General features: G+C 38.4%; 1 protein-coding gene, 1 long non-coding RNA gene and 1 pseudogene across 4 annotated transcripts; 1 reads left to right on the top strand and 2 right to left on the bottom strand.

Moving 5' to 3' along the window:
- Positions 1-34,458: 34,458 nt before the first annotated feature.
- LOC129145132 (uncharacterized) lies at positions 34,459-37,589 on the top strand. The gene is made up of 3 exons (XR_008550234.1): positions 34,459-34,528; positions 35,552-35,661; positions 37,250-37,589. It is a non-coding gene; the product is annotated as an uncharacterized LOC129145132 (long non-coding RNA).
- A 1,654-nt stretch (positions 37,590-39,243) lies between these two features.
- LOC119236886 (SWI/SNF-related matrix-associated actin-dependent regulator of chromatin subfamily E member 1-like) lies at positions 39,244-40,387 on the bottom strand (annotated as a pseudogene).
- A 10,913-nt stretch (positions 40,388-51,300) lies between these two features.
- Positions 51,301-67,378, bottom strand: RWDD3 (RWD domain containing 3). 3 transcript variants are annotated; one of them, XM_037499725.2, is made up of 4 exons: positions 67,275-67,378; positions 53,801-54,288; positions 51,873-51,988; positions 51,301-51,774 (listed from the first exon to the last, which is right to left on the bottom strand). In XM_037499725.2, exons 1-4 carry the CDS (start codon positions 67,357-67,359, stop codon positions 51,660-51,662), a joined length of 804 nt encoding a protein of 267 aa, XP_037355622.1. In that variant the 5' UTR covers positions 67,360-67,378; the 3' UTR covers positions 51,301-51,659. The 3 variants fall into 3 exon arrangements, with proteins under 3 accessions (XP_037355622.1, XP_037355621.1, XP_037355623.1); XM_037499724.2 differs by lacking the exon at positions 67,275-67,378 and adding an exon at positions 60,875-61,930; XM_037499726.1 differs by lacking the exon at positions 51,301-51,774 and having other exon boundaries at positions 51,912-51,988; positions 53,848-54,288; positions 67,275-67,368.
- Between the last annotated feature and the right edge of the window lie 4,711 nt (positions 67,379-72,089).

Raw genomic sequence — 72,089 nt, 5'->3', positions numbered from 1 at the left:
TTAAATAAGTCTTCCTATAGAGTCTCTCATTCATAGTGAGGGCTATTGACCTGGAAAAGGCAGATCAGGGAAGAATCTGGAGACAGAGTATGGGACCCATGTCAGAAAAGCTTGGCATCTTGGAGGCACAAAAAGAAGAAAAGGAAGTCTAGGCAAGGTTCAGCAAAGTGTATGATCTGCAGGCCAAATTCAAATAAAGTTTTATTGGAACACAGTTGTGCTCATTTGTTCATGTTATTATCTATGGCTACTTTTGAACTATAATAACAGAGTTGAGGAGTTGTAGAGATTGCATGGCCTGCCAAATCTGTGATATATTTAAAAACCAAATCAAAATGGATAAAAGACCTGAAACCATATAATATGTAGAAGAAAATATAGGCAAAACACTCCATGACATACATCTCGAAATATCTTTAAAGACTCATCCCCCAAAGCAAAGAAAATAAAAGAAAAGATAAACATCTGGGACGACATCAAACTAAAAAGCTTCTGTACAGCAAAAGAGACAATAACCAAGATGAAGAGACGCCCTACAGGTTGTGAGAAAATATTTGCACTCCACACAACTGATAAGGGACTGATATCAAAGATCTACAAAAAGCTTACACAACTCAACCAAAACAAAGAATCCAGTCCAAAAAATGGGCAGAGGAGCTAAAAAGACACTTCTCCAAAGAGGAAATGCAGATGGCAAATAGGCATATGAAAAAATGTTCAACGATACTTATAATTGGGGAAATGCAAATCAAAACCACAATAAGATACAACCTCACACTAGTAGAAGTGGCCCACATTAAAAAAACTAACAACAAATCCTGATGAGGATGTGGAGAAAAAGGAATACTTTTACATTGCTGGTAGGATTGAAAACTGGTCCGGTCACTATGGAAAGCTGTGTGGAGGACTCTCAAATTACTGAAAATAGATCTATCATATGACCCAGCAATTCCACTGGTAGCAATCTACCCAAAAGACACAAAATCACTAATTCAAAAGGAAACCTGCACTCCTATGTTCATTGCAGCACTATTTATAATAACTAAGATATGGAAACAACCTAAATGTCCAAAAACAGATGACTGGAGCAAGAATATTGGTATATATACACAATGGAATACTACTGAGAAATCAAAAAGGATAAACTCATGCCATTCCCAGCAACATAGATGGAACTGGAAGGGATTATACTCGGAGAAATAAATCAGAAGGAAAGAAAAATATCAGATGGTTTCACTTAAAGGAGGTATATAGGGAAAGCAAACAAAGGGTAGGGAAAGAAAAAAATGACTAAACTAGCAGGCAAACTATAAATCAGAGACATACAGCAGGGGAGGGGGAGGAAGAAGGATCAAAACAGGGGAGGTAAAATCACAAGAGACTGGTGACTATGGTGACGGTTCACAAGTGACTTGGTGGTGGGAATCTTATGGGGACTACACCTGAGAAGAAAAGTCAAACAGTATACAAAAATGAACAATGATCTAATATAAATATATTTAATCAAAAAAATAAAACAAGCCTGTGATATTTACCATCTGGCCCTTTACAGAAAAAGTGATCATCTCTGGTCTAAAGCTCAGTGAATGAACAAGGATGGAAGCAGAAGGAACTAAAGTTTAAGAGGCATGACTATGGAGAGCTGTGTGATTTCTTGACCTACTAAACATAGAGCTTCCATATGATCCAGCAATTCCACTCCTAGGTATTTACTCAAAGGACACAGAAACACCAATTCTAAAGAGCACCTGCATCCCTATGTTTATAGCAGCACTGTTTACAATAGCTAAGCTTTGGAAACAACACCAATGCCCAAAAATAGATGACTGGATCAAGAAGATGTGGCACATATACACCATGGAATATTACTCAGCATTCAAAAAAGATAAACACATGCAATTTGCAGCAACATGGATGGCGCTGGAAGGGATCATGCTCAGCGAAATAAGCCAGAAAGAAAAAGAAAAATACCAGATGGTCTCACTCATAGCAGGAATCTAGAAAACTTAAATAAGGGACCAGGAAAATGAATAACTATAAGAAAGTGAAAATCAAAATCAACAAACAACTATGAACCAGAGATACTCTATGAGGGGTAGGGGGTGGGGAGGGGAGGGATTAGGGTCAAAATAAGGGGGTTGCAATTGTATGGGGAATATAAAACTAAAATTTATTTTAAAAAAAAAAGTTTAAGAGGTATGGCGGGGGGGTGGTGGTTAGGGGAGGTAGGAGGGAGACAAACTCTGCAGGACATGGTAAACTATGGATAGGAGTTTGGATTTACTCTAAGTGTAATGGGAAGCCACTGAAAGTGTCCAAGGAGTGGAGACATGAGATCTCATTTATGTTATCCACTCTGGGAGCTGTGTGGAGATGCACTGTAGGAACAAAGTGGCAGCAAAGAAACCAATCAAACTGCTGCAGAGCCCAGGGAGAGATGAAGGTGACTCGGATGAGGATGGTAGCAGTGCAGATGGGGACAAGTAGTCAAAATATGTTATTTCAGGTGTAACAGGCAAAAGAAACCCAACTCAGTTGTGTAACCATAGGCAAGTTACTCAAACTCTTTAAGCCTTAGTTTCTTGTCAGTAAAACCCTTATAGCACTACTGTGTGGATTAAATTAGAAAATTCCCCTGAGGTACTTGTCAAAAAGTAAGTGTACAATAAATGTTGTCTATTATTGTTGCTGCCGTTGGTGGTGTTGGCTGGTGAGGCCTATGGAAAACCAGGTCACAGCACGCATCTTACTGTGTTAGTCAGTGATACACTTCTCTCCCTAACTAGATGTGTGAGTTCCCTGGAGACAGGGAAGTCCTCTTTTTCATTTTTATATCCCCAAAACTGTCCCTGGCACATGGCAGATGTTTAATAAATGTTTATTGATTAAACTATTAAGGTTTTTTTTTTGGTGAAAAGGAAAAGTTATTATTCATTCTGCCATTTTCGCCAGAAGTGTTATGTTTTTTGGATTGATACAGTATATTTTGATGACACAGACTGTCATGAAGATACAGAGGTAGTTGTCCCGAAGGAGTGCTAGTACCCGGCATCCTGTCCGGTGTGAAAGGAAGCTTGGATGCTGCTCCCCAGGAAACCACCAGCTGATGAAATATGCCTGTGATCTCAGTTATATGTTATACCTTGACACCATGCACAAGAAATTCAATTATATCCGATGCATCTACCTATAAAAAATTTCTGCCATAAAGTAGACCCGGCAAGAATCAAAAACCATTACTCCAAAATGTTGAGTGTTGTTTCAGACACATTCCAAAGCAGTTGAACATTCAGATCCTCTATGCAGCCATGCATATTTTGCATTGCAATCTATTTCTTTCATTGGTTCATTATTCTGCCTATAAAAGTGAAACACCTCTTCTAAAACTGAAATATCAAAATTGTTTGTCAACTCTCTTATTCTCTGATGCTACTACCACTTACCCAAAATAAAAGACAAGAAATTTTTTCCTTTACAAAGGAGTTAAATTTTCTGAACAATTATTTCAAATGGAATTACATATGACCCACAGTTTTTCAAATGAAATATGTTATTTATCCGTAAGGTAAGTATCAAGTTCTATGTGACATTTGAATTTCTTAAAGGGGTCAAATGCCATAATAATAGTACAAAAACTCACCAGGTTTAGTGCCCATTGAATTCACAGTAGTTACATGGGTCCTTACTAAACACACACTGCCAAAACTAAAAAAAAAAAAAACACCTAGAATTTCTTTAAAATTAGCAAAATATGACAAAGTGATAAAATGTTTCAATCTCACTCACCAAATCATGGCAGTACTATGCAAACTTATCAATTTTGCCAACTTTAAAACTTGGGACCCTAAAAATAAGAAAATTATTTAAAATAACAGAACATTAAAGAAGAGAGTCTCTTATAGTAAAGAGTAGGTAGAATCCTTGAAACATCAGAGAGAACAGCCACCAGGAGGGAGCTGTTTTTTTTTTTTTTAACACGAAGCCTGGCATCTCACAAATAACGTATGTTCCATATTATGTGGCAGTTGCTATGGTAACAACCTTTATTTTCTGAAACAGTACACAGATGTGTACAACATACTAACTTGCTGGTTATAAATTACGGTTTTCCCATAGTTCAATAACTTAAGAATTCTACGTCTTTGAAATCTCAGAAGTTCTGTTGTTATTAAATTTCTTTTATGAGATAATTTTCCTTGTACTTTCAAAATGAGAGTGTTCCCAAACAGGCCAAAAGAAAGGAGTGAGAAAATGGGTTAGATCTGAGAGGAGCAACAGATTGAGTACTGTTTTCTACAGAGTCTGGATGAAACTCACTGAAATGAGAAGAAAATTATTTTAATCAATTAGGCGTCATGTACAATAGTGATGAGAAATAAGTCACTAAAAAAATGATGTTGCAAACAAAGTTATGAACTGATTTTTTTTATTACAAGGTGCCATATTTGCAGTTTTAAAATAAATGAAGGTTATTTCTTAGAAATGTTACAGGAATTAATATACAAAACTACAACAGTGTGGGGGAATGAATTAGCCTGGTTATTTGACTACAAATGAAATTTTTTGAATCTTGGAAAACTTTGAGTCTGGGAGAATACTTATATTACTATGCTTAGTAAGAAGTCAACACCTTTTTTCAGGTTACAAAAAAAAAAAACAGATTTTTACTGATTGGAATATTTTCCTTTTTATATTTTAATCTTAACAACTGTCAAGTGGTTCTACATTGTGTGGAGCTGACTGTCCATGCCTACAAGTATGTGTAGAATACAGATTGCAGAAAAATAGAATTCTATAGATGGTTTATTCTGATTCTGAAATTTTACAGAAAGTTTTCCATGTACTAGATACAAATATTTTCCTTAAATAACTCACATTTTAGATTTTAAAAACTTGGCAAAAGATGTTCATCTTGGCAGCATTTATCAGACTAAAGTTTATTACCTGTGAAATACATTTGAAAATAAGAATTCATATTTAGCATTTACAATTAAAAAAAAAAACTTCTTTCCAAAATAAGAAAAATATTTCTAAGAAAGGTGTATCAGTATATAAAAAGTAAAAAAGCACCCCTAATTTAGAAAGTCCAGAAATTACACTGCTAATGGGTTTTCCTAACAAACATAAAACACTTGGAAGTGCTATTTCAAGTCACAATACAGTCACATTCAAATTCAAAATTGTCTTATAGCAGCAATGGCAGAATGAGAAACAATTGAATACTGAGCAGATAAGAACAAATCATTTTGAAAAGCTTGTACCATTAAGTGGTTGTTAAAATTTTTGCTAATGCTTTCCACACACACTCCTTTCTGTATCTTTCTGAGATATATTAAAAACAGGACCATGACTAATCCATTCAAATCCTTACCTTATCAGAGAGTTAAGTTATCACCTAATGGGAGCTTAGAGGCTAGAACTCGGAACCCAATCAAAACGAAGCACTTCGTTGCTAGATGCATTTTAAAAGTATTACTTAAATTACATTTAAGTCATCAGATAATTATGAACTTTCTTCTCTCTTATATTTATATGGCATATTTATTGAATTGCACAGTATGCTTTTACAATAAAGTGCTTTTTACGTTGCCGCTTTTGTTCATCCAAAATAAAACTGACAGTTATCCTTTTATAAGCTATTCCGAGAACATTTTCTCTTCTTTGAAGCTGATTGATGCACTACTTTAAATGTTCCTGCAAATATCTTTTCAATTCAAGTTTTTGCATAATGTAATAAGAAGATAAAAGAATTCTATACTTCAACAAGAGACATTACAAAGCAAGTAGAGACATTATCAAGGGCATTAACATGCTCCTAATAGCAATAAAACCTTTTAACTGTCTGATGTAGAACATGCGCCCACCAAACCACCACATATTATGGTAATTGGCTCCAATTTCTGAATCTTGCATTGTAAAGTTACAAAGAGTTAGGTAGAACTGAAAAAACAAATCTCGAATACTCATCTTGTTAGCGTTCCCATTATACAATGTTTGCTTTCTACCTCCAAGGATGACTGGTCTGTTCTGTTGCTCTGTTCTTTACTGTGCTATCATATTTTTGCATCCAGTCTCATTTTTATTTCTACTGACTCTGATATAAATACATATTTTGCCAAATAACCCTTCCTAAGTCCCAAACATCACAGTAACGCAAATGGCATTTTCCTCAGAATTTCAGTGTAACAAATGGGTTCCCTGCGCTTGCCTGTGTCACATCTCATTCACTTTATGTGTTCTCTCATCACAGGAAGATACAATAGGGGAAAATATTCCACGAGGACGCTTTTATTTTTCTTTACGACACACTACTAAATCATGTGAGTAGCCTTTCCATCTTGGCTGAAAGGAAATGTAATTTCAAACTAAAGTTGAGTCCAGATTCTGTTAAATAGGAAAAAAACCCAAAAAAACAAAACCTCAGAGAAAAGACTTCTGGCTTTCTTCCTCATAGATGGGAAGCAGGGCAGTGGGGAATTGACACAAGTCAGTCCTCAATGATTAACCTCCAGTTTATGATTGTGTTTCCAGGTGACGTGCCCTCACACAGGAAGCTTCTAGGAGGCTGTCGAGAACAGCCTGTCTGCTTTGAGAAGTGCAGATGTATCAGGATCCAGAATCGAGCTCTGAAAAAGCTGTCATTTCATGTCTCTAAAACAGCCTCTGATTTAATGTACAAGATGTCAAGAAGTAAAGGACAATAAAATAAAAGCCAAGAAGGAGAACTATTTCAATTAAGAAGCATTTCTATACCAATCCTTGGAAATCACGTAAAATAAAACCTGTCAGAATCAATCTGTCTTTAAAAGGTTGACTTTTGTGGTGCTTACATGCAACCTGCAAGACAGAAAAAAACACAAATTATTAACAGAGCAACTGAACCTTAAAAATTCCTTTCTCACTAGGTAGATATTTTGCTATTGAAATTTCCTAATAGATGTAGGAAAAGGGTTTGTATGGAGGGTGTGGGGGCTGAAGGGAGAAGGAAAGAAAGAAATCCTCACAGAGAAAAAGTCACCAAAAAAAGCTCCAACCCTATAAGAAGATGGAGTTTTGTGCACTTTCCAAGAATCTGATATTTTGATTGCCAAAAATTAAAGACCCTATAAGGCTCTAGTTTACTTTTTATTGTCCTGAAACCCAATGTTTGAATGTCCTTTTCAGAGAATGATAAATATTTCTTCAAAGACTGCCCTATCACCCCAGCAATTGAATATCTTAAACGTGAATTGAGAAAAAAAGTCTTTATGAAATTTGAGCCAACCTTTTAGCTAGGAATATAATAATATTAAATAAAGATATAAGCATTGCCAAAAATAAATAAAAATTTTCCAAATATGACCACTTGTTAAGAAGGACCTAACTTTCATTTTCATTTGTTTTAAAAAATATGCTATCTGTGAAATATACATTATAACTCCAACTTACTTCTGTCTTTAGAATTTTTATGATGTTAGGCTTTTTATTTCACATTTTCTATTAAGAGGGCTGTTGGGCAGGGAAAGAAGAGGTGAATTCACTTACTGTCCCTAACTGATTTATATATTTCAGGGGTATGCTCCTTTCAATGGTCTGTTTCTTGTTCCTTTATTTAAAAAAAAAATCAAGTTTCTCTGAAGGGAATACTTTAAAGAATAAAATTCACTCCCTCATCATCAAATCAAGAACTTTCCTTAAAGTAACCCTTCCACAAGCAGCAAGAGAAACAGCCTGACAACTGCCTCCAATCAAAAGAAGAAAACTAACAAAATCAGTTCACTCATGATTTTCTTAATATGCTTAAAAGAGATAAAATCCCACTGATGCCTCTAAAAATAAAAATGGAGGAAAGGGTGACTTTATTGATTCCCTGCAAACCAACGAATGTGTAGCTTATTGATAACACTAAACACCATCTAAGCCTTTAGTGATTTTCAACCAAAAGTCTGCCTCTGAATGAAGGTTTAAATCATTGTATTAATATATTAGGGGGAAATTGTCATGGGAGACACTGGAAATTAATTAAAAACCCTGCACTCAGTTTGTTTGTGAGAGAAGATAAATATCACACATGGGAAAAGATGCCTGACAACCGCCATAGTTTTCAGATCCAAAATTAGACCCTGACAGCTATGTCTTTGTATGAGTCTCCTTGGGGTATGATATGTAAAGATATAGAATATGAAGATTTCTGATAGAAGTATTTATTACTGACACTTCCGGAACATTCCATTGTGGCATCAGCAAAGCCTGATCCACCTCAGACAGAAATGTCAGGTTTTCTTCCAAGATTTTTTTTTCTATTCCTCTTCCCCCATTCCCATCCCTCCTCCCCATCCACTACCACCCCCCTTCTTCTCCAAAATATGATTTTTTTTCAGAAGTTCAACAGCAGCCCCTGGTGGAACTCAGCTGTTGTTTCAGCCTGAACACAGTCATTCAAGAAACTCCATTTGTTCTGTGAGGAAAATGAAAAGTATGTCCAAGTGTGTATTACCACCTCTACAGGCTGTTCCTTCAGGTCAGAGATGAGAGTATGACCCCAAATATAGAAGTGTAGTGCTCTGTGGTCATAGTGTCAAAGAATTTCAGTAGCCAGAGTTTCGAAATATATATATATATATGCAAATATATAAATATATATATATGCAACAAACAATAAACATCTGTCTCAAATGCCACATTCATTTTATGCATGGAGACTAGTAATTAACCGCTAGTGGAGAAATGCTCAGTACAGAGCATGCTGAAATGAAGTGGCTACACACATGAACACACACATACAAGTCAGCGATCATCATTTTGTTGGCTCATGTTGTGACAGATTCAGCTTTGTCACTTAGCAAATGAGCTATACAAAGTGACAATTCCATGCAAAAAAAAAAAAAAAAAAAAGAGTCTGTGGATCAGAGCTCAGAAAACACCACAGAAAAACACTGTCTGGTCCCAATGAAATGGCAAGGTAGGCTTACTAAGGAAGTCCACTAAAATGTTCTTCAGAGAGACTGTGGCTATTCCTGCTTAGTTGATGGCCACAACTTATCACATGGGGCAAAGGAGTGCAAATTCCTCTGCATTGAGGAATGTCCTCACCATGGTGCCTGGTGATATCCAATCCAAAATCTCTCCTGGGGGCTGTCTCACTAAAAGACAGTCACTTTTTTCTTGGCACAAAAGCATGGTCCTGCTGCTCAGCTCTGAACCTTTTAGGGCTGCATAGCAACAGAGGGGTTGTTTGTCCCTACAAGCAAAGGTGCTTTGTAGCTAGAGGTGACCCTCTAGGCAAGGAGAGTGAGAACTATCTCCTGAAGAAGTCTGCTGTCTTGATAAGAGTCTCACAATTGCCTGCACTGGGGGACACTGTGGACATTCACCCTCCATGAGGCTCATATAATGGCAAAGGAACAGCTGGAAATTTACTCAAAATACCCAAAGGTTTACTTGAATAAATTGACTTAACAGCCTACATTTGGTATTTTTGACTTTTCTTAAATAATGCCATTTGCTAAAAGGAAAAGCAAATATACTTTTAAAGCTTAAAATAGCTCTGATTTTATATGAAAGGGTGGTTTTATAATTTTGAAAGCATTGTACTTTACATTAACCCTTCACTTGCCCCTGAGGTCACTTTGATCTGATGCTTGATCTCAGGTGAAACTGAATGACTGAGCTGAGAATCCATCTAGAGACAATGCTATGTATGACAGGTGGCTTACTGTGTGTTTAATGGGAGCCAAGCACTGTATTTGACACAGGGGAATAACCGGTATATAAAAAAAATAAGACTTGGTCTCTAAAGAGTTACAGTGTAGTGGAGGAGATAGATCTGGATAGTTTTAATAATATAATGTGGTAGCAGCATGCAGAGACCTAAAAGACACAGTGGGCACTCCGCTGGCTTCCTACAGGGATAACACATGCACTAAGTCTTAAAGATTAGAAATTAGCTACAGAAGTGAGGGAGAGTAGGTAATAGAGGTGGAGATTCACTATGACCCAAGGAATGAAAACATAAAACTACATATACCCAAAGGACTTCAGGCAGTTGATACTGTCAGAGTATAAAGCACAAGATGATAAATGACAAGGTAGAGACTGGAGAGGTAGGTAAGGCCAGTCATGGAGAGCTTTATCTGCTTCCTAATGAAATTGGGGTTGTCCTTTAGGCCATGGGGAACATCAGAAAACTTGCGTATACAAGTTGCTCAACTGGGGGAGGAAGAGAAGAGACTGAAAATCGGAAGACCACGCAAAGTTTATTGTGATTGTCCAAGAAAAAGAATTAAGACCTGAGTCTTGGTGGTAGAAATGGAGTTGGAAAGGAAATGGTAAGTCTTGGAAATGTTCAGCGATAAAAACTGAGAGCGGTTGGTAGCTTCCTGAATATGGACAATGAGGGAGGAATCTTGGATAACTCGGGGCCCAGGTGATGGTGACGCCATCCTCTTAGTTAGAGACTACAGGTGTTAGAATAGGCTGCAGGGGATAAGATGGCACCCTGAAAAAGTAAGGACTTCTCAAAATATGCCCTAAAGTATCCTCCATTGGCCTTCAGACATCTCCTTGTAACACTGATTATTAACACTCCCCACAAATGCCATGGCTGGAGAGGACCCCACAGTTCATCAAGTCCAGTGGCTTTCAAACTGTGCTGTAGGGTACAGGGGTGACAGAGCAGATGGGGCTCCAGGATGCCTGCCCTGATTCAACCCAAGAGGGTGTACTTCTACCTATTGTGTATTTTAGAATTCTTTAGAAGATTAATTAAAAAAAATAAAAAACAAAACCTAACCAGAGTTTAGAAACCACTCCCAAACTCTATCTTTTACAGAAAAGACACTGAGACTCAGAGAGATGAGATAACTTGTTCACAGACACGAGTTGGTAGCAGAGGCAGAGCTGGATCTATGCCACTTATTTCAAGCAACTCAATTTCACCAGCCCTCCATGCTATGGTTTCCTACATGAGTGATTATTTACTTTTGCTGTCCTTTTGAGAGGTAGCATTTTAAACCTCCTCAGCCTCAACATGCAGTTAATTTCATCAGTTTCATTCTTTCAATATTTATTGAGCATCTTCCTCATGCTAACACCTCTTTTACCAAGATTACCTGAGCATTGCTGTTTGGATCTCCAGTTGCAGTGTTTGGTTCTTATGTCGAATTTCAGTGGTGCCCCCAGTTAATACTCACCTATGGCCAAATACAACATGATCCAAGAAATAAATATACAAGGGATTATTTTAGTCCCTAGTAAATAGTATTATTATCAAAGGCATGCATTATCTAATTCATTAGAGGATTGTTGGTAGATTATTTTTGTAATCTAATTTTTGAAAACATATTTAAAAAAAAAATCTATGAAGCCCCTAAAGTTCAATAAGTCACTATCCCTACTTTTTAAAAGAATTACTTTTCAAATATTATATCAATTTCAATAAACATTCCAGTGCTCACTGCCCCCAAACCCAATAAGCTAAACATTATGAAACTTAGAACTGATATCTGAAATAATTATAGGATAAATTGCTTTCCAAAAGTGAGAATTCAAGCCAAGAAACATGTAAGTCCCTCCACCCTGTCAGCACCGCATGCTCCACCAGTACAGCAGCTACTTGTAGGAAAAAGGTAATTCCTAAAATAGGGAGAAACAAGTCCTTATTCCGCCTAGAGAAATAAATAGGGACAGGTATTAGCTATGGGGTTATGGCAGCCTGTTGATCTTTCTCAGAGATGACCCCATCTTGAGAATCTTGTCCCAGAAGATTCTCTAGAAGAAAGGAAGCAGTGAGTGCTACTTTGTCTGGTGTGTGAGGCAGGATGAGGAACAGGATCTAAGAGCCCTCCTGCTCCTGCCTGCCAGAGCTGACAGCCACCCAGGCCTTTCCAGGCACGTGATATGACATCTGCAGAAAAGAAAACCATTGCTGTCTCTTCTGTTAGACAAGTCATTCTTCATCTTATTTATTTATTTATTTGTTTAGTTTGTTTGTTTTTCCTTCTTACATCATTGTTAATTTTTGGACAGCATTTGGTTTCTCCCCTCAGCTGTACTCCTTGTAATTCTCCCAACACCACAGCACACCTGATCAATCACCATAGTCCCTTGTGCTCTTCCCAACCCTGTTTTGACCCCTCTTCCTCCCCATCCCTGCTGGATGCCTCATATGTATGGTCAGCTTGCAGGTTTTGTCTTTTCCCTGACCCTTAGTTTGGTTTATCTATATTCTGCATATAAGTGAAACCATCTGTAGTTATCTTTTTTTTTTCTGATTCCTTTCCCTTAGCATAATCCCTTCCAGCTCCATACATGTCGCCACAAATGGTATGAGTTTATTTTTTTTTTGATCACTGAGTAGTATTCTAATTTGTATCTATAACTCTTTAAGTGAAAGGACAGGGAATCCGTCTTTATTCAACTGCCTGTTTACACTTCACCACCCCAGTCATGTCTTCCCATTTGCTCTGAATTTTTTTTCTTTGTATTGAAGCAGCATTCGTTTATAAGACTGTATAGGGTTCAGGTACATAGTTCCTCACCTCAGCAACTGTATTTATCATACCACACTCACCATCAAATGTCCAGTTAATTTTTAAAATCATCAATTCTGTACACACCTACTTATGTTAAGAACTTATTTGTGGAGATGGGTTTCAAGTATCAGAAGAGGAGAAAGGAAAAAAATCAAGATGGTAGCTCAAACAGATTTTAAGGTTTACCTGCTACAGTCCCATTTCTTTATAGATAAGAAATCCAAGTTAAGTGACTCATCTGTGGATATCCCACCATAATATTCCCACATAGTGGTATTATTGTGTATAGGAGGCAAATAAGAAAACAAAAAGTTTTAAAGAACAAACAAAGGTCCAATTGGCTTTACAGGTCCCCCTTTGATACCATTCTCCTCTGTATTGTAAAGTCTATTGGTGGTAGACTCACTAAATCTTGTATCAATCATCTGGTTATCACCTGGTCCCACTAGTCTTCACACTGCCCTTCTCACTTGCACAGGTAAATTCAAAGTTAACACTCTTTGAGATAATTATGCTTTTGGTATTTTGATCTGGTATCCTGAAAATCTCCCTTCATCACAATTTTGTTCATTCATTAAAAAAAATTCATTAGAAGCTGACATGGCACAAGTCCTAGACAGTATGAAAAAGAGAGTTCTTTAGCTCTCTTGCTTATCTGATCCAGCTTTGTCACTGTGTGGCTCACTGTGTGAACTATCTTTCATTCCCAAATCCAATAAGACTGCCTATCAGTCTTTTCATACAGATGGGTTTCAAATGGTCTTTAAATCTCTTTAAGTTCACCCCTCTGTGGTAAATAATAATGTTGGTTTATCATATCTCTGTTCCTCCTTTGGGTGTTCTAGCTTCCTTATTTCTGTGATTTTCTTTGCCCTCTGGACTGGCGTTGTCTGAACATAGTGACAGAGTTCCAACTAATGAAATTCCTCATAGCCCATGGAGGGTCCCTGGGAGCATTTAATAGAATGAAGTACCTTGGTGAGCCTTTCAAATTCCTGAACCCAGTGATTGAAGATGTCCTAGAATAGAGAACTGACTGTGGCTTGGAAACCTGAGTAGATGGGCATAGGTTTTCTGGCGGGTCTTTGGAAGTATCTGGTGAATGCTATTTAAAAATCCAAAACCTTACATTTAACTATGAAAATCAGTATAGGGCCTCCCCTGGTGGTGCAGGTGTTGAGCACTGGGCTGCGAAGCTGCCCGCAGCCTCTGCAGTGCTGGTTTGATCCCCAGCCACCAGCGAGGGTCCCACATGGCGTGACAGACCTCTCCTGCAGTGCCCACTGCTCCCCTCAGCAGTGTACTTCATCAGTCTGCCTGTTCTGCTTCCTGCTCTGGCTCTGGTGAATTCTCTCACCCTCCCGCGCTTCTGACTGTACCCAGTGCTTGTATAAATAAATAAAAATAAATCTTAAAAAAAAAAAAAAGAAAAAGAAAATCAGTATAGACCCACACATCTAGGACTGAAAGAAATTAATCTGGAACTAATTATACTTGGTCACCATTGAGAAAGCAAATTGTTGAATGGAAAATGGAAAATGTGACCCATCTCTGGAAGGCAGTATTCTTAGAAGTTAAGACTTGGTTCATCTAAGTATTCAATAAATACTAGCTATTGTTATTACCCTTTCTCTTCTGCAGCCGTTCAACTTACCCCTTATTACTGTGGTTAAAAATATTACACAATTCCTCTAAGTCTGTGAAAATTTGCTTTAATTGCCGTATTAGATGTAATTTCTTTTTTGGAAAAATAACGCCTTTATATTTAAAAAAATTATTCTTATTAATGCTGTCCCTGCTTCTCAGTTCTTTTATTAAATTTAAGTAGGATGGGGTCAAAAGCCAAAGAAAAACATCCTGTTAGCTAATAGCATCCTACCGACACCAGGAAAGTCCCATTGGTACGAGAAATCAACTGCCAAGTAAAATTGCCTAGAGATTCCTTAAAACACATCCTGAAACAATCCATCTTTTTCTAAACTATCAGGAAGCTGAGTGAGAAGTATTTTTCCAAGCAATATGTTTAATTACACATTTACTGAAAATATTATGCAGGTTGCTGTTACAGGTTAGGTGAACCATGTCCCTGTCTTCTGGCATCTTGCTGCTGTGTAGAAAAAGTCATTCCTCAGAAGGCTTTGGGGGTTTTTTGTTTGTTTGTTTAAAGATTATTTTTATTTGTTTGTTTAAAGATTTATTTATTTATGCATACAAGAAATGAGGTACGGGCCAGAAGTGTGGGGGGTGAGAGGATTCCCCAGAGACAGAGTAGGAAACAGAACAGACTGCCTAGTCTGACTGAAATACACTGCTGAGGGGAGCAGTGGGCGAGACAGGAGAGGTCTGCTGTGCCATGTGGGTGACTCCCTGGCTGGGGGTCGAACTCGTGCTGCAGAGGCTGGGGAATAGCTTCATAGTGCTATGCTTAACCCCTTGCTCCACCTCAGAATGTTTTGCATTCCATACTTGGCTCCATACTTCTCCCAGACTGTTCTGAGTAAAGATGAGGAAAACAGAATTTCTTCCCATACTAAGAAATCTTTGATTAAATCACTGTCTTATCTAATAGCTTAAAGACTATATTTTTCCATTGTGCATTTTGATTGAAAATAATGAATTCAAAACTTATGGGGGAAAGTAGGTCTGTAATTGACCACCTAGGAAATTACACAAAATCCCTTTAAAATTCCCACCAGGAATAGAAGTGGATTCAAACCTGCAATCGGAAACCTTCCCAAGCTCTCTCCACTGGAATTCTAATTAGTAAGACCCCTTTAAGCAATTTTAAAGCTGCTTAATTTAAATACAGGAAGTGTTTCCTTGGGCTCTGTAATACTTCAGCAGAGCTGATCCTATTTCCTCAGATTAAATAAAATTCTTTCCTCAGGAAATTGAACCACACACAATAAGATCATTCATTAGGATGTTCATATAAATTCAAAATATACCATGGGAAGAGTAAAGGCCTTCTCCATAAAAGGCAGCACCCTAGAAATGCTAAGTGGAGTCACGACTGGTTTTACTCTTGAGTTTTGGCCTTTGTGGGATACAAGTTCTCCAGGAAGAACTCTGAGGAGGTAATTCATTTTGACAGTGAAACCAAGGACACAATAACTAGAAAAAATTAAATCCTTTTTCCATTATTAAAAACATCTGTCAATATGATTTGCTTCCCTGAAGTTTTGCCTCCATTCATGAAAATAAAGCTTACTTCTGTGATCTAATTCTTACTCTACTTTGTACTATATAAGACTCAGCAACAGGAAAATCTCAGCAGCTTAGTCCCAAAATCTGCTACTCCAAAATATCTGATTGGCAAGGGGGTTGGGGAAGGCTATGCTCCTAAAACTTTTTTATTGTCCAAGAAAACAAAGGGGAACTCTTTTCAATCTCTTGCCATCCTTCTGTAAATTTACATCATCTCACTAAATTTGAGAGCTAAATCGTGTGCTGACAGTGTTGTTGAGACTTGGGTGTCAGATTCAGAAATGTTATTGTGGAAGCTTACTTTGATGGGGAGATTTTAGAAGCCTATTTCCCTGCTAAACAAATGTATTATAGAGTGATGGATAACAGAGATTCAAAGGATTACAATGAGAGATCAAGGAGTTCACCTGTAATATCTATTGCATTGACAGCCGACTTTATTGAAGTTTCACAATATTAACTGCCTCTCTGTGGACTGGCTTAGCTGGCTAGGTGATTATCAATTTATCACCAGTCAAAACACAGATTGCTTCATGTACAGCGTCTGTGGCATAATCATGTAGCCTGAATCCGATCAAACTGGAATGATCCAACTAGGAAGATTCTTGTAAGAGTGAGGAAGAAACATTAGTTCGGAACTTCTCTAATGAAATTGTGTCTAATTCTTGATTTGATAGAACATCTTTCCTGGAACCTAGTTCAAGAATGCACACCTCTAAATGAGTAAAGACAAATCCTGAGAGAGAGAACAGAGGGAATATTAGGGACAATTTACTCCCTCTTCTTGAGCCCTGCCTCCATTAAGCTCTTCTCACTCCCAATCCAGAGACAGCACGTAGCAAACTGAATAGTCCTTGAAATCTCTTCTGCAGGAGGAACTGCACCTTGAAACTCTTCCTTGCATTTGGGAATTGACTGAATTACATGTAAGAAATTATCCAGGATGGGCCTCCCCGGTGGCGCAGTGGTTGGGCGCTGAGTTGCGAGGCTGCCAGCAGCCTCTGCAGTGCCGGTTCGATCCCCGGCCACTGGGCAAGGGTACCACATGGCGTGACAGGCCTCTCCTGCCGCCCGCTGCTCCCCTCAGCAGTGTATTTCATCGGTCTGCCTGCTCTGCTCTCCCCTCTGGCTCTGGTGAATCCTCTCACCCTCCCACGCTTCTGGCTGTACCCAGTGCTTGTATAAATAAATAAATAAATCTTTAAAAAAAAAAAAAAAAAAAAGAAATTATCCAGGATAGCCACAGACCAACACTGGGATGTTTACATTACCGCTTTGACCCTTTTATCAACATGGCAAAAGTTTTTAATTGGTTTACGATTCCACCCTATTTCTTGAACCTACCCTTTAACAAGATCTTATCTTTATTCACATAATGAGCTCCATCCACAGCCACTCAATTGATATTTGTTAGATGTATTATAGTTGTGATAGATAGTAGCAGATCTATATTGGAAGGAGAAAATGTGGGCCTTAGGTTTTTATCTGATCAGGGCAAGAATTAATAACTACACTTATTGACAACTTGTTCTATGTCACATGCTAGTATTAGTATTTTTCATATATTAATTCATTTCTTCTTCTTAACCACGCAGTGAAATTTTGTTATTTTTATTTTCTGTGTGCTATCAACAAGAAAATTGATAAACAGAAATTTTAAGAGACTTGTCCAAGATATTCCAGGCTGCAATGAGCCCAGGCAGATGACTCTAGAATCTTGTAAATTCTGAGGTCCACTTTCAGTCACACACAAATTGCATCAAGTTGTTCTGTACCTATTCTAACTGTCTACCATTGTATAAAGTAAACCTTCTCTAGAGAAAAAGAGCTTCTATACTTTTTAATACGAAATATCTGGCACTCAATATAAAATATTACCAGATATACCAAGAAATTAGACAAAAAAGCACAATAAAAATGGGTCACAGATGATCCAGATACTAATCAAACATGGATTAATATGTTTAAATAATAGATGATAAAGTAGCTTCAACAGAGAAATAGGATCCATAAAAAAAAATACCCAGTGGAAGTTTTAGGACTGAAAAATACAATACTTAAAAGTAAGAATTCAGCAGATAAGTTTGATAGAAAATTAAACACAGGCAAGAAAAGGATTAATATTGTAAGGTGGCTTAGTATAAAATATTCAGATCAACGAACAGCACCAAAAAAAAGTGAAAATATACAAAACTCTAAGTATAGCTAGAACTCCAGAAATTAGAGTGGAAATGAGGGTAAAAGTAATGCTTGAAGAGATAATGCCTGAGAATTTTTCAAAAGGAGATGAAAAATATCAAACTTTAAGCGGGATAAGTATACTGCTAATCATGTCATAGCAAAGCTGCCAAATAACAAAGACAGAGAACAAATTGTAAGAATAGTTAGGAAAAAGAGCATATTGCCTTCAATGGAGCTATAGCAATGATGAGTAATTTATCAACAGAAACTATGGAAGCTGGAAGAAAATAGAATGACATCTTGGAGTGCTAGCAGAAATGGTTGACAACATGGTAATCAATATACAGTGAAAATATCCCTCAAACATAAAGGTATGCAAAAAATCATCATTTAATGTCAGTAGATCCATACCAAAAGAAATACAGAAGGCATTTCTTAAGACAAAAGGAAAGTGATCCCATGTGAAAAGACAAAAATGCTGGAAGGAATAAATAGCAATGAAAAGGTAAATATGAGTATAAGTATTGACTACAAAGCATTAATAATGTGTTGCAGAATTAAAAATACATGTATAATTAAAAAAACACAGCAGCAATAAATCAAATAGCCAAAAGAGGATAGACTTAATGTGTCCTTAAATCCTAGCATTGTCTGCAAAGTAGAGAATCTACTAATTTATATCAGACTTTAATAATTAAATGATTCCAGCATATATAGTCCCAAAGGTATTAGTAATCATATTAAGTATAAATGGACTAAATACTTAAAATGAACAACAGTTTGCCCAAATAGATGAAGAAATTAATTCAGTCATATGTTACCCAAACAAGCAAATCTTAACTGTAAGGATCAGAAAGGTTGATAGTAAAAGAGGAGCCTCCCTGGTGGCATAAGGGGTTAAGACACAACCCATGAAGCTATCCGCAGCCACTGCAGCATGAATTCAATCCCCAGCCAGGAAGCTACCCACATGGTGCTGCAGACCTCTCCTGTCTCACCCGCTGCTCCCCTCAGCAGTGTATTTCAGTCAATCTGCCTGTTCTGTTCCCCACTCTGACTCTGGTGAATCCTCTCACCCCCCACACCTCTGGGCTGTACCCCAGTTGTAGTATGCATAAATAAATAAATATTTTTAAAAAGAAATGTTGATAGTAAAAGAATAGAGAGATCATGTAAACAATATTATTAAACATAAAAAGACACTTTATAATGATGTCCAAAAGTTAATATAGTACAAATGGAGATGAAAACTTGTCAAAACTAAACAATAATTTAGGGATGCTTTTAATTATAAGACTATCTTTAAAAGCAAGGATGATTAAGTTAAAAAAAATACAGGATAGTGGTGTAAAAGTGGACTAAGTATGAATGTAAATGAGGAGATTAAGAGGAGGTTCTGTATCTTGCACTATGTGGTAGACTCACAGATTTTCACTTTTTCATTATTTTTTATACTGTACATATATATGATCCACTTTATGTGCATGCCTTATTTGACAATAAAGGCATGTTTTATTTTTAATTGATTTACTTATTTATGTTTATTATCATATTTCATTATTTATTTTTATGTATTATACCTTACATTATATTTTTATTTTATTATATTTAATTATTACATGTGATTTATTTTATATAATTATTATTATATATAATATATTTAATTATTATTTATTGTTATTGAAGTACCATTATTTTATATCTTTGCTAGTGTTTTGACAATATAGGATTCCCCCCTCACCCAGTATAGTCACTGTAGCCCTTCCTCCACCAAAGCACTCCAGTATTTCACCATAGTCCATTGTGTTCTCCTCCCAATTCCCCTGTTTTAAAGACATTTTATAATAGTAAAAGCAAGTTAACTTGCCAGAAAAATATAACAATTTTAAAATCATAGTGTCTCAAAAAGTACAAGCAGAAAGATTATTCACAATGATAGCAGGAGGCATTCACAAATTTTACTTACTCATGAATAATCTAAGTGATATATCAACGTGCTTGACTTAGGTGACATATATAAAATTCTCCATCTAATAAGAGAACATAAGACACTTACCAAAACTGACCATACGCTGAGCCCTATAACAAAGCTCCCAAAGCCCCCCTACCACATTTTCCAAATATTTAAGTGACTGATGTATTCTCTGACCCCAGTTGTTAAAACTAAGCTAGAAATCAGACCAAATGATAACTTGTACATCTCCTAAATATCTAGAAATTGGTCAAAGTAATCCAAATAGAAATTAGAAAATATTTTTAGCCAAATGATAATGAAAACATGACATCAGAACTTGTGAATACATGTTAAGCTGTGGTTAGCAGGGGAGGTCAGAACATAAACACATAGTTAATGTGTTTACCTTAAGAAGGAGGGATGTGACAGAAACAGGATAGAAACTGGACTCTGGGAAGGTGGTAACATCTTGTATTTGGCTGGAGGATGTGATTACATGAGTGTTGTCCCTTTGTGAAAAATTCACCAAGCAGTACATTTAGGATTTGGGCATTTTTTTCTGAATGTATGATTTTACTTTTTTAAGTGTTTATTTTACTTAAAAATAAAAGACCGGAAATTACTCCTGACTCCTCTTTTTTTCATATCTCACATCCAGATCATCAACAGTTCTTACCGGTTTTCATCCAAAATGTATCCATAATCTGCCATTTCTCACTCCTTCCCAGTGGTTAATCTTGTCTAGACCAATCAATAGCATCTCTTTATTCATGTGAGAACGTCATATCTGGTCTTCCTGTCTCTGCCAATGTTCCTTGTATTTTATTGTCCATGGAGACACGGGGTGAGCCGCTGAAGCCAAATCAGATCATGGCATCACTGTCCACAGATTGTCCTTCTCATTTCACTTACAATAAAAATCAAATAATTGTTATAACTTTTGTTTCTACATGATCTGGATTCCACACCCTCACCTACATCATCTCTTATTCACTCTGCTCCAGACTTACTGCCCCCTTTCTTTTCACAGAACTCTGCTGGCACATTCCTACCCTACAACCTTTGCACTCACTCTTCCCTTTGCCTGGAAATTTCTTCACTTTCCAGGTTTACACAGGTTCACCTAAGTTCACACAGTTGGTTTCCCTCTCTTCTTTCAGGTTCTACATAAATGTCACCTTTCACTCTGACTATTACCATTGCAGTTCCCTCCACAAACAGTAACTTCCAGTCCCTCTCGAGTTCAATTCACCAAATATTTTCACAGGGCCAAGATAAGCCAGGACTTGTTCTAGGTGCTCAGGACAAATCAGTAAACAAAACAAAGATTTCCTCCTTCACAGGGTTTACCTTCTAGCAGAAGGAGAAAAATAAGCATAGATACCTTAATTCGCAGTCTGTCAGAAGTAAGTGACTGCTATGGAAATAAAACTACAGCAGGTTAGAGAGTGATAGACTGTTTAGAAGAGAAGAAAAGGGAGTTCTTATAAGCAGGGTGTTTGGAGCAATAAATCTTGGACCAAGATTTATTGAGAAGAATGACAAGGTAGAAGGGAATTAGCTATGCAGATTTAGGGAGCAGGAGACTAGCATTCCAAGCAAAAATAGGTCCCAAGTCAAGGGAGGAAGCATGCGGGAGTGGTGGGAAAGCACGTGTGACCAGAATGGTGTGCAGAGTGAGCAAACGCCCACCTCTGCCAGGGGCACAGGTGTTTCCTGGTATTTGTGACTTTTCGTGCTAAAACCAGGAGCACTGCAGGCAATCAGAACAACTCAGTCACCATAGAGAAAAAGAGTTGTAGGAGGTGTAGTGAGAGGAGTAATAGGGGCAGATGATACAGGACTGTGAGGGTCATTTCAAAGACCTTGACTTTTAGAGTGAGGAAATAGAGTCTTTAGAATATTTTGAAGACAGATCTGGTATGATCTGCTTTACAATTTAGAACACTCATTCTGCTTCCACATTGAAAATGGGGTATAAAAGGACAAGGGTGGAAGTAGGGACATCATCATGGATGCTATTTCAATAATCTAGGTGAGAGCTGGTGGTGCCTTACACCAATGACTTATCCACAGAGATGGCAAGTATTCAGATTCGAGATGTATTCTGAAAGTAGAACAAATATTTCCTAACAGATTAGACGAGGAGTGTAAGAGAGAAAAGGATGACTTCCAATGTTTTAATCCAAACAACTAGAAGAACAGAGTTGCCATCCACAGACATGAGGTAGAATGATACAGAGAACATTTGAAGAGAAAAAAAATCAGTCATGTTAGCTGTGTTATATCCCCTTTTCTGCTTTATTTTCCTTCATAGTTGTTATCCATATTGACTTACTATCTATTTTACTTATTGTCTATATTCACCTTCAAGAATATAATCTCAAAGGAGGCAAAGGCTTCTGTTTATTTTGTTCACTGCTCTATCACCAGCAGACAGAATACACTCATCCACCCCCAACATTTATGGAGTGTCTCCTAGATGAGGCACTGTGTTAGGCTCTGGGAATACCTAAAGATATGGCATGCTCTGAGGATTGCCAAATAAAAATACAGATGGCCAGTTGCATATAAATGGCATATAATGAATAATTCCTAGAATATGTATGTTCCATATTCAAATATTTAACTATGGAATATAATTAAATTTAAAGTTGTTGTTTATCTGAAAATCAAATTTAATGGGGTGTCCTACATATTTACCTACTAAATTTCACTATCTTACATGCTCTTTGCCTGCAAGAGTGTGGAGCAAAATGAAATAAACAAATAAACCATCTGTCTATAATAATAACCCCAGGAATCCAGGACACCATGGGAGCACACATAAGGGGTATCACACATTGACTCTGAAGGGGAATTGGAGAATCTTCCTAAAAGAAGCAAAACTGTAATAAGAGTAAAGTTACCTGCTTGAAAAGGAGAAGAGCATTGTAAGTTGAGCTCAGGGGCCAGAGAGATCTGTTGCAACTTGCCCTGGTGTCCTAGATGCACCCTGGAGAACACAGCTATGTGAAATGGAAATTGAAAGATTTATATCACCAAGAAGCACACTTGGCTGCACAATTACTCTACCAGAGATCTAGGCTAAGAGCAACAGTCATAGGCCCCTGCGGCCAGCAGCAAAAGCAATGGCAGCAGCCATTTCCATCCACCAGGCAGCTGTGGTGGCAGCAGCACCAGAGTTCTAAGACTCACTACTGCCAACGAGCACTTTGTGGGGTTTGCCCATCATACCCAAGGGCAACACAAAGGACAACTCTTATCCAACTCATGTTCCTACTTCCCTTATGGGTAGAAACAGGCAGACAGAACAAAGGTTAATTTCAATACAAAAACAGGTAGCCACACCTGAGGAGTCTGAGCAAGGAAGAAATCTCATAGAAAATACTGGCGTTTCTAATAGCTATGTACACTGAGGCTGGTGCCCTTTGTCACCTTGTTTGAACCCACAGTCTGGGAAAGTTTCAAAGGCATTTAAGTTGTAAAAGAACACATGTTCTCAGGAGGGCTGATCTAACTCCCATGGAGGTAAAATTGGTTCTTTAGAGTCAAAATATCTTAGATACTGTTTTTCTTGGGCTTCAAAAGTACATAAACAGTCTTCCTATAGTTGTAAAGTTACACGAAACAATGGGAAAATTGACTACTTGAAGGAGGTAAGGCAAGAATGAAAAAGAAAATTAAAAATCACTGAACAACAACAAAGTTCTGCTTGGGAGATGGAGGCCAGGAAGGTTTAAGAGATGAGTTCTTGGGACTCCCTGGTGGCACAACAGGTTGAGCACAGCACTGTGAACCTGTCCACAGCCTCTGCAGTGTGGGTTCGATTCCCCGCCGGCCAGGGAGATTCCCACATGGCGCGTCAGACCACTCTTACCTCACCCGCTGCTCCCCTCAGCAGTGTATATCAGTCTGTCTGCCTGTTCTGCTCCCCACTGTCTCTGGTGAATCCTCTCACCCTCCCACAAGTCTGGCCTTACCCCAGCTATTGAATAAATAAAAAATAATATTTAAAAAAAAAAGAGAGAGAGATGAGTTCTTCAAGAGGCAAGAAAGGAAGGTACTGTTGGGGTCAGAAGCAGCATGTACAGAGACTTTAGGAAAAATGGTTAACAGCATAAATGCAATCGAGTGGTCAAGTAAGATAAGGTCTGGGAAGGCTTTATTGGATTTAGCAATTAGGAGGTCACTGATCATTTAACCTCTTTGTGCTTCAGTTTCAATACTTGTTAAATTAAATTGGAAAATAATCTCCAAGGCAACTTCTAAGGACTCTCTCATCCAGCCTGGATCACTGTCCACACAGAGTCACACACAAAAACACATCCACATACTTATATACACTCCAACACATATGCTAATCCTTTCCCTTGATCTAATTTTCCTGTATCTCTGCTTGGAGAATTCCAATTCTCTTTGTTTAATTATAACAATGTTTTTTAAAAAATCACTTATGAGACCCTGCATTACCTTGAGAAGCTGAGCGGGTGGACAATACACGGGCTAATATCCGTTCCTGCAAACATTCCTAAATACTTTGTAAATAACTTTTATAATGCAATAAACTCTTTAGAATGAGGATATCAAATGTATTTTTTAATTATTTTAAAAACCAGATACATCTACAAGGGGCAAAAAAAAAAATGTTTCCTCTTAAACTATCATTTGCTCATTAAATATTTACTAAATGCTTATTGTGTGTCAAACAACATTATGTGCTTGGGAAATTATCAGTGACTAAGACAAGTAAACCCAGCTTCAAAGAGCCTAGGGGGAGGAAAGTAGAGGAGTAATTGAGGAGTTGATAATGTCCAGTCCCTGCTGTCATCTGACCAATTGGTAGATATCTGAACCTTGGACTCACTCCTGAAAGTAGAGTCCTTAGGGACAAGTAACATGGCTACTTACCAAAGGGAGCGACAGTCACTCTAGATAGGGGGCTTCTGGGGCCATAGACCACTTCTCAGAGTATTGTTTTTAAGTGTCTAAAATAGGAATACAAATGAAAACCAATTACACTGAAATATAGCTATAATTTTCTTAATTTGTGATACAGTAATAAATATACTTCTTCACTAGCACATTAAATAACCAGATCAAGCAGCTGTCCTAGTAACAACTGTAATTTTGAAGAAATGATGAGCATAAATGACATGTTAAGGTACTTGCATCTCTATAATGTGCTATGAAAATATCTGTGATTTCTGTTGGTGACTAAGTCACAGATACTATTAGTACCACTGTGGTCTGTTGCCTCCACTGATAATTAAACAGAATGTTAAGTTTCAGTTAGAGGTTAATGAAAGTCAAATTTATTTTTTTACTATCTAAATTCACAGACTCCCCCTAAATTCTGTCCAGAGACTCCTTGGAGTCTGTGGCTCCCTGTCCTAGGACGGAAAGCTAAAGCAGGATTTCCTCTTTCAATAACATAGCTCCATGGTCACTTCTGGAGCCACAGCTCCACCGCTGAGATTTCCTGAAGATGTCGCTGGCCCATTATTTGGGGCACACTGCCATCCCATGGCCCCTCCTGAAGAGTTTAGCATTAATAACATCGACAACAAAGCAGTCTTTTAGGGCATTAGACCAAACCTGCAAATTAATGCACTGGCTCATCACAATTCATTAATCAAACTCAGACAGGATTTAACAACAGATTATTAAAGACTCAAAATTATAACCAGAGAAAAAAAAAAAGGAGCTCCCAGAGGGTCAAATGTAATGTGAATGATTTTGCATAAAACTATAAACCTGCTATTAAATTAAAAACAGGAAAAATTATGTCCACTGCTTATCTCCAGTCATTTTTGTTAAAGGAATGTGAACGCTAATTTATTTCTTTGCTGTTCCCAGCTACACAGTGAAAGACTAAAAGGTTACAATGCAGTGTTTCTTTTGATGTTTGGTTGAACAACTTACACTAACATGTGCTGACTGAGGTAAAGAAATTAATGAAATTACTCCCATAATTCATTACTAATGGAACACTGCCGAAGCTTTCAACTGACAGTTCCCACAAATCCTCCTCAGACACCGAGACACCGTGATGACTGACTGTGGGCTCGCGCCTTCTGATAATGCTCAACAAAGCAGAACTTGCTGCCTTGTCCTACAATTTCCTGATCGCTCACTTCCATGCCTCTGCTCTTGATGAACAGGTCTGTTTTCTTGTGCATAAAAGCAAAACAGGGCAAACAATGAAACTTTCTGTCTCTTCGGGGAATGTAGATAGACCCACTGGGGGTTCTGAAAGACATAAACATTCAGGATGCTGTGATTTGGCAGATCACAGTGCTGTGACCAACTGTGCAATGAATTTTTTTAAAGGTTAATATTTTAGAGTAGCAATCAGAGATAAAGAGCAAAACAATAATAAGAAATACGGAAAAAAACTAATTTAAAGAACTGTGTGATTTGTGACATCTTTGCTTTTTTCCCCATTAGGACTGAATCATTAGTTCTTTCTGTTTTTGCAGAAATAGAAGCAAAAATTACTAGCACACATGCTGATTAAGGTAGGTAAGTGACATTTCTGGAAATATAAAATGTTTTATTCAATGTAGGGCCCTGTTTGATATGTACAGGGTGTTTTGATTTTTGTACTGCCTATCTTAAAACCTAAACTTCCCTAAAGGGAAGGGACTATGTCTTTGTTATATATCTGAAGATAATAACTTCTTTCTCAAGAGATGTTCCTATACATTAATGACACCAGGGTGATGAAAAATGATGTTATGGTTGAGACAAAATAAACAAATGATTATATAATATATGCATAATGCATTATATGTTTATATATGTGTGTATATATATATACACACTGGAGAAAATATATATACTGGATATGTGTGTATATGTGTATACTGTAATCACTGAAGGAAGACTCGGGCCTCTGCATATCTTTGTAGTGGTAATAATACCAACATAGTAGGGCTACAGTGGTAATTAAATGAGTACCGGAAGTGGGGTGCTCAGTCTCTGACACAAAAAGTGCTGAATATATGCTGTATATACATATGTATATACATATATGTATACATATACGTATATGTGTATATACATATACTGTAGAAAAGTCCAAAAGAGTCAACATATTAAAAATGCTTTATAAAAACATGGAAAGTCTAATATAACACAACTTAGGTTGAGGTTGTTCTTGTATTGTAGCTACATCATAAACAGCAAGTACACAGTCCAATTTTACCATTCCCCTCTCTGCACCCCTGGCACTCTTTTCTGCCGACTCAGGATCACAACCCATCTTAACACAGCATTGTAAACAGCATCCATCAATTGCTCAGCAATCACTTAAAATTACACATATTCACTCCACCCAGACACAATGCCCGACACATGGTAAGTGCTCCATAAATATTTATTGAAGAGAAAAACTGAAACTTCTCTTCTTCTTCCAAACGAAAACATACAATACTAGGACTGTCCTTCCAAAATTGATTTAATCACTACTAATTCCCACAAAATGTTATCATGGAAATGAACTGTAAACAAGTTCCTTATATAAAAATATCTTGGATTTTTGCAGTAAGCCTCCAATCTCATACAGCTGCTTATTACTCTCTCTTGTGGGAAAATGGATATACCAGGAGAGATAGTTATATTTATTTGAAAACACAATTATAAAACCCATATCATAGAAGCGAGAGATGTTGCAGGCCACCAAGACTAGAAAAATTAAACAAACCTTAACTTTTGAATGTAGTATTGTGAACAAAAGAGTACTATTGAGATTCCTTACTTCTCTAAGGTGCAATAAATGAGCAAATTATAATAATAGTTAGTGTATAAAGTGCTTGCTCATAACCCAGTATCCACTATATGGTGATGAGAAGCAATTACCCCCATAGGTAGCTGTTAGCACCACCACTTCACTGAGCAGGAAATTCAAAGGGGTTTGACAGCTCACCTAAGGTCATGCTAGGGAGATGCTGAGCCAAGCAAGAAGTCCCACCTGCCTGTCTCCAAAGCCCCTGTGACACAACCACTCTGTTCTCCTATTCGTCTCTCAATCCCTTTCCCATGGGTGCCCTCCACTAGGGCTACCCCAAACCTAAACTATAATCACTGAAGGAAGACTAGGGCCCCTGCATATCTTTATAGTGGTAATAATACCAACATAGTAGGGCTATAGTGGTAATTAAATGAGTAACGGAACAGGGGTGCTCAGTCTCTGACACATAGAAAGTGCTGAATATATGCTGCATCCTTTTGTTAGCCCCGATGGCTGTAATGGCATGGGGATTTGGGCACCCACAATTCAGCATATTTATTAACCAAATTCTAATTGCCAGGTTTCATTGAGCATTTAATATAAATCAACCTGAACAATGAAATAGCCTGAAAGCAGTCCTTACTTACGTTAGGTTATAAAGTCTTGGACATAATGGACAAGTTGGCGATTCCTTACTAGGGCCCAATGGTATGCTCCCCCCCACAGCAGGACCACCGGATTCATTTTGATGATTGAGAGACCAGCGTTGTTGACCTGGATCTACCACTCGTTTTTATTTTTAAAGTAGTTAGTGTTTTACTCAAAGCAATCTTTTTTCTTCCTGGACTTTGCTTTTCAATTCAAATAATAGTGAGATGTAGAGATGGGTAAGTGTAATGAAAATAGGATGGAAAGGATAGTCATCACTAGCAGTTTCAAATTAATATGTTCTTTCAAAGTTGAAGAAAGAGAACTAATACCTAACTTTGCAACTGATATAAATTAGTCCTTTTAATATGACACTATCTGTAGGAGACAATGACCTTGGTAGATGAGGCAGCACACACTCTTCTGATCCTTTCCTCTTGGCTAGAAATAGCAAGGAGAGTTAGTTTTGGGAAGAAGATAATAAGAAAGATAGATTACACAGATATCTAAGGTAAACTGAATAAGTACAATTTCCGTTTTTTGAGGAATGTGTCCCTTCTTATCGTAAATCATCCATGTGACAGACTCCCACAAGTCAAAAATTCATGGGACCACAGGTGAACTGGCTATTGAGCCTTATCCAAAGCTATATTTCATAAAATCATTCTCTCTGGATCAATAATATGCAAACACTAAAATTACCGTATTAACCATCAAAATAAAAGGAACCCTGAGAATAAAGTTGTCATTCTTAATTAAAATGAGCTTTTAATTCCTTTACTCTAACTAACTAAAGTAGATATTAATACTGTAAACACTTAACTGACTAAGGAAAGATTCCACCCATCTCCCCAATTAAAGAACACTTACTTTATATATGATGCAGCTTATAGCTATTTAGCAGTATGGTTGGGGTAAGTCTCTTTGGCCTACTTTTTAAATGATTAAATACTCTCCATCCAACTGAATAGATGTCTTCAGAGTTGCATTTTGCATGCTAAAACATTCTTTAAACACATAAGCCATCGTTCAAGATTTAAGAGGGAAAAAAATCTTGGTGACAGTACATTCATTATGTCTTTATTAAAGCTGGACTTTTCCATAGGGTTATGAGCAGCTGAAAATGAGGCTCGATTTAATAACAAAGCAAGCTTTCCTAGTAATACAAAAATTATAAAATTTTATGTTTAATGCATTCCTTAATTATAGAAAACTCTGCAAAGAATAACATCCTTGAAATTTACTATGCAAATGCTCTTAATTTACGACAAATTGCTCCTTAAAACACAAGTATTAAATCTCTATTAGATTTGTTGAGGTGATATACTAATATGCACCACTAAGGTCTTAAATTTCTAAGTAGCAATGCTGTTTGTTAGATGCAAATAAGGATTACCTTAATTAAAATACACTATCCCCAGCTTCTCAGCAGATTTAGCTCAGTCTTTATATAGGACAGGTTCATTATCCACCTCAAGTTAATAAAAGTATGACCTACTGTGGTTATTTCTTTTAAAATTTAATTTTAATTACTATTTTGCTAATAGAAATAAAGCAAAAGAATTGTGAAGATGGTCCAAAAGCAATTCTGAAGCCTTAATTAAACTATCTTTTGAAAGCTTCAAAAAGAACTTAACACTTACATAGTTTGATACTTGATGGCCTTAACAATACAGAATTAGATACTAACTATAACAAAACAAAAAGTATTGAATGAAACATACTTTAGAACTATAGCACTTCTTAGTCTGCAACTTGAACTAATGATCCAACTTAAAAGGTGTAAACATAAGACTTTTAATTCAAAATTTTAACACTAGGCAAAGCTTCTTAACAAAGAAATGATTAGTCATTACACAGTGCCTTCACAATACATAAACCTTAAATGCACTCAGTTTTTGCATAAAACCATCATGGTTTAATCCAGATAATGGCAGATGTGTTCAGTTTGTCTTTGGATCCTTCGGGACCTGAATATAAAATTAAAAGGCTGGTAAGATGTAGAAAATTCAGTACCAGAGTTTTATTAGGCAGCTTCCTCTCCAATCTAAATTTCAAAGGTTTACACATATATTATTGATCTTATCTGTGAAAATATTGGTTCAGTAAGTAGCCTTTAAACATAACACAATCCATAGATTTTATTGAGATTCACTACTCATTGAAAAAGATAAGAATATGAGAAGCAGGGTATAACAAAGAGCAAGCTCCGGGCAAGAAACGCAGGCTTTGAGATATTCCAAATATATTTAGTAGCTCTTATATTAAAACCTTGCAGTGTAACGGTTCATGATGCAATGTGTATTTCTGTACCAGACTACTTGACTACTTCCAGTAAGTAAAATCCCTGAATTCATTAGAAATAATGAATTTTTTTTCTTACACATCTATTTAATAGAAAAGACATTTTCCCAGACACCACCCCCTACTCTGTCAAATTAATAATAATAATAATAATAATCCAGAATGCCATTCCATTTAGCATAAATTCACAGATTTAGGCTTTTAAACATTAGAATTCCAACTTCAAGAATTAAGGAAATTTGATGAATAGAAAACGTGACTAAAATGATAGAACACTGAAATTTTATAATTCTATATTAATTTAGCAGTGATATAAATTCACACCCTCAAATCTGGCCTAATTGAACTAGCTAAAGACGTTCTGTAAAAATAGAAGAATCCACCTTTTGGTAATTTTTTTTCATTCACCACACCGGAAATTGCCAATTTATAAGTGAGTTATTTTCCAAGAGTTTATTTATATGTCAGCTTTCTGAAATTTAAGGTATTACCCTAGAAGCAATAAATGGGGATTAAGTTTATCCATAAAAAATCTATAAAAAGTTGGGCCTCCCCTGGTGGCGCAGCGGTTGAGCATTGGGTTGTGAAGCTGCCCGCAGCCTCTGCAGCGCAGGTTTGATCCCCGGCTGCTCCCCGGCCACCGGAGGAGGGTCCCACATGGCGCCCGCTGCTCCCCTCAGCAGTGTATATCTCGTCAGTCTGCCTGCTCTGCTCTCCGCTCTGACTCTGGTGAATTCTCTCACCCTCCCGTGCTTCTGACTGTACCCGGTGCTTGTATAAATAAATAAATAAATCTTTTAAAAAAAATCTATAAAAGCTTAATTTCATCTTGGAAAGGCTGAAAGACTTGCAATGAAATATAGCAAAACGCAAAACTATTTCATTACCAGTAATTAAAGAAAATGGAAAGTTAAACTGAATAAAAGATATTTTATTATTTTTTAAATGCTCTAGAAATAATAGATTTAATTGGAAAAGAAAGTGAATGTAAATGAGACATTTGTGAGATTTCTGAAGGGGACTTCTGAGCTTTTACAAGGTCTTCCAAAGTTGTCAGCAATTCTGTATTAGGGTTTAAACACTCAACAGTATGTATTACTTGTCCAGGCAAGGTAAGTTTAAAAACAAGTCCTTCCCTTTTTTGCAGGAGTTGTCTAATACTAACTTTATTTTTATCAATTAAAATGAGTAATTTTTAGCTGATAATTGGAAAAAGAGCAATGGTAGAGAAAGCCATGGGATGATATTGGAGAGAAGGAATAGAGGGTTAAGTAAGAAGCATCTCAATGTAAGAAAATGATGACAAGGTCTGTTTGGTTGGCTGTGTGTATGTGTGCGTGAGAAACAGAGAAGATGGGTAGAACAGCTGACCCCTATCCTTCCATTTAAGTTAGTGTTTTAATCTTAGATGTTTCTTTTTTTTTTATTTATTTATGATTTATTTGCTTGCTTGTTTGTTTTGTTTATATATGCACTGGGTACAGTCAGAAGCGCGGGAGGGTGAGAGAATTCACCAGAGCCAGATCGGGGAGCAGAGCAGGCAGAAGGACCCAAGTACACTGCTGAGGGAAGCAGCGGGCGGCAGGAGAGGTCTGCGCGCCATGTGGGACCCTCCTCCGGTGGCCGGGGAGCAGCTGGGGATCGAACCGGCGCCACAGAGGCTGCGGGCAGCTTTGCAACCCAGCGCTCAACGGCTGCGCCACCGGGGAGGCCCGAATCTTAGATGTTTCTTTTGAAAGCAAAATGCGGCAAAGTAATGAATGATTCATGTGATCCCTTAAATACAAAATATAGTGGCTTATGTTTCTACACTAATAATCATTGAGAAGAGGCATAATAAATAAGTCTTAGAACAATTCAGAGTTTTTGCATAAAACCATAGTGTAACTCTATTATTATGAAACATTTTGATTGTATTTTAGCCCTGCAGGACCTAGGCATATTATTGAACTGATAATGTACTGCATAAAATTTCAGTACCAGAACAGAATTAGGCAAAGATCAAAAAATTAAAAAAAAAAAAAAAAGAAAACAACCTCAGAGGCTGTATTTCGCATTGGGACTCTCAGAATTTAGTTCTTCCCACAGGAGTCTGGACTTTTTTCAAGGGTTATCTTTGTTGGGAAAAGCTGAGTTAGACTCAGGAATAAGACTGAGGTTCCTTCAGACACCCCTTTTGTCCAGTAGAGTTACAAAGGATCTGGCTAATGTAGCAAAAGAGGATAAACAAATGTGGCATAAATCAGAAGGAAAGGCAGTATTATCATGCTTTGAAAATGATATTAAAAAATCTGAGAGAATCAAATACAATCTATTAAAATGAAACCTTTCAGAGGAATGGCAAAATATGAAAGCAATAGTTTTCACATATACTACAACAATCAGTTGGAAAATGTAATAGGAAAAAATGCTCCACTCATAATAGGAATTTAAAACAGAGAGAGATCATCCAAAAGAAAAATGGGCAAAGAATATTAACAAGCAATTAAGAGAAATATGCAAATAGCCAATTAACATATGAACAGATGTTCAAACTCAATAATAATCAAAAATATATAAATTAAAACAAGATACCATTTTCCCCTTATGAGAACTGAAATGATTAAAAACACGGGTAATACCCTATCTTGACATGAAATGTAGAGGAAAAAGACACTCTCTTACTCAGAATCCAGACAGGAAATATAGAGCACACTCAAATTGGGTAATTTGAAGAGCATTTAATAAGATTATTCATAAGGGTGTGGGCAGGGTGAAGGGACCCCACAAAGGGTAAGACAATCCCCAGGGCTGGGAGCAGAAAGACATTGCTGATCAGAGGCTCACCTACCAAAGGCTCACCTATGTTGGGTCCAAAGACAGCCAGTCCTCAACCCTAAGGGGGAGCAGGAGAAGCAGAATTTTCCTTCTTCCTTTTCATCCCTGCCAGTGGCCTTCATTACCCTGCCCTCCAATAAACCAGGAAGCAAGAGACCTGTACCCTCAGGGCAGCTTCTCAGAGCATAAAACAGAGAGAAGGGGAGAGGGCCTACCCAGAAGGGTAAAAGAAAATATACAGCTTGTAAGTGTTCAGGAATATATACATGGTAAAAACAAATTGGATGATAATTTCACAATATATATACAAATTTTAGTAATAGTATCTACTATATTTGTTGTTGTTTTTTTTTAAAGAAAAGTTACTGAGAGGGCCTCCCCGATGGTACAAGGTGTTAAGACGCAACCTATGAAGCTATCCATAGCCACTGCAGCACAAGTTTGATCCCCAGCCAGGGAGCAACCCACATGGTGCAGCAGACCTCTCCTGACTCACCCACTGCTCCTCTCAGCAGTGTATTTCAGTCAATGTGCCTGTTCTGTTCCCCACTCTGACTCTGGTGGATCCTCTCACCCCCCATACCTCTGGCCTGTACCCCAGTTCTTGTATGCATAAATAAATAAATCTTTAAGAAAAAAAGAAAAGTTACTGAGAAAGATCAAACCACCAGTAGTGGCTGTCCCTCAAGAGGGTTGGGACAGAAGTTCAAGACTGTATAGTCAGCCTGATCTGGGTTTGCATCCTGATTCTAGCTGCAATAAATATTCTTTTAATTACAAACAAAACAAGGAAAATCAAAGTGCAGGACAAAAATTTTGGACATTTCAGGTGGCAAATTTTTGTCAAGGCTCACATCACCACGTCATTGGGAAACCAAAATAGTTCTGCCTTTGAACTCAGACTTCACCATATTTCTCAGGTTCTCTCTCTCTCTCTCTCTCTCTCTCTCACTTGTCCTTCCCAGGGTCGACAATCTCTGCTCTCTCTGGTTGGCTTCATTCTGGCAACTGTAACTACAAATTTAATCTATCACCACAGATTATACTAAAATCATTCTTCAAACCTCTGGGTCAGAAACACCATGTCTGTGATACTTCAACTGAAATTACCGTAGGAAATGTCACTGGTTGGCATGCTGAGTGATAGCACCAACCATGGATGAATACATGGTAAGTAGGACATGATAGTGGCTCCTCTGCTGCTGATGTCCACACTGTGGCCAGCATGCAGGAACATTTTGATTGGCCCCCACCCCAACTACATGTTTGGGTTAGCGGAAACAAAATCTCCCCAAAAGAGAAATTATCTTCTGGACAATAATCTTGGGCAAATTACTGAACATCTATGAGCCTTGATTTCCTCATCTACAAGATGAAGGTGTTGGTACCTATATCAGAGGACTGTTGTGGGATTAACCCTAGGAGTTAATCTTATTCTTGCAGTCTTATTTCTTTTATCTTTTATTTCCATATTATTTTACTTTTTTTAAAGAAGAGGTATTACTTTTAATCATGAATTAAAAAATTGTTTCCATATTGAGAAGAGGTCCATGATATTGAGAAAGAATGAATTATTAAATATTTAAATTCATATTACTTTCATATTTACTATTTATAAAGTATCTACCACTAGCAATTGTTACAGTATGTCTTACATATACCATCATATTTAATCCTGACAAGGACTTCACGAAGTAGGTGTAATGCCTATTTTATTGATGAAACTGAAACTCAGAGAAGTAAACTAAATGACCTAAGGACAAAAGCCAGTAAATGATAGAGCTTCTATCAATATATAAACTCAGATTTGGATGAGAAATCTGCAAACTACCACCCATGGGTCAAATTCACTGTGTGTCCTCTTTTTCTATGACCCAAAAGCAAAGACTGGCTTTTCCACTGTTTAATTATTAAAACAAATGAAAGCGACTCTTTGTGACACATGAAAATTGCATGAAATTCAAATTTCAGTAAATTATGTTTTACTGGAATTCAGTTGTATCCATTCATTTTCATCTTCCTCTTAGCTGTTTTCGCACTATAGTGGCCAAGTGGAGCAGTTGGGACAGAGATCACGTGGCACGACCTCAAAGCCTAAAATATTACTAAGTGATTCTTTACTTGAGAAGTTCGCAGACCCTGGTCTAAATCCTTTTGGATTTATCTTTCAAGTACCTCTCTCTACCCTTCTAGATACAGCCTACACATTATCTACTGGAAGCTGCCATTAGGAAGTTTCTGGTAGCCCAAGTGACAGTATTGCATGAATAACTTCATCTTGGGGGACTGGAGAGAGAAGAGAGGTAAACCATGTCTGTAGTCTTAACCACCCTGAGTGTACCTGATCTCAAAAGCTAAGTTAGGTCAGGTCTAGTTAATACTTGGATGGGAAAGGAGGCAAAATATGCACCAGAGAAACCAAGTTAAAGGTCAAATAAAGACAAGCTTAAAGCTAACCTTTAAAAGGTGACTGTAGATCTGAAGCATGGGGAGCAGGGGAGACAGGAAAAAGAAAGAGGCCTGCACAATGGGCTATGGTGGGGGACTCTGGGTGATTTAGTAATGGGTGCACTATGGTGTTGATATCTGATTGTGGGGGGATCCCCCTAATGGTACGACAATTAAATAAAAAAATAAAGCACCAAATGATAGCATCTGGTGAGGACAGAGTTGGGGAAGGATGGTTCCTATGTAGCACAAGTAGTGACGATTCACAAAAATAAAATATTAGCTGAGTACCTGGACTCAGTATCACACATCACTCACAACATCTAGAGCAAACGTTTCATTAAAAAAATGTTGTATTACCTTTCAAACATATACGCTTCAAAAGCAACAAAAATAAAAGGGGAGGTGCTCTAATGAGATACTTATAATGAAAACTAGAAAACGGCATACGTTTATAAATATCAGCAGATTGCCTGCTCTTCACTATACATAAAAAAATATGGATTGTTGGGTTTAAAGCAACCACAGTGGGGGTTAGTGCATTCCTTGCTTCATTAACACAATCCTAGGAAAATAATTGTCTACTATTTTCTCAAAATCTCTGCAATCACATGTGGTCACACCTTTTCACATAACCATAAGACAAATGTTTCTGATGTAATCAGAACATCAACATTAAGAATCATTTTTAAACAGATATTAGTAACTCCATGACTTCTTTTATTCCATCATTAGTTTATTGTGTGGCCAGAAATATATGTGACTTTTACCTAGGCTCTAAGTTATTTATTTGTGGATTTAAGCTAATGAGAGATATTTTAAGAATTGGGCTTAGAAAGATTATGAATTCCCTCCTGGTCTCTGATTATAGATGTCAAGTAAGTACAAGTTTAAGATATTCTCTTGACAATAGATTTCAAGTAAATACAAGATATTCTCATCATTAGATCTTTTTCTCAAAGCAAAAATACGAGTGTCCCTAAAACAACTAAGGAGCCACTAGGGAGCCAGAGAAGTAGCATTAGGTGGAAAACAGAGCACACACTAACCACTGCTAGTTAGCAAGTTAACCACTGCTAGTTAGCAAGTTAACCACTGCTAGTTAGCTCTTAGCCTCTGTTTTCTCTACTTTTGAGTAGCTGTGTATATTATGTATATACTTTGTAAATTGCAAAATGCAATAATAAATGTGAACTTGCATCATATCCTCAATAACTACTCCTAGAATTTCAAAGATAACCAGTTTAGAAATAATATAGTCAGTCCAATTTTAAGCAGTTTCTGATGATGTCTTAGGGTTAAGAAATCATGACATATATTTCACATGCAATATTACAAGTAGGAATTAAATAGGAAAAGGTTGATGGGTTGAGAGAAATAGAGAACACCTTGTTTTAACTAACTCACATTTTCTTTGTCTCTCTGGGTTTGATAAAACTACAGTGAAGTCTTGATTGGAGATTGCATATTACCTGGCAGGTTAACCTTTCTACATATGGGATTTGGGTTCAAAAGCTGATGACAAAACCACCATGTGTCTAAAAACTGATCTTTTCAAATCTACCGTATAAGCAAGTGGAAACTGCGATGCCTGTTAATTAACCCCTGAATCCCATCAAGGTAATTGAAGCATAAACTTAAGATAAGATTTACATGGCAGACAAAGTAAAGAATTCCAGAGCACGATTCTCCCCACCCTATGCCCTCTGCCTATCTCAGTTTGACAAAAAGCGATTCCCCAGCCTTAACCCAGATTCGCTGGAAGGAGTAAAGTGAAATAAAATTAAAATGTCACACCTCACATATTGTCAAATATGCATTTTATAGATGTCTAGATTTACAGAATTTTCTTGTTCGCCTTGTGTGGTTGTGTGTGTGTGTGTGTGTGTGTGTGTGTGAGAAAGAATAAGCAGATTCCACTGTTGTCTTGTCTCATTTGGTTAAATGTTGTAGTATTAGGCCAATGATAAGCTATTCACTACATTTATTTCAAAATTATTTTAGTTATAGACAATGATCTGTTTGGTTTTGTTTAAAATCAGCTCCAGGATGATCCTTCTTATATTTCCATTAACTATGAAATTAAATAGAGGAGGCAATTTTTAAAAGAGAAATATTGCTTTTTGCCTGAAACCATAAGTGTTGAGTTTCTGCCTGCAGTGGGTTTTTTCAATTAAATTATAAACCATGGGTAATAGAGATTTATAATGGGAGTGCTGATACAATCTTAACTATAGGGAAACCATCCGACACGCTCTATGTAGTATATGGATGGATTATTTGCATTAAATTATCTTTAGGAAATGCAAACAAAACAAAGAAAAATGTAAAACTTGTCGCATTATTAGCATAAAATTAAATTCCTTGAATGCATAATTGTTTCATACCCAAAGCATTAACGGATTTTATTCTTAGAGTTCAAAGACCTCCTAATTAATATGCAAAATGGTCTCATTTTATAAGCAAGTTTGTTTTTTTTCCATCTCAGAAAAGAGACAGTTCTTTGCTGGAGGAAAATACTATGAAGTTTAGAAAACAGTAACTAATATTGATATAAAAGCCCACACATCCTTATAGCAAAAAAACAATAACAACTGCATGCTATTAGAATATTCATATTTCTGAAGTCTATGTATGACTATTTAACCAAATAATACCTGGCTTAGGAAGATTAAGTTTACGAGACATAAAAAGAAGGCATAGGATTTCTCTAGAAAGGTTCAACTGCTTGTATAATAATTTCTTAACTGTTAAAAAGAAATAAAACCCAACAGAAACAGAAATTCTGAACCTAGTAACACATAATTAAATCATGAAATTTCAGATCTAATTTTACAGAGCAAGTTCCTTCTAATTTACATGGCCCCAGTCACCAAGATTTGTAACCAAAAAAAAAGTTTAAATTGCACACTTCAAAAAAAAGTGGGGCCTCCCAGGTGGCGCAAGGGGTTAAGCACCGCACTATGAAGCAATCCGAAGTCTCTGCAATATGAGTTCGATCCCTGGCCGGCCAGGGAGCAACCCACATGGCGCAGCAGACCTCTCCTGTCTTGCTCGCTGCTCCCCTCAGCAGTGTATTTCAGTCAGTCTGCCTGTTCTGTTCCCCGCTCTGTCTCTGGTGAGTCCTCTCACCTCCTGCATCTCTGGCCTATACCCCAGCTCTTGTATGCATAAATAAATCTTTAAAAAAAAAAAGTGCACCAACAATGGTGATTCTCCAGAAATATTTTGTTTCTTATATTTATAAATAAATATCAGAATACTGTAATACTTTAGAAATGAGTTAGTGAGTTATTTTCATTAATAAATTTCTTTCCAGGGTAGACAGCACAGAGAACTAAATTTTATTCGGAATATTTTTTTTAACTCAAAAACCATTGCTTCATTTTAAAAAGTATTTAGAATACATAAAACAAGGCGACATTTATTCTTTGTTCTCATCTTCTGCTGTGGGATCTGTTGGTGGCTCCTCCTGGCAGCATTACCTTCCTCTCCCATGCTGACCTCCCCTTGTCCTCAGGAATAAACACACCTTCTTCACCATTTCGTTCACTTTGAGTCGTTTCTTCAATGTGTGTCTCCTCTGCCTCCATCGGCATATTCTCATCTTTCTGTTCTTCCATTTTGTTAGCTCCTTGCTCTTCCTCAGGAACCAGACAGCGTGCTCTGCTGCCTCTTTCCTCCTGACTTTTGCAAGCCTGTTCCTCTGCCTGTGAAATTTCAGCTACGATTTTTTCACATCATTTCTACTCTCAAACCACACAGCTTTTTCTACTCATTGTTAAATGAATCTGCTTTTCAGGAACTTCCTCTTCTTTTCCTGGTGTCCTCCTACTTGAAGAAGTTCAGTTTCCAGTTTTCACCAATGAACCATGAAGGACTGCACCTGATGTTTGTGGACCTGCATTCTAGCTGTTGTCACTATAGACTATCTGACACCTGGCACCACACTTGCACTGAGGATTTCACTGCTGAGGCGCCGATTTCTCTGGCAACAAGCAGTGACTTATATGCTTCACTGCAAAACCATCATCATCATCACCACCTGATCTTCAGCAGGCTGTAGCTCATGTAAGATCTCTCCTTCCTCCATGAGAGACAATCTCTGTCGGCTCTTCCTCTGAAGCAGCTTCTGCGTGACCTTTTGCACTTAAGCATGCAAGCTATGCAGGGGAATGATGACAGGCCTGCCTAGATACATTATACTCTGTTCTGCTTCGTATTCATTTAAATATTCTTGCTTTTCTTCATCAGTGAGATCTTGCCATGCCACCAATAATCTTGCCAATCTCCCACAACTTTAGGTCAGGGGTGGAAGCATTTGCTTGATCCCCAGACCTTTCTACTCCACCTCCCATAGGCTATCAGTGACCTATATGGTCTGGGGGGTTTGCGGATCATAGCACCAGCACAGGCCAGTACCCAGCTGTTGGTACCCAGGTTCCCTCCCAGTCTGTAGCTGTGAGATAGATTGTACTCCACAAACTCTGGTGTGCTAGGCATTTGTGTTGCAGGAACCAGGGTGGGAGGTGGGGCATAAGATGGTCTTTTTGACATTTTGGAAGATTAAGTTCTCAGTTCCTTAAGTACAAATCTGAGCCACTACAGGCAGAAAAGGCTCCCGCAGTTCTGGCCTCACTTCCTTTTATTCAGAATATTTATGTATTTTTAAACAATTTTTTCTCTCTGATGTTTTTGACACATTGCAAATCAAACTGTAACCACTACAATATTGTCATGTTTTAGAAAATGTGGGATTTTCTTTTGTCCAAGAAATAATGCTCCTACAAAAGAGATATGAGGTCTTAAAATACAGCGTAGTCCCAAATATGTCTCACGTCTGAACAGTGGCACATCAATTGGTAAGATTCAACCTCTAGTTATAACACCAGGTTCACTGCCAAGTTAGGAATAATATTCCCCAAATATGCAGTATTCATATGGCAAATACTAAGACTCTACTATGTGCCAAAGAGTGCGCTAGACCTCCTATACCTGCCACTGTCCCATTCAGCCTCATATTTACATTTCACATTTATATTTATGCATATTTATATTCACCAACTATAACTGCTAGAGCTAGCTTTGAGATTATTCCATCTAGCAGCATATTAAATCCTTAGAATGTTCAGGATTTAAATTCATGCCAAGCAGGATTCTTTTCAAAAACTCTTCTAAAGTTAGTGAAGATATAAGACCAACTTATTAAGTCTTAACATGTAATCAATAGTCAACAAGCAACTGAGAGTGAAGGAATGGTTAGTTCACCACATTAAAACATATTCCCATTGTTATTCAAAATTCATGAAAATCAAAAAAGTTTAAAGTAGAAGAATTACAGATTATATAGAGTTGGATATTTTGCAGTGAAGTTGATGTACTTTATACTCAGTGAGGCACATCTGAAACATATACTATAATAATGCAATGTTGCTTCGATTTAAAAAATCTATAAAATGTAGATAAAAAAAAAATTACCCTTTGAATGTGAATGTGGTCTACTTTTATTTTTACTGATTTTTTTTTTTTTTACTACTGATTTGCCTTGTCAATGGCAGGTTCTGCTACTATCTCATTAAATAAGTATACACAGATAAAACAATGACATTTATCATATGCCTTTTTATAAGGCATGTTCCAAAACTGACTTGATCATTTAAACTTGTTCAACTAGCACTTCAACATAATTGTTGAGACTAAAATTGCGTTAAAGACCCATATTTAACATCATACATAAAAATTACTCAAAATGGATTAAAGATTTGGACATAAGGACCAAAACCAAAAGTACTTGAGAGAAAATACAAGAGACACACTACAGACATCTACCACAAAGATGCATTTTGGAATACAACCCGATGGCAAGGGAAACAAAATCGAAAATAAACAAGTGGGACTATATCAAACTTAAAAGCTTTTGTACTTTAAAAGAAATCATCACAAAAACAAAAAGGCAAGCTACAGAATGAGAAAAAAATATTTGCATATCATACGTCGGACAGGGAGTTTACCTCCAAAATTTACAAAGTACTTACACAATCCAGCAACAAAGAAAAAAACAACCCAATTAAAATATGAGCAAAGATCTCAAAAGGCATTTCTCTGAAGAAGACCTTCAGATGGCCTACAGATATATTAAAAGATATTCAACACCACTTATTACAAGAGAAATGTAAATCAAAACCATACTGAGATACCACCTCACCCCTGTGAGAATGGCCCATATAAAAAAGAATGTAATTAACAAATGTTGGCAAGGTTAGGTGAAAGGGAACTCTCACCCAGTGTTGGTGGGAATGCAAGCTGGTACAGTCCCTGTGGAAAGAGGTATGGAAATTTCTCAAGAAAATAAAAAATGGAAATTCCAGCAATACCAATATTAGGTATTTATCCAATTAACATGAAAAATCAAATATAAAAAGATCTGTCTACATCTATGTACATAGTACTGTTTACAACTGCCAAATCATGGCACCAACCCATATGACTTTTAACGGATGAATAGAGAAACTGTGAAGCATATATTAAATGGAATATTACATAGCTGTGAAGAAAGATGAAATAGTAGCATTTGAGACAAAATGGACAGCTCTTGAGGTAATTATGTTGAGTGAAATCTGTCAAAAAGTGAAATCAGTCCAAAAATCAGTCAAAAAGTGAAATACTCATCTGCAGAAAATAAATACCCCCAAACCAATTACACACAAATAATATTAGAAATAAAAATTTAAACTCAGCATAAAGAAGAGAATTATTACCAGAGAGAATAAGGAAAAGGGTGGAGGGGGTGAGGAAGGGAGGCAGATGGGGTTTGGGCACAGGTGGATAGGTGGGGAGAATAAAAATAGATATAAAATGAATAAATGGTAATTTAATAAATTGCTTTTAGACTTTTGCCAAGGGAAAAATACCAACTTTTTGGCTAGCTGCAGACACAAAGGTTGAAATCATTGTTGTCAATAGCTGGGGGGAAAACACATTCTTTGGTTATTTTTTGTATTTTAAAATCTTAAAAATTCACTGCAACAAAGTATTTCATTTATAAAATACCTTACAGTTTACCAAGTGTTTTCATACAAGTCACCTTCTTTTAATGGACTTATGAGAAATTACTACTCACAGATCACTACCCATGACAGTTTCATTGTATTTCTAGCTAGATAAATCACATCTATAATATAAAATTCAATTCTGGGTGCCACATTTTAAAAGGGACATTGACCAATTAGAATGTGATGAAAGGAAAATGTCCAGGTGATGGGAGAAGCTATAATTTTTGATAAATTATTCAAGCAACTTGGAAAGCGAAGAATAAAGAAAGACATAATATCTGCTTTCAAATATTTGAAGGGCTGTCATGGAAAGAAGAGTATACTAATTCTGTGTTGCTCCACAGGCCAGACAAGTATAAAAAGCTGAAAGTTAAGGAAGGCAGGTACTGATTCAAAGCAAAAAATAACTTTTACTGATGTTACTTCTGTCCAGTAACAATAGCAACCAGCTCATGAGGGTGGGACCGATCAAGGAGGTTTCCAAGCAGAAGTTGGATGTCAGAGTTATAATTTTTTAAAATCACTGTATTGGTGGAGAACTGAACTTAAAGTCTCTAAGTTTCTAAGACTCAAATTCTATTTTTCCAGATAAAATGAAATACACAACTGCAGAATAAAAACAAACTTACAAGTTTACCTCCTGAAGCAAAAAACGTTTACATTTCTTAAAAATCAATATAAGATTCTGCGATACACAGAATGTTAATTCACAACTAAATAGAGGCATGTGGTCATTTAAAACATCCAACATGTATAAAACAAGAAATACAGCAAGCTTCAAACATCTGGTCCTATATGTTCTATTCAGTCATAAATAATTGCAATCATAAGACAGTTTTTATTTGTAGAGAAACCTTGTGAATTTACTAGAAGTAATAAATTTGGGGGATCATTTCACAGATGACAAATAAAAGAAATGATCTATCCTCTCTAATCACCACGACAGAATAGGGCAGATATTTCCCTAGGAGGATGTAGCTCTTAGACAATGTTTCTCTTAGTTCTCCTTGTATTATATGCAAAACCAAAGAGCTAATATAATTCTCTTCCAAATGTAGGTTGACAAACCTCTGTCCTAGTCCTGATTTTGCTACCAGATGTGTGAGTGGCCTTGAGTAAACAAATTACTTCCATATCTCATTTAAAAAAAAAACAAACAGAAAATCAATTGTATTAAACCATCCTTCTAGTCATTTCTAGTTCCAAGGTCTATAACTTCTACATCTACAATGCCCCATGTATGCAGTCAAACCTTATGAACCTTCAGGAGCAAACTATCAATCTGAAAATGATTTTTAAAGCCTACAATTGTGAGAACCAGTGGAAATAATGAAAAAAAAGAAGAGCCGAAGCTTAGAAGGCACATTGTGATTGGTTGACATCCTAATTGAAAGGGATGAACTCTCCTGGAATAGCTAAAAAAAAGCTGAGCTTTACTACCCTAAAGTCATAACCTTTTAAAGAAGTGACAAAGAGACAGCTAAGAAGAAAAAAGGCCAAAAGGAGGGAAGAGGAAAGAAATTAATAAATAGTCAATCTCTGCAATGGTAGAGATTAAAAGAGTCATGAGAAATAGTGAGTGGGAAAAAAAGAGAGATAAGGGAGAGAGGAGGGGGAATTAACAGAGCAGGAAGAATATATACATTTGTCAATTAATGTTGCTTATATGGGCATGGTCCAGGGGGTTATAAAACAGTAGAAACATCAAAGATGTTACTAACAGATCACCATACAGAAGATCAAAGATCACCATAACGGGCAGAACAATGATGAAAATGTCTGAACTGTTACAAGAATTGCCAAAATGTAATCTACAGACATGAAGTGAGCACATGCTATTAGAAAAATGGCACCAGTAGTTCAATGCAGGATGGTCACAAATCCTCAATTTGTAGAGCAACACAGTATGTGTGAAGCACAATAAAGCCAAGTGCAACAAAATCAGGAATGCCAGCCTCACGCAGGGTGCAGTCACAGCTGTTAGTGCCATCCCCATGCACTGGTTTAGAATATGTTCAACCCACTCGGCTTATCAGATGAATGTAAAATATCTTTAAATGTTATCATCTTTAAATTTCCAAAAGAGCCTTGTTAATTAAGGAATTGACCTTTGGATTATGGAGTATCTCATTCATTCAAAGTTAACTGATTCCCCTGTACATGGTGTGGGCTTATGCATATATACATGGATGATTTATAAATAGACATAAATAACTTCATATTTGAGGCCTAGAACAAAGGTCTAGTCATAAAGAAATCAAATATATTCTGCCCTTCTCTCTATTCTCTTTCTACTTGGATTTCTTGGGAATTCACACTTGGGCTGACAATGTAAATCCAGCAGTGGCCTTAATGAAAACTAAGAAGGGAGCATAAATTAAATTCACAGCAGATTTTTCTCCATGTTTTTTGTTCCCCTGTGTTATTTTCATAGGAACCTGTGTCTTCAGGAGACTTCTGAGCAAAAAACTTAATATCATTCTAAGTTTACTGGCTATCTTAGCATCATGTAAATTTCTAATAATTAGTAGTGGGAATTCTAGGAAACAAGAAATTATAGTAATAAAAATGAAAGCATGCTGGGCCTCCCCGGTGGCGCAGCAGTTGAGCGCTGGGTTGCGAAGCTGCCCACAGCCTCTGCAGCGCTGGTTCGATCCCCAGCCACTGGGCAAGGGTCCCAGTTGGCGCGCAGACCTCTCCTGCCACCTGCTGCTCCCCTCAGCAGTGTACTTCGGTCCTTCTACCTGCTCTGCTCTCCCCTCTGGCTCTGGTGAATTCTCTCATCCTCCCGCGCTTCTGACTGTACCCAGTGCTTGTATAAATAAATAAATAAATAAATAAATCTTAAAAAAAAAATGAAAACATGCTAGATTGACTTGTACTTGATTAAAGACATTGGAATATAAACTAAGGAATGCTAAGGTGATATTTGCCTATAAATAGTCAAAGAATATTTATCTATAAGACATGACCTGGGATAGTATATGAAAATACTGATGTATATGTCTTTTTCCCTTGCATTTTTTGTATCCCATCCCTAAGTCAAATGAGTAGGCATCCCACCTTCACTGCAAAAGATTATGGCTGTTAAATCTGGACAAAGACTGAAAAAATAAAATTTTTAGATTGTATTTTATCTTTAATATTTTTTTCTGACTTGGTCTCTCTTCCACAATATTTATTTCTTTAGACACTGTATTCTGAAAGCTTGCTTTGAATTAAGAAAATGTAGATTTCTAGGAACTCAAACACAGTTTGTGATAATTAATTTAGAATAATTCACAGTCACATTTTAAGTTCTATTATTTATACTAGATATCAAACTTCATCTCCACCAGGACTAGATTTGATAGAAAACTTAAAATGTGTCTTACAGTCAGAAAGGTATGTTATTTCACATAACAAATGTTTAGAAGGTAACGCCTACATTCTACTCCTCTTTTCACCCTTAAACTGACCTCCTAATCCTAAACTGTCATTGGAGCTTCACCGTTATGCCCACATCCCGGGAGGTGGAGGGGGGGACCCAAAAGGTGACAGCTCCCCATAAGCTTTCAACAGCCTCCCCAGAAACCGCAAATAGCACTTCCATTTACCCAGAATTGAGGCCTATGGCCACAAGTAGCTTAAAGGAAAGCTGCAAAATGCAATTCTTATTCTTGATAGCAATGTACTTGGGCAAAAATTACTAAGAAACTACTGAGAAAGAAGGTTAGAATAGGAATAAGGTAAACACCTTTTGATCTCCACTCCCACTAGCTTTTCTCTCTCCAGAGGACATAATATTCCCTGAGATAGAGGTTAAAGAGACTTGAGAGAGAGAGAGAGAGAGAATGTGAAAGAGAGAGAGACTGGGTGTGTGTGTGAGAGAGAGAGAGAAATAATATGAAGAGCCTGGCATTAAGTGGAAGCCACCTGAGGGAGCTTGGAGGACACAGCAGGGGTGGTATTCAAGAACATCCGCCCTCCCCCAGGTGAGCCCAGGGGACACTGAAGTGAGCCCAAGGGACAAGGTGGGAGTAGTCATGCTCTTCTACTATTGTGGCTCCATGCAACTGAGCACACTATCTCCCCAGCTCCAAAGAGCTGCGTTAGGTCACCCACCCACTGGTCTCAGCAAGGGCCTCCCAGTAGCACACTGGCCTGTGAGTGGGCTAGGGAAAATGTGCTACTTTAGGTCCTGAGACTTGCATCGTCACCGGCTCAGGACATCCGGAAGTCCACTGCAGCAGAAACCCTAATCATGACACAATCAAATCAAAACCCTAATCTAATCAAAACCCTAATCATGACACAAAACACCAAATTGGGTCTTGATAGGATAAAAAAGGAAAACCCTTCACACTGGTCCACCAGCACAGAAGTGGCTCAAGTTTTCCCACAGAGCCAGCACTATGGACAACACCACCTTCTTTGTACATGTTAACTATCAGATTTAGCTTCCAAAATATTTTATTTCTAGGGAATTACTTGTTTCACACTACCAAAGAAAATGTACAGATAATATAAAATAAAATTTGTTGAAGGAAGAAGTTAGAAGTGGGTATAGGAAATCAGTTAGGATTAGGGTACCCCAAACAGGCTGACAGAAACAATTGCAGACCAGGAAGTCCCTCTCCACCCCAATTCAGTTAAAAACAGAATGCTCAGAACACCAACATAATAGCACAGACCTAAGCCAGTTTCAGAAAAGTAGGCTGGGTAACAGGGGGAAATTCAGTGGGCCTCAGTAGTCTAGAAGACCCCCTAGGATCCAGCCAATCAGCAAGGGACACAACAAGGAGACACCCAAAGGCCAAACCCCCACTCCTTGCCCACCGTAACTATATAAGCACCTGCTTCTTGACACCTCTCTGATCAGAGAGTTTTCCAGTCAATATTCCCACCTATCAATAAATCTCTTGCTTTTCTGTAACTTTGGTCTCCACATTGAATTCTTTTCTGGCCAAAGGCAAGAACTGAAAAAGAGGCTGCCTGGGGTCTTTTTCAAATCTGTGTTTAATGTTGGTAGCAGTCAAAACATGACAGGAAACAATAGCAATGAGTTAAGCGGGTATGAACCGAAAGCCACATTCTCACCTCTGAAAGCAAAGTTACAGATTGGACATTAATCCAAAGGTGTGATGGCTAATTTTGAGTCAATTTAGTGGGACTACATTACCCAGATATTTGATTAAACATTATTCTGGATGTTTAGGGAGAGGGCGTTTTGGGGTGAAATTTACATTTAAATTGGTGGACTTAAAAGATTGCCTGCCATAATGTGGATGAACCTTTTCCCACCAATTGAAGATAATAGAACAAAGACTGACCTCCAAGAGCAGGAGGGGATTCTGCCAGCAGGTAATCTTCAGACTTCAACTGCAACATTAACTCCTTCCTGGGTCTCAAGCCTGACATTCTTGGATTTGAACATCAGCTCTTCCTGTCTTCAGCTTATTAACTCATTTTGCCAATATTAGATTTGCTGGTCTCCATAATCACCTAAGCTGATTCCTTAAAATAAATAAATTTATATGGTGTTGGCTTTGTTTCTGTGGAAACCCTAATTAATACAAGAGAATTAAAACAACATAACTTCAGGTGATCTGAAGAAATCAAAACCTATAACCCAGGTTATTTGGGAAAAGCTATCTAGTCAAAAGCCAAATGGTGGAAACAAACTGATTGAAGCATAAATTAGTTGAAATGACAACGGATCAAAAACTAAGATTCTGTTCCCCAACTATTTTCAGTTCTTGAAATGTGTCCCTATCCTTTGCAGTTTTGCAACTTTTAGACATTTTTGTCTGTTTTTTGTAAAATGGAGGAATTGTTATTTTTAATTTTTTTATTTCAAATTAATGTGTTATGTAGCTTATTAACAGCAAACACTATTTTTATTATGTTCATTCAGGTAATATTAGTTTATAGCATTTTATGTTTTATGGGGTAGGGTCCCACCTCTACAAATATATGTGATCAAGTCACTCAACACCCAAGTCCCACTAATCCACTACCATAGTCCATTGGGCCTCCTCCTACTTTTGCTCCCTCCCCCACCCCATCCCCTTCTGATAGCCTCAGATCAGTAGTCAGAGTCAAGGGTCTAAATGGGTTTGTTTTTTTTTTCTATTCTTTTGCTTTCTTTCTTTTTATTCTACATATGAGTGAACTGACCCAATATTTGTCTTTCTCTTTCAACTTACCTCACTTAGCATGATCCCCTCCAGTGGTGTCCATGCTGTCACAAATGGCCATATTTTATATATTTTTCTAATAACTGAGTATTATAACGCATTTCCTTTATTCTGTCTCCAGGCACTTAGGCTGCTTCCATAAGTTGGCTATTGCAAAAAGTGCTGCAACGAATATAGGAGAACATATATCCCTTTGAACTACTGTTTTTGTATTTTTCAGGTAGGTACTTAGGAGAGGGATTTCCAGATCACATGGTAGATCTATTTTTAATGTTTTGAGAAACCTCCACACTTTTCCACAGAGGCTGGACCAGTCTGCATTCCCTATTGTATCAACTAATAAATCAGCCTATCATGTAACAATTACAAAATTTGAACAGGATCTTCATCTTATTGCTGTATTTTAACAATCAGTTGAGTGTAATTTTTCTTTGTATAAAAATAAATGGAAAAAAACCAGCAAATTAAGGGGTCAAAAATTATGCTAACAAGCAAGTCTCATAAAGTCAGCACTAATTGTGGAGAATGGAGAACATTGGCATGCTAGGAAAGATAAATATAATTTCTGTCATATTCAGTTTACTCAGCTGAATGTTCAATTATGAGACAGAGAACAAAATTAATATATGAAACAAAAGAAACATATGACCAAATACTATTCAACAGGCAAAGGGTAATTAAAAAGGAATTTTATAATATTTTTAACTTTCTGGCACTGGAACACCCCTCACAACACTTATATGTTCAATATTCAGCTTTTCATATTTGATCTCCTTACGTATTTTTAGGACCTTAGGACATGTAATTTTAAACTTTCTTTTATCCAGAGGTTCAATTAAAGTTATTAAATCTCTAAGACTGCTGAGGTTTAGTTTTGCATTCTGTTGTTATATATTCATGACTTAGATGCAAACACCCAAAAAAGCAGCAATAGCCAACACTTTATAATTTTAACAGATAGAAAATTAGATTGAAGAATAGTCACTACTAACATTCAGTTTTACCTGATACAAGCTCTTTTCCAAGGATAGAAAATCTAATTTGAAGCTGAAAGTTTGGAAGAGTACTACAAGGCATTAGTGGAAGACACTTGAACAGAGAAAAGGTAAAATAAAAGACTGCTAGTCTGATAAAATTCAGATCCAACCTCCTACTGCTGCTACCATTACAGCCTTCACGGTGATAACTTTTAATATCATTGCTCATGATCACCCTACATCCATCTCTACCATATGGCCAATATTCTCCCCGCTTCCTTTACACTAGTCTAATTTTCACTAAAACTACAGTAAATCAAATGACAAGGTAATAATTACCAGCCCATAATTTTCAAGTCTATTTTCTCCATTTTGCATGCCAATAGAGAAGCTGCCCTTTTTCATACCTTCTTCTCGTGGAACAATCTAACGACATTACTTCTCCAGAAAAAAATTGTAAATACCCTGGATTGAGAGCAAATAACTGGAAATCCCTTCTCATTAATACAACCCATTAAAATGATCAACAGGTATTTACAACGGTGCCAGAAAATGAGAACAACAGGGTTGAACTGCCTCGATCACAGTGCAGCGCTGCCAAGAATCGCTACTTGGAGTATGGCAGCATGTCCTCACTTCTCTCCAATCTAATTATGATTTTATCATGACATCAGTGCACGTCATAGATTGCAGTGAGAGGGATTTGCTTGGCCTTTCTCCATTTCTCGATGCCTTGTTTTAGACATGATATCAGAAGCTTCATGCACACAAATATCCTTTCTCAGACATGAATGCCTGGTTACATGTTTATTACCCATTTTAATGCAAGCTTTTATTATACGGTTTCTATTCCTCTTTAGGTCATAATAAATATACTTTAGGATTATCACACTTAAAAGATTTCATAAGAAATAAAAAAATAGTCCATGTAATTTCCTCCATCCATCAAGCCAAGTTCATTTTGTGTGAAATATTTCTCCCCTTGTAAAACTAGAAGGCACATTTTTCAAAAACGAATTGTATTTTAAACCAACTCTCTAGTCCTATAGCTAGCAAGCTCCGTGCTATTTTGGGACCCCAAAGAAAGCAATTGTAAATCAAGTTCTATAGAACTTCCTTGGTTTGTATTTAAACTAACAATTTATGTGATTCCAACAAGAAATCAGTGTTATATTTTTCTTAATGTTCAACTTAAAACATTAGACATAATAAGCTGAATAGGAGAAAATCGTGATCACATGCTAAAATGTAAACATGAAAACAGTAAACATGAAAACAAATCTCTTAAAAATCATTTAATTATAAGAAAATTAGTCAGAAAATTGCACCATTCCAAACAAATCCTCTATACAAACACAAGGGTTCACTTGCAACCGCCTTTTTATATGCACCATTCAAATAATGTTCCATCTCTTAAACCGAGCCTTTATTGGCAAAAATTAGAATACACAGGCATTTTTTACTATTTACATTCCATAAACAGAATTGGCTTTTGTTCCTGAAGTTAGAATAATGTCTATCATTTTGCTTTAAAGAAACTTTAAAATTGTTCCCTTTTGAGTATTGCAATTAGCCACTCCCAAAACCCAATGCAAAACAACAACAAAAACACCGCTATTTTATGCAAAGATTCTTGTCTTCCATTTCATTTTACCAGTCCAAATACAAATTCGGTGAAAAGCTTCTTAAGTCCTGCAGTTTCAAATTCCTTTTGTAACTCATCCAACGATGAATACTCTTTGACTTCAAATGCCAAAAACCTGCATTATACAAGAGAAACTCATGAATATGCCTAGATTTGTCAGAGTATAATTATCGATTCAGTTGCTTTTCCATCTGCAATAGTACTAAATTATACCTTTTGTGTTCTGTCTGTACTTTTGTTTCAAACAGTACACTAATCATTTTCTCTTTGCATTTCTTTCCACTTGAGTCCACATCTACTTTGGAGGTTTTCTGAAGAATCAGGTACTCCTAAATGATAAATCAGCGTGTTAAACACATATCTTACTCTGAATCTCAAAGTCTTGGTTTTAAAGGAGTCATAAACCAGCATGCTTAGAGAGTACTCTCTTTCTGAATCAAGCAGTAAGAGAGTTACACAGTGTTTTTACAAACTTGGTAGCATAATGCTCTGGTGAATGCAGGAATAAAGAGCAACATGATCAAACTACTCAAGTTTAAATCTGAATTGGACAGCCTACTAGACCTCATTCCTACCTGGTGTCTTAAGCCCTCTGTGGCTCAGTAGCTACTCCATTAAATGGGTCTCGTAACAGCACCTATCTGATGAGGGGTGGCGATGATTAAATGAATTAATATCTACAAAACACTTAGATGAGTGTCTGGCACATGTGGGACACTTAGCAGTCCCTGCCACTGTCATTGTTGTTAGTACCACTTCAGTGTCTGAATGGAGTTAACAGGCACGCAGCACTTACCACTCCAAATTGATGGCATCTATAAATATGTACCTGTTATTCTCAATCCTGATACACAATCTTAGAAAAATGTGACAGATATTTACATAAAATAACAATTTAGCAATGGCTAAAAAGAAGAACTCTTTAAAAAGTACAATTTTTTACATTAGCAGCGTTCCTGTCATATGAATAAATGTGTTAATTAATTGATGGATCCAATCTGGATCACAACATCTGCAAAACAGCTGCACTTAGCCTAATATACCATAGCTGCTCAAGGAAAAATCTGAGGCTTTGGGGGGAAATATGAGCAAGGAAATTAATTTTGTATTCATTTTATCAGTCAGTATTTTACCCAAAAGGATCAAATTTTACAGAAATACTATAAATCACTTTAAAATATGTGGTTCCTTAGACAGAATCCAATCTAGGATATGTATTAAATTTGAATTATTTGTTGTATCTATATGCTAGAATCCAGCACTAACCTGGTGAACCAAATGCCAAACTAGTGTTATGATAAAAGCCCATCGTGCAAAAGTTGGGTTGTTATTCTTCCCATCGTTATAAGATTATAGGTTGTACAAGCTAAATCCATCTTAAAGAAGTGCAATTATAATTATTCCTGACCCAACCTATCTGAAAGCATAAAACTCAGTAAGTGATTTGCAGCTCTTTTAAGATTTAAAATATAATAACCAGTTTTCTTCATCTGGTTCCACATAAAACAGGTTAGATGAGTTTAGAAGGAGAACCTGAAAAATCTGAAAAAGATGATGATTTTGAAAGCAGCTGCTGAGACAAGTCAGGTGGAAAGCGAAAGTCAGGTAGGAGGTGACAGCTGACAGCCCTAATGATTCTCCTAACACTAAGTCCTGGTTAAGAGGGACCGGCTCCTCTTTCCAGGACTGTAGATACTAAATTAAAGTGTCAGAATGTATTTTTAACTGCTAAAAAGTTAAAATTTTTACAGGCTACCCACAAATATACATCTTGCTGTGCCTAACTAAGGAAAGAAAAATAAATTATGTACCAACTTGTAGGCACAGTCATCAAGTTGATGCTCAAAAGTAATTATAGAAACAAACACTCAGATACTGAGTGATTGTTTTTATAACCTACGCCTTTAAGTGGCATGATTTTAAAAATATAATCCTATTTCTCAAGCTTTGCAAGTTTGTAAATGTAATATGAAGTTAAAAACATTTCTTAAAGAAAATGAAGATCCATTAACATGGTGATAGTGAAAGCAGAAACATCCTAATGATTAATCTGTCCCGCTGTTATTATAAAACACACTTAGAGACACACCATTTTAGTAGAAAATAACCAAATTCATATTCAACATTAAACTTTTTGGCACCTTGATGCTGTTTCTGTCTCCTTGCAGTAAAATCAGTATTATTTTACCCATGAACATCAGTCTTCCTGTCAGCTTTAAATCGGAAGCCCACCTCTCCACAGTTCTGACATATTTAGTCTTCGCTCTCATGTGATCTAAATGCAAAAGAGTTATCCACAATCCATCATCCTCAGTCATGTTGGTTGCCAAAGCACACTTTTCACTGCCATTTCGAGTTTCTGGTTGATCGAGGAGGTGTCTGAGATTCTGCTGGAGCCAGAGAACCAGCTCATGAACCATAGGTTCCGACAAAAGGTTCTGTGCTTGCTCAAGTAACTTCTCTTTCACAGCCACACACTGGGCCCTGGTCAGGTGTTCAGAATGAATAGAGAGGCCAGGTAGACAGGAAGGGTAATTGACCGGTAAATGGAACACTAGTTCTATGGGTATATCCACATCTGAATGTCCTGTGGCTTTGGTGAGAATTCTGAACACGGTCCCATCTGTCTCTGGAAGGCATCCAAAAATAACGATTAGCTGTACATAATTCAATTTGATGGAACACTAACAAGTTAAAATTTTTTTTCCAAATGTCAGTATATTTTTCATGTAAATCTGAGTTACTTTACGAAGAAACACAGTACCGAGAGAGCCAAGATTTATGGGTTATTTCCTTCAACCACACACTTAGATCTGTGGATACATGCACATCAGCACCCAGGGCTTCACTGGCATTTACACTTGCTGTCACTCCCATTTTTTATTAAGGTTACCTGAAAGGCTTCTTGACATAATATTTTTTTCTACCCAGACTTAATTGATAATTCTGAAAAACCCCTAGAAAACTCATAGGAACATTCGAAGAAACAGTAGCTTGTAAATATAAAATCAGTCATTAATTTTAAAAAGTCAGACACTAAATCCAAGGAAGGTCATTTGCAGAAAGTCCAAGTCAGAGCAAACACTGGGGCCTCAGGGGGTGGTAGGTTAGCAGGGAAACTGGTCACCGTGCATGATACAGTAACAGCCTCGACTAGGTTTTTTTCTTAACTTCAAATATATTAGTACTGGGCAGTCATCAATTCAACTGTTTCTGGCTCTAGGAGGAGGAGGGGGCAGCACGCACAGCATCTGAGATGAAACACTCTGCTCGCTTTCAGATTTGCTCGACTTCACCCCTCTGAAGTGTTCCACACCACTTCACCCCACTTTTCAAAAAGTTGATAAAACGTCAGGCTGATTCATTCTGCAGGGGGCAGAGGCCCACGGATCAGAAGAGCAGAGTAGAACAGAACTGGGTGCAGATGAATCTCTTTGAAGCTAACTTGCCTCTCTCTACCCCTACTTTTTTCTCCACACGCCCTTGTTTCATTCTCCTTCACAAGAGAGGGAGTCAAATCGTACTCATTTTCATACCTGAATTGCTGCTCAACAGCCTCAGCCATGGAAACTTGAAGATATCCTCATTTTCAAGAACCTAACAGAACATTAAAATGGCTTGTTAGCCATCTGATTCCATTTATATAAAAGCTGTTGTTACGGGCATTGATTTATACAGGACCAAACACATCTGTTACACAACTGCTTTTTCTTTAATAGACTCTTCAGTGTCAAGCTGCAAAGCACTACTATTTTGAGACACCACCCAAAAACACACTCAGTAACCATTATAAAGACCTCATTAAAGTAATGCCGTTCAAATTTGTTTTACATAAGTAAAATGTGTACTGAACAAAGAAAATTTTTCCAAACCTGTCAATTCCATCACCAGTTTCTCAAAACCCTTCTTATCCTTTTAAAAAGATATTCTATTATTACATGGGCTTCCTGTGTGCAGTTAGATCAGTACATTTCAGCATGAAAAATGGGTGCCACAAACAGACCTACAAACAACATGACTATTAGGCAGAATAAACTCCCCAGAAATCATCTTGCAGTCCACTCTCTCTCTAAGGAGAAAACACATTTAAAGATCTTTACTCATGTATCATTCAACAAACATTCACTGAGCACTAACTATAACCAATGCACAGTACTAGTCCCTGAGGGAAAACAATGGGCAAAATTGACTCAATATAATGTTTTATAACAGGAAAGTGTGGTCATATCCAAAGTGACCTTCTTCAGCTTCTCTTCTATATGTTATATGTATATGGGGTATATGGTATATATGTTGAAATTTTTAGGAAATAGTAAACTTTTTCCAAGTGTTTGTACCATTTTTATATTCTCACTAGCAGTGTATTAGAGTTCTGTTATATATCCTCACCAGATATGGCAGAGTCAGTCTTTTTAATTTTGAACATTCTAATAGGCAGTGGACTCTCACTGTGGTTGTAATTTGCATTTCCCCATTTATAAATGATGTTGAGCATCATCCCATGTTCATTTTCTTATTTGCTTATTTGCAATAAGCGCCATTTGTTCAAATCTTTTGCCTATTTTTTTTTTATGATTTTTTAAAAACATTTATTTATTTATTTATACAAGCACTGGGTACAGTCAGAAGCGCAGGAGGATGAGAGAATTCACCAGAGCCAGAGCGGGGAGCGGAGCAGAGCAGGCAGAAGGACCAAAGTACACTGCTGAGAGGAGCAGCGGGCGGCAGAAGAGGTCTGCGCGCCATGTGGGACCCTCCTCCGGTGGCCGGGGAGCAGCCGGGGATCGAACCGGTGCTGCAGAGGTTGCGGACAGCTTCGCAACCCAGCGCTCAACCGCTGCGCCACCAGGGAGGCCCTCTTTTGCCTATATTTTAACAATTGGATTCTTTGTCTTGCTGTATTGATTTGAAGTGTTCTTTATAAATTCTAGATACAAGCTTTTTATTTGTTTGTTTTGTTTATTTTAAAGATTCATTTATTTATACATACAAGAACTGGGTTGTAGACCAGAGTGCTGAAGGTAGCAGCAGGCAAGAAAGGAAAGGTCTGCTGCACCATGTGGGTAAGCTCCCTGGTCTGGGAATCGAACTCATGCTGCAGTGGCTGGTACTAGCTTGATAACACTGTGACTTAACCTCTGCACCACCAGGGAGGCCATGGATACAAGTTGTTTTATCAGGTATATGATTTGCAGATATTTTTCTCCGGACTGTAGCTTATCTTCTTCCCACAGGAGAGAGAGAAAATACACACATACACATGTACACACATCTATTTATATATACATACACTTGTGTATATCTATGTGTATATAGGTATAAGCTATTTACAAACATACACATGATTATACAAACATTGTATTTTATAGTCACATCACCTCCATGGAGGTAATTCTCCACAAGAACAGCACTTCTGAATATCTCCTGAGATAAAGGCATGGGTAGCTCTGTTAACAGACGTTTACATGGCACTCCTAACAGTCAAAGGACAGATGTGTTTCCAAACCACTGGTTTCAAAAGTTTGCATTAACCCACCTACTTTTATGAAAAATCTACATTAGTACGTGTTTTCCATAACCAAAAGAAATCTGAGGATTTTCACTTTCATGACAAAAGGCTAAAATAGCACTGGCATTGGCTTTGCAGCAGCTGCTCCAAAAGCAGCGCTCACCCGAGCAGAGAGCAGCACCCCTCCCCAGCAACTCCTTTCCACAGGTTGTATGTTCATCAGACTCCAGCTTTGACGATATACTAGTGTTATTTTAGATTTTACTGTGATTTGGCAGGTTATTTTGGAGGTCTGGGAATGCTGAAAAATTTTTTCATATACATTCTGGCAATTGTTTCTTCACTTTACACCTCAACTTTGGAAAGATTTCATAGGAACACTTTCAGATAGCAGAGGAAACCTGGAATTAAGATAACATACCCCTTTAGGACAAAGGTTGGGCAGGACTCTTAACAACCCCTTATAAAATTGGGTGGATGCTAAGCCTGGCATTCCTCAGATGTGAAGAAGACCCACTGTGTGCTCGGTATCCCCGTGGGCTCACCTCCACAACAGCCCCTTGTGATTTAGGGGACAAGGGGTACCAATGTGAACGTGAAGCATAAGCTGCCTGCTGTGCAGTTAGCAGTAAATTCTCCTTATCCACTTGGGCTCACTGACCGGCTGACTCTGCCATCACTGCTGCTCAGACGCTGCTTGACCACCCAGTAATATATGCGTGTTTTCTCACCATCTCGCTCTTTTCTTTTCACTCTCTCCCTGAGAGAGTACCTCCTTCCCTTTCACAACAACCCCTGCCATCTGCAGGACATGGTCCCAATCATTATCACTTCTCTTGTGCTTGCATTTTCTATCCCTCCAACATCTGCTTCTCTGCTACTTTCAAAAGATTTGTCTTCTTGCTTTAAAAAAGTTAACTACTCATTCTCTGAAGCCACATTTTCAATCTTCCTGAAATATGATTCTCACCACCTGTATCACTTTTATAGAGTAGATTCCCTATAACTACATGCACTCTGGCTTCTTCTGCCATTACCTGTGGCTTAAGCTCCTCAAACATTCCCAGGGATCTCTGCACAGCCTCTGAGCAAGAATACTGTTAAGTCAGCAGGCCTGGGTGACTCAACTCCTGCACACTCCCTCCAAAGGCCTAACTTCAGGACTGGCCCTTGGCTGGTTCCTGAGAGATGAGATCTGAACCCTTGGGATATTCTGCCTGGTAATTTTTGTCCTATGCCCCAGACCTTGGGCCACAGAGTACCAGTTTGATCAAACAGCGTATACCAAGTTGAATCTTCTTACTCTGGGGGCTGAGGAGCTGAGGTCATTCATGCAGGCGCTGCATGTCTTTGTGACTGACCCCTCAATAACAACTCTGGATACTAGGGTCCCAGTGGACTTCTCTTGTTGCTAACACCTCTCACGTGTTAACACACATGGAGTTGAGAGAATTAGGCATATTTGCGACGACCCTGCAAACAGACACTAGAAAGCCTGCACCTGTTTCTCTTGGGCTTTACTCCCCTCATCTTTTCTTTGCTGATTTCAAGTGTCCTTTTGTAATAAACTACGGCCACAAGAATACCAGTTTTTCTGATTCCTGTGCATTCTAAGCAAATCATCAAGCTGAGGGTGACCCAAACATGTTCATTCCTGTATCCTGCCCTAACCTTCCACAGTACCCAAGACTACTGAACCAATCTCGAAATTCTATCTTTCCTGACCTCCCAGGCAGCCCATTGTCCTGGGATTTTTTTTCCTATATCACTCACCATTCTTTTCCTTCCTTCCATCCTTCCTTCCTTCCTTCCTTCCTTCCTTCCTTCCTTCCTTCCTTCCTTCCATGAGAGAACTATTTTAATTCTTTTGTCAAGTATTATACAAACTTTTAGTCTTCTCACAAATATAACAAATGTTGGAAAATGCGTACATTTCAGAGACAACAAGGCATAATGAACAAATAAAATGGGTCAAGCAAACCAAAGATTACATTAAAAATTTAAGTTTAAATCTGTACAAAGTCACCTTCTCATCATAAGCTATAGTTTCCTCTTCAATGTTCATCAAAAAAGGAGCAAGAATTTCAATAAAGGCATTCAATTATCATCATTCTTTTATGACTTTGTCTTCTCCTAACCCCCTCGATGCACAGACATTCTTTAAAGCACAATTCTGTGAAAAACTTCTAGTTCATTATCCAGGTGTAAAATCTTAAAGTCACCTTGACTCTTTTCTTCTCCTCTCTGCTTCAAACTAATCTTCAACTGCCAAAGTTCCACCACAAATTCTCCAGAATCCCTCTCCTATCATTTCATACCACCACCCTCCTAATTACTTTCTATGGTTTCTGCGGTGTTGATCTCTTTACTACCTGCCTCTCCCCACATCACACATCAGTTCTTGCAGAGCTAAAGAGAATGTTGGAGTCTTTTGTGGATTTTACAGGCTTTTGACACTGAATCAGGCAAACAGTCCAGGCAAGGAGACACAACTTGAGCCCCTCCTTGCCTCAGAGTGACGCCACCCTTTTATCCCTGCCTTCAGCACACACAGGTGTCCACATTTACACATGAGCACACCTGTGCTCTTTGGGCTCAGACTGCCCATAACTATGGGAAGCATGCCAGACTGCAGATGCCAGCCATAAAGGCTAGTGGTGGTGGGCATAAAAAAGCCTGATTTTTAACTCATTCACCCTACACATTACCCTGGGCCACTACCAGGCTGATAAGCAAATGACAAGGTCCTCAACCAAGCAGCCTGAGTAGTCCACCACACCACCATCTCTCCTCCCTCCAGCTATCCAACCATGCCATGCCCTGAATACCATCTCTGGCTTCTGATCTCTGGGCCTTGCTCTTGCTATCCTAACTGCCAATGAGATCCTTCATTCTACTTTCTGCCTACAGGGATTTCTGTGCAACCTCCAAAACACTTCTCTAAGGCCTTTCTAATTATTACCTTTTTTTAAAAGATTTATTTATTTATGCATATAAGAACTGGGGTAAAGGCCAGAGGTGCAGTAGGCAAGAGGATTCACCAGAGACAGAGTGGGGAGCAGAACAGGCAGACTGACTGAAATACACCACTGCGGGGAGCAGCAGGCGAGACAGGAGAGGTCTGCTGTGCCATGTGGGTCAGCTCCCTGGCTAGGGATAGAACTCGTGCTGCAGTAGCTGCCAATAGTTTCAAATGTTGAGACTTAATCCCTTGTGCCACCAGGGAGACCCCCTTTCTAATTATTTCTATGGTACTTCTTTTTTGTAGACTATTCATACCCAGAATTATTGTGGTGGAATTAACTATTTTCTTCAGCTCTGGAATATGTCTACTCTTTTTTAGACAACAATGAGAAAAACAACAGGTTACAAGAAACTTTTAAATTTTACAGCTATCAACTCTGACAATGATGTACTAGTTTGTAATCAAGGGTGTCACAAGTACAAAAACCCTTGGTACCTGTGGTAGCCTAAATAATGGTCTAAAGATGTCTAAGCCCCAGGGCTGAGAACCTGTGGATGTGATTTTAGATGAGAATAGGCCTCTGAGGATGCCATTCAGTTAAGAACCCTGAAATGGGGCAGTTAGCCTGAATTACCCAGTTCAGACCTCAGTGTAATCACAAGTGCCCCTCTGAGAGAGAGGCACAGGGGGAGTTTGTTATAGAAGAAGGCAAAGGAATACGTGAAGCAAGATGCCACACACCGACTTTGAAGATGGAGAAGAACCTTGAGCACAGGGCTGCAAGGAATGCAGTTCTAGAAACTGGGGAAGGCAAGAGAATGGATTCTCCCGTGGGCACCCAAAGGGATCGTTCTCTGCTGACGATGCGATTTCGGCACCTAAAACAGATTTCAGGTTTCCAACGACCTCCAGAACTATAAAAGAATAAAAACATGTTATTTTAAGCCACCACATTTGGCATTTTGTCACAGAGCCACAGGACACTACTACAGTGTCTGTGCCCCCAAAGCAAGCTCTCTCCCTCAAGCAAGAATTCATGTGATCCAAACCCCGAAACTCAGTGTTCGCCAACTTCTGCCATATACACACCCACCTATTCCTCCCCGGGTAGAGGATGGAACAACGGCCTGGGGAGAAGTCTCCAAAGGTGAGTGAGCTGGCCACTCAAACCCTAACCAATGTCCAGTGTTCTCTGTGATTTCTGGTCCTCAATAGCAAGATGAGGTTGGTTTGGAAACATCTCTGCCCTCTGACTTGGAGGGACACTCTCTAGAAAAGCAAGGGGAGAAAATCCTGACTTTTGCCTTACACAATTGTGCTATTATTAATTACACATTTAGAAGAAAACCTGTTTTAACTCCTTTAAGAATTGGAAAGGATTAAGAGCCTGGCTAGTTTAGGTCTTGGGGGTGGTGCCCTGCTCCCACCCACACACATGCACACTGAAGTTGCAAACTACAACCACACAAAGTGATACCACTTGTGCAAGAAAGAAAAGCCTGATAACAAAGCCCATTCTGCTGATACTTCATGTGGTAATAAAACTGCACATTCTTTTAAAAACTCTTTTTCTCCTAGAACCATAGAAGTATGTATATTACCCTACCGTTTCTCATCTGCCTTCGTTTATACATGCGATTAAATTGGCTCCCTTTCACCTCAGAATTTTTCATACCAAGCACATGCACTTTCTTTCCAATGAAAAAAGAAGAACAAAAAAACTGCTACTATCTGCTTTAAGATGCACAGTGTAGAATCAGAACAGTTAATGGAAAAATAAGTGGTCTAAGGGTAATGGGAATCTGCCCCGCCTTGCCCTCCCCCAAACTCTGCTTATTAAGTTTAACTCACAAATTTCTCATTCTTAATAATGTCTATGTCCTAGAAAGCTTAAGCCTGCCCTAGAAAAATAAGATTTTCCAAAATTCCAGGACTGTCTTCAAAAATTCTAAAGACATTACTAAGATGCAGCTCTGGTCTCATACACATATTCCTGATAATGGCAGTAAGGAGCTCCTACATGCTCATCTACAGGGAGGGCATCCTATTGTTTTGTTTTCAAAAGGCCCTAGTTGTTTTGTCCAGTTTAGTAAGTTACTCTGCTTTATCAATGAAACTGGTAAGTTTCACAACCAAAACACAAACTGTAATAGGTTTCAAACTTGATTCTTCCTTACAAACACATGAAACTATATTCCATCCATACTCCAAATAACAAACTAGAGAAATCAAACTAGAGAAATGAGCCCCTAATTCCACAGTTATTTTTAAAGTTTCACCTTATAGTTGCACACTATACAAATTCAATTACTGTCCCAAAATAGAAGATACTAAAATACAAACAAAATTTGAGAATGAGGTCTTGAAGATTCATTTAGAGTTCATTAAGAGATCAATTATAGGGCCTCCCTGGTGGCACAGGGGTTAAAGTCTCAGTGCTATCAAGCTGTGGGCAGCCACTGCAGCAAGAGTTCTGATCCCGGCCAGGGAGGTGATCCACATGGCACAGCAGAGCTCTCCTGTCTCGCCCGCTGCTCCCCTCAGCAGTGTATTTCAGTAGACCCACCTTTTCTGGTCCCCACTCTGTCTCACCCCCTGCACTTCTGGCCTATACTCTGGTACTTGTATGTATAAATAAAAATAAATCTAAAAAAATAAAAATGAAAAAATGAAATCATTTAATGCAACTGACTTTCCATATATATTTTTTCTTTCGTCATTTTTATATAGGCTCAGAGTAAGAGTCCTCACGGAACCTACCAAGAATCTCTGCAAACCTCCTCAGAGTTCAGTGCATAGATTTTCTTCTTGCTCCCAGGCAACTCACCACATGTATGCAGACACTAGAGCTTGCCTCTCTGTTACGGCTAGATTTTTATGATTAAAATGTGGTTAGAAGAGGAAAAAAAAAAAAAAAAACTAAAATTAAGGGAAGCTAAAAGTGGCAATCCCAGCCTTTAGAAGTGAAGTTCAAGGCTGAATTGGTTTTACAGAGGTGGGCTCGGCACTGACAATCACTAGCAGACATAGCTGAGCAGATTCAGAGGGGTCAGTGGTGACAGTCATGATTCATTTTGCAAGAGGGCCCAATCCCATCTGAACATTAGTGTCAGCAGAATACAAAATTCCCCTCTCAAGCCACTCAGCAAATGTAGTATATGATATTGGGTCTTACCCACCTACCATCTTACTACTTTTTGATCTGTGAGATAATTTCCAGAAATACAACTCCACATAAAAGGAGCATCAACTAAAGCCCTAAAATCTCTGTGACCCTCAATTTCCTCAACAGGAAACAAAGATTTAAAACAACACCAATCACATCTACCTCCCAGGTGCACACACACTCAGATATTATGAAGGTTAAGTTGGCTCCTGGGCATGTCTGTTTTGCTGGGTGCTCATTTTGGCTTTCTTTCTGGACAAGCTTTAATCCTGGCTTCTAAGAGCTGCTCTCCTGATGAAGTAGCCCCATCTCTGTTAAGGAGCGAAACATGCAAGAGGGTTCCTACACTCGGGAGCCTGCCGGCTACTTGACCAGCCTGGGCATCCACTATCTTCTCTGCAAAATAAAGCTGAGAGCTGAGAATACCTGTCATCAAGCAAGATGCACTTAAAGTAGCAGGTACATGGTAGATGACGCTGTTCACCTTGGCACCTGGACTAACTATACTGCATGGATACCCCTTATTTGATCTACCAGGGTTGGGGGTTGGAGCTTATATAAGTTGTACCCATAAAAGACAACTGCCCATGATGTCTCTTACTGTGAACTTGCTACCATTACAAGGAGAACAAAATGTACAGAAATTCTCAGCACAAAATAACCCAGCTAACTGGAATAATCCAGTTATTCATGGCCTTCATGCTGACATTTGGGTGAGCAGCCTGAGCCTCCCTGGGCCATCTCATCACCAAAGTGCAATCTCACCACAATGTTCTCCTGACTCCAGGGACAACGGGAAGAAGCTTCTTTGTTTGGGGAAGGCCAGGAAGGAGCTGATGTCCAGAATGTCAAGTTTACATTCGCCAACCTATGCTCACAGTGACCTTGAGAGTAGAAGCCAGCAGTCACTGTGTATTTATTGTGGCCTGTTAAAGTCCTCACCTTATCCTTATTTCTTAGTTGTGAACATCAAACACTCCCACTTCAATCACTAAATTGCTCTATTCTCCAATGAACCTTTCAGCAACAACATGTCCTAAGTTGTTACAATGAATTCTTTTATAATTCAATTACTTATTGATGCCAAAACACTGAATTAAATTAATTAGGAGGCATGGCTTGAAAGTCATGCTCAATTTAACAGCAGATAAAGGGTCCACAGCGTTCTTGATATTAAGAAACTGTTCTCTTTCTGTGCTTACTTTTTGGGTTTTCTCTGATCTGTCAGCATCATCTTACCCTCAGCCAGGTACTCCTAACGCAAACCATTACACACCCTGTCCTCTTTAAGGTGTTACGGGATAACAGTTTCGTTTTTTTTCCCAGACATTCTCAGCTGACCCATAATAAAGGAATCGGGGGAAATTGATGAACTCTTCAAATAGCTTGCCTCAGGCAGAAGTAATAATTAGCAATAAAGAAAGGGAGGGAGACAGCCAGCAAGATGAATCATTAGGGATGCTATCCAATCAAAAAAGGGGTGACAAGAAAACACTAAAAGTGAATCAATCCTTTCATACGGATTTTAAACAATGGCTTCAAAAAAGGTACCAGACAGTCTAGGCACTAAAAAGGCAACAGTTCCATTCCATTAACTGGTTCTCAGTCCCTGGAACAAAGGTGTTTGATGAACATGGGGAGATTCCAGAAAGTGCCAGCCCTGATCAGGGTGAAACACACCACAAGGACACCCGGAAACCATCTTACTTCTAGATGGCTTGCTCACAACATCCAGCACATTTTCCACTACCTCCTTAAAGGTCAACCAATTTATGGTCAGAAAGATTATTTTAATAGTAGCTGAAACATAACAGAAGGCTAAATCGCATGCCAAAAAATTTGCATAAGGTATTTGAAAGCTAACTAAAAACTGAAAATTATCTGCATCACTGCATTTTTTCATAAAATGTAACTTTTTTTTTTTTACCTAATAGAAGCCACCAGTCAGGGACAGAATAAGTCTTAGCTATGATCAAAAGCAGCCAAGAGATATTTCCCCGAAGACACACGGATGGCCAACAGGCATTTCATTAGCGAAATGCATGTCAAAGCCTCAGTGTTACACCTCACACAGATTAGAATGGCGATTATCAAAAAAAGTTAGGGTTAGAGTTAGGGTTATCAAAAAGTCCAGGGCTAGCAGAGTAGAGAAAAATAGAAACCCAATTGCACAGTCGGTGGGAATGTAAATTGGTGCAGTCACTATGGAAACCAGTATAGAGTTTCTTAAAAACTTAAAAATAGAACTACCATATGATCCGGTAATCCCACTTCTGGGTATTTACCTGAAGAATATGGAAACACTAATTTGAAAAGATATATGCACCCCTATGCTCACTGCAGCACTGTTCACAAGAGCCAAGACAGGGAAACCACCCAGGGAATGGATGGTTACCATGTGATATATAAACAAGCAGAACACAACTGGGGCAGAAAAAAAAGATGGAACCTTTTTTGAGATGCCATGAATGGACCCTGAGAGGATTATGCTAAGTGGAAATAAACCAGGCAAAAATATACCATGTGATTTCACTCATTGGTGGAATATAAGGGGGGGGGGGGACACCAATGGAAGAACCAAAGTAAAAACAAACCCTCAGACTCTGACCACAGAAGGGCGGGGTAGCAAAGCAAAGGAAGGGGAGGGAGTTTGAAGAGGGGGAGCTGGCTTGTGGTGCAGGGAGCTTGGACACACACGTGGTGCTGGGCGTGGGGTGATATATACAGTTGCTGCGGTGCGAAAGTGTACAAAGCTATAGTGTTGTAAACTAGTGTTACCTCAATAAAAAGAAGGGGCAGGGAGGAAATAGTCAAAATAACATTTCTGACTATAGCCCTAGAGGCCATGGCTGCGAAACTACTGGTGTTTGCATGGACTCAAATGTGGGCTAAATGATTAATACACCCCCAAGTGCCTGTAACTGGTCATCACCTTGCAGTGAAATAGAAAAGCATCACAAGGTGCAGACTGCACTGGGGGATATTCTGAAATTCATTCAGCAAACATTTACTGGCTACCTACCAGGTGGCCGTTCTAGGTGCTGGAGTTTTGTGATTACAAAACAGGGTCTCTGCTCTTCAACTTGAGACACCCAAAGCCCCGCGGTGAGCGCTATGAAGGATGTAAGGAATAGTGCTAGCTTGTGGGGCAGCAGTATTAAAACTAGGGTGTCGGGGTAGACCTCTCTCTAGGGTTGTTGCAGAAATAAATTCTAGCCTTTTACCCAGGCAGGGGAAGAACAAGCGGTACTTTAGGAATGGTGAGGTCAGGAAAGCTTTATTACTCATGCATGAGGTCTCAGACCTGGGTAGTCCCATAAGGTCTGTATAAAAGGGTTTCTTTTATACACAACCACTTTACATTGATAAAGCTGGTTAGTTAACATACAAATTCTTGACACAGGAAAAGGGGACGGATACAGATCTTCCAGGATGGCCTGGAAGCTCAATCAGCCTCGCAGGCTGCCAGACCTTATTTAGATACACTTATTAAGGATGCAAACTTATTATTTACTTTACATTTCCAGGTCTATGACTCTTTAACAGGGAAAGATTTCTTTTTCTTAGCAGTTCTCTTTCAGGGTGAGATCTGAAGTGGGAGCAGCGGTTAGCGGTGCTCAGGGAGATGGTGGAGGGAGCTTCCCAGGAGGAGGGCACCGCTGCCGCACAAAGGGAGCTGGTCGGCCCGTGGGGGGCCGAGGGGAGCAGGATGGGCCGCGGGGTGCAGCAGGGCGGGACCCGCCGGCGAGCCCCAAGGGCTGGGGCATTCCATACCCCACCCCCTGCAGATCAGGGAGCAGGGGCAACACCACTCGGTGTTCGGGGGTCGCTTCACCCCGCCTGCGCCAGCACCACTCCTCCTGCGCGTCTCCCCAACATTGCACCAGCCCGAACCCCGAGTATGGGCCCCGGGGCAGAGGCCAGGGTGGTGGTGGGGGGGGGACTCCTTGGCCCCTCCAGCACCGAGGTAGTCACCTGAGCGGCTCAGCACCTCCCACTCATTCGGCCCGCAGAAAATCGCGGCCAGGGCCGAGAGCTCCTCCCGCGCCGGCTCCTCCATGGCCACGCGGCCCCCGGCCCCCCTGCTCGGCACCTCCCCTTCCGCTGCCGGCGCCTGCCCGGGCGCTGGGCAGTGCGCCCCGGCGGCCACCAGGGGGCGCCCCGCAGCTCCGCAGACGCGCTGGCCGGGAGCGAGCGGCTCTAGAAGCCCCGCCTGAAGTTGCTAATTGCTAGTTGCAGGCGCGAGTCTCAATTTTCTCAGGATGCTGGGGCTCAGTGACCCAGGACGAGGCCTCTCTCTGCCAGAGGCGACCTGCGGCTCACGCGCTCTGTCCTGAAGAGGGGGCCCCTCCAGCAAAACCCGGCCCCTCTGGCGGTGAACACCCGTCCTTCGTGTTCACAGGGGGCTGTGCTGCTGGGATGGGGGACAGACAGGGCAAGAGCAAGTTGGCGGTTAGAAAGGAAAAAGCACAAACACAAGCCTGGAAGTGACCAGAAGAAGTTAGCCTTGTAGAGCTAAGAATTGAGCTAGATGTTGGGGATATGCAGTTAACACAACAGATATGCAGTTAACACAACAGGTAAGCAGTTAACACAACAGGTATGCAGTTAACACAACAGGTAGGATTCTCCGCCCTCCCAGGGCTGTTAGCCAGCCTGTCTGGGGAACCAGGTTAAGGCCCTGGAATATGGACCTACATCAGATTTCCAGGACCCCTTTTTCAACGTGTGCAAGAAGGAGGCTTGGACATGCCAGTTTGGCCTTCTGAGACTGTCCCTGGGATGGCACAAGACCTTGGGGGGAGCTGTGCACCAAGGGGCTGAAGCAACTCATAATGTTTCCCATCTGTGTCCTGTCTTCACAGGACAGCCCTGCTGAAACCGACCAGGGGAACTCCTTGACCTTTGTGAGTACAATCAAGAGGTCAAAGCTTAGCAAACGCTGGCGTTTCCGTGTTCTTCTGTGATAGTCTATGCACACAAAATAATGCGATGCCTGAAGCTTAATAATGAAATGATACTCTTTCAGCTCAGAATTTATAGTACCAGTTTGAACAGTACCACTAGCAGAATTATCAATCATGTCTTTCCTCTTTGACTTAGTGAACAAGATACACGGATTCTCTGAAATAGTTGGGTCTGTCAGCTTGTTTGGCATGACATTTTGATTCTCAAGTAGCAACTTAAAATTTTGCAACCCCCACAAGTCAGCTCTTTGCAGTCCCACTTTTGTTTGTATCACAAATAACACTGTGAGATAAATCAGGTAATTTAGATGACTGCAGAGGACTCCTGTCATTGACCTACACAAGTCAACACACAGAAGCCTGATTTTAAAAGACCTACCCTTGTTACCATATCAGCTTCATTCCCACAGTTGCTTTAAAAAGGAGAAGATACTGACTTCTGAGAACAGGAAGGAAGTTAGCAAGATGAACTGCAGGAGAAATACTTTTCAGAGGATGCCATGGGATTTCTGTGACCCCAAGTAATTAAGAGCACTGCTATGCACATAATTGGAAAGACAAAGCTTTATTTAAACTCATAATTATCTCTGATGTGGCCAATTTGTTTAACAAAAAAATTCATTTGAGTTATTTCCAAAATAGTTGCAGTTCAATAGGTTCATAATTAGCTGCTAAGGAGTTTGGTGAACAAAAGAATACATTTTTAATTTAAAATATCACTATGTTGTTTGATTTTAATTTGAAATCTAATGTTAGTATTAAAGACAGTGACAAAATATTAATTTACTTATTTAACAATCTAAAAAATCAAATAGTTCATATCTTGTTTTTTTATTTTTTGCCCTTTTCATCTTATTTTTATTTATTTTTGTATACAAGAACTGGGGTATAGGCCAGAGTATGGTAGTTGAGAGGATTCACCAGAGACAGAGTCTTGTAGCTCCCTGTCCAGGGATTGAACTCATGCTGCAGTGGCTGCGGATTGCTTCATAGGTTGCGTTCTAACCCTTGCGCAACCAGGGAGGCCCCCTTTTCATCTTATTTTTAACTTCCTAAGACCTGAGTTCTGCTGCCTGTCACTACCAAAAGCCAATAAACAGAGACAAGAATTGAATTTATAAGTACTTTTATTTTTCAGATTGCTGGCCATTGATCTGAGAGAACAGTGGGCATAACAGCCTGAAAAGAACATGCTGGCATCTCATCTCTAGCTGGCCTTTTTATAATGAATTACACAAAGAACAGTTAGTCATAAGAAAATAGCCCATCATAACAGCCCATCACAGTTGAATCAGTTTATCAGAACAACCCATTGTAATAGGCAGGTTTGCGGGGTTTGGGCTGCCCCTCTCTCTGTCCTATAACACCATCATAGTAGTAATGTTCTTAGTAATGTTCTTGAACATCAAGTTCAGCCCCTAGAGTTTGTTATCAGCTTCCCTATTATCTTGACCTTGGAACATCCTGGCTTCTTTGGTTAATTTCTGATGGTTTCAATGTCCAGCGTTCATTGTGCATCATCAGGGTAGAATCTCAGTTCAAAGCAAGAGTTTTATTTAAAAAAAAACACAACAAATCATTTGTCATATAGTGTGTGCATGCAGCCTATGCTAGAGGTGTGTGTGCAGATTCTATGCTAGGTATGGTGCTCTTACCTTCCTCCTAGCCCCCTATGAGTAAAATAAGTGAAATAATGTGAACAATAAGACTACAGCTGTCAGAAATATTAGGAAGCAGTCACTGAAGTCTGCTGTCAGTAAGGTGTCTGTGAAATTGATGTAAAGAGTACAACAATCTATTTAAAATTTTCTTGTCAATAGGTCTCTTCTTTGCTCTTCCTTTTCTCTGTTGATTTCTTAGACTGCATACTCCATTTTCATACTCCATTTAGCATGTTTAAATAAAAAAAGAAGTCGATGTGAATGTCTTTTAAATTGACACTATCCTAAGGCCCTGAAGTCCAATGAATAAGTTTCTGCTCTCTGACATTTGGAAGTAATCATCACAGAGACAGCATAATGTCAGCTTGATATTTCTCACACTATGAAAATATCAGCTACATGTCAAATATCTAAAGCCTACTTTAATGTAATAAATTTTTCTATATTCCCAGGCTACTGAAAATTCTAAATATTTAAATGTGGAATGAATCTAGACATGTGGATGAATGCCTCATTGGAGCATGGCGTCTTTTGCTTTCTCCCCTCCCCTGCCCACAACAGCCTGTAATTTACTAGATTGATACTACTTAAACATGCAACCTTTCTAAATGGTTGTTTCCCCAAGACCATTAGAAGAAGCAGTTGTAAATATCTCACCTCCTGTTAAAATTTTGAGCCCAGTTAATAGTAATTTTAGATTTTCTGGGAAAACAATTCTCACTTTGTCATGAGTAGTATATAGACTTAAATACTCTATGTCTGAAATTTTAAATCAAACTCCACTGGACTGTAGAAATGGGAACACACAATTTCAAGAGTATTAAGAGAGGTTAAGTGTTAATATTACATCATAAAAGCTGTGAGTGTGAATTCTCATACCAAAAATGAGTGGGATGTAATAAGGAAAAATATCAAAATAAGTCTTCAAGAAAAGTAAAAATGCTTTCAAGAACTATTAAGAGTGAAAAACAAAAAGGTGTTAAATGCTAGCTTGCTAAATGAACCTAACTCCAATAAACTGTACTGGCATTGATCTAAGTGTTTCTGTATTTACTCATATCATAAAATGCTCTTGGACACTCACTGACTATTGACCTGTCTCTACAAACTAAGTGTTGAGATACAGAGATGAAAGCAATGTGCAACAGTTATGTGTCCATCATGCTGAGGGTATAGGGATGGCCACATTTCCTTAATATCAGGATCTTCAATCTCATAGTATGTTGCTTTGGCACCACCACACTGAAAAACAGGAGACATGGAGCAGACTACACAATGCAGGATGATGCTCAACAAGCAAGATACTGACCTTTTCATTGATAGACTATTCATACAACATCAGTTACATAGGGTGGGAGAAAAAGATGCATGGAACTAAAAAATGTGCTTATGTCATCTAGGGCTTCAGCAGGACATGAGCCTGCTTACCAGATAATTCTTATCTGCTTGATGACCAAGTGTTGTAATCGAAAACATACCCCAGACTCCCTACCACGGTTCCAATCTTATCAGTAAGACATTTCACTGATCAGCTTCTGGGGTCCCTTGTTATATATCAGTCAACAGCACCCCAGGCATTCCTGGTCATACCTTATGATATATAGGTCGGGAGAAAGTTTATGCATCAGTCAATGGCCCCCGGGCATTCCTGGTCACACCTCACAATTCATACCCTTTCCCAGGGTGATAAACCTTTGTGTTCTTCATTGATTTGAAAGGCACACCTTGTAAGGTTGGGCTCCTATAACTGATTGACCCAGCAGTTCTGACCTAGTATAGGAATGCAGAACTGCAAGTAATAAAAATAGTGGCCAAGCAGGCTGCTTAGGATTAGCAGACCCACAGTGGTATAGGTGAGAGCAATGGGGATCCCTGGATAGCATGTCTCTCCTACAGCTTCTCCTGTGATCTACCTATATCGGGTCCTCCGCCAGGTCCAGGTAATCTGAACTCTCCCTAAATGATTGGTTGCTCTCTGCTTTTGAGAAATAGGCTTGATTCTTACACATGAATAATTTCAAAACAGTTTCAGCTTGTTTTGTGCTAAAACCACCACTCCGCCCAGGTTCACTGACAAAAAAGTTCAAAGGCTTACCAGTGTTACAAAATCAAGTCTTCAGTATCATAAGAGACTGTCTAGTTAAAAATAACACGCTTTACTT

This window comes from Talpa occidentalis, unplaced genomic scaffold (genome assembly GCF_014898055.3).
Source record: "Talpa occidentalis isolate TD23 unplaced genomic scaffold, MPIMG_talOcc4v2.1 talOcc4.9, whole genome shotgun sequence".
Lineage (NCBI taxonomy): Eukaryota > Metazoa > Chordata > Mammalia > Eulipotyphla > Talpidae > Talpa > Talpa occidentalis.
Note: the sequence above shows the minus strand (reverse complement) of the source record. Positions and strands in the feature narration are given on the sequence as shown.

What these genes read in the sequence shown, in the direction of transcription:
- RWDD3 (XM_037499724.2), bottom strand. Translation starts at nt 61,067, where the DNA reads ATGTTTTTATTCTTTTATAGTTCTGGAGGTCGTTGGAAACCTGAAATC. An exon ending in CTTCTCCATCTTCAAAGTCG is followed by an intron (nt 54,289 to 60,874) that starts GTGTGTGGCATC and finishes GATGCCTTCCAG; the next exon opens with AGACAGATGGGACCGTGTTC. An exon ending in GTACAGACAGAACACAAAAG is followed by an intron (nt 51,775 to 51,872) that starts GTATAATTTAGT and finishes TGTATAATGCAG; the next exon opens with GTTTTTGGCATTTGAAGTCA.